We start from the raw sequence: 72089 nt of genomic DNA on the forward strand, positions 1-72089 counted from the left end.
GCCTGGGCAGGGATGGAAGTTGTTTAGTGCGTACAGAGTTTCAATTTGAGATTTAAAAAAAAAAAAAAAAGGTTCTGGAGGTAAATGGCAGTCATTGTTGCATGACAATGTAAATATAATTATTGCCACTGAAATCCACTTAAAAATATTTAAGATGGAAAATTTTATGTTATGTATATTTTTACACAATTTAAAAAAACATGTAAAGAATGATTCATGTGCGAACTCAAAACTATTTGGGGCACCTGGGTGGCTCAGTGGGTTAAGCTACTGCCTTCGGCTCAGGTCATGATCTCAGGGTCCTGGGATTGAGTCCCGAATCGGGCTCTCTGCTCAGCAGGGAGCCTGCTTCCTCCTCTCTCTCTCTCCCTGCCTCTCTGCCTACTTGTGATCTCTCTCTGTCAAATAAATAAAAAAAAAAAAAAACTATTTGTACTGGTTCGGTTACCAGGCTTTTTGTCACCTGTGCTAACAAAATCTACATATGTCCAAAAAAAATTAAAAACAAACAAATGAGGTTGTTGGTAAATTAAAGATGGTGACAAATTATTTGCTACTCCTTCAATTAAGAGGTGTAGTCTTATTTTTTTTCCCCTTGAATCAAGGCTGGCTTTGTGTCTTCTTGACCAATGGACTGTGGCAGAAGTAACTTCTGGGATCCAAGGCTAGTTAATAAGAAGTCCTCCTATATTGCTTGGTACAGCTCACTCTCTGCATGTACAGTCTCTGAGAGCTCCCTCAGCAAGCATTTTGTTGTGAGAAATCCAAACCAGAGAAAGATACTCCAAAGAGGGATTCCAGCCTGAATTGCCAATAACATAACATAATAGCATTCATTTGAGCCTGAAGTAAACTACAGTTTCAGCTGACATCTGACTGCAAATGTGTAAGAGACCTCCAAGCTAGAACCACACAGCCAAGTCCAGTCAACCCACAGAATCATGATAGATCATAACAAATTGTGTTAAACCACTAAAATCTGCTGTGGTTTACTATGTAGGTACCATAATGATGTCCACTTATACTTGAAAAACTTGAAGCTGAGAATGGAAATGCTTGCTCATGGTCTCTGCCAGTAAGCAGAGGAACTCATACTTGAAGCATATATTTCTAAACTTCTAGAATTTTAACACCTGCACTGCTGACCACTGAATAGTTTTTCAGTTGAAATAGCTTTAAAAGGATTTACTTCTCAAAAATTCCTGTATTTAATTCAGAGCTGAGTTCTGCCACATTACTCAACTCCAAGGGTAATGTGGATGACCCCAATGTGCATGGTACCTCCTGCAGTTGTACATTACACAGGCCCCAGAGCCATAAGAAGGAGGCCTGAACAAACCTGTCCCCTATCCTCAACCAGACCTTGTTCTCTTAAGTGTTAATGCCTTCTAACAAATGGTCAGCCCTTGTCTAAGGGCCTAAGAAATTTCAAGGGAGAAGAGAGGTTGGTACTAGTACCTATGGGAGTACCAGAAGTAAGACATATTTAAAAATTTAATTAAGGGGCGCCTAGGTGACTCAGTAGGTTAAAGCCTCTGCCTTCGGCTCAGGTCATGATCCCAGGGTTCTGGGATCGGACCCTACATCGAGCCCTGCATCGGGCTCTCTGCTTGGCAGGGAGCCTGCTTCCCTCCCTTTCTCTGCTTGTGATCTCTGTCTGTCAAATAAATAAATAAATAAATAAAATCTTTAAAAAAAATTTAATTAAGGGGCGCCTAGGTAGTTCACTCTGTTAAGCGTGAGTCCTGTGTCAGGCTCCCTGCTCCTCAGAGAGCCAGCTTCTCCTTCTGCTTCTCTCTATCTCTTTCATGAATAAAAAAATAACATTTAAAAAAAAAACTAATTAAAAAGCAGGGAGTAAGAATTAAGAAAAAAAAAAAAAACAGTGGTTCAGGGCCATTTAGCATAGGGCAGATTTCACTGTAGAGGGCAGAGCTTCCCTGGTGATGCTACTGTATTAGAGCAGGGAACACTAGCTTCCGACTCTAATAAAAACCCACATCACCAAGGAACATAAAAATCTTGGGAGTTTAGTAAAAGGAAGCACATCTTCTACCTTAAAATGTTAAAACTTTGGTGCCTGGGTGACTCAGTCGGTTAAGTGACCAACTCTTGATTTTGGCTCAGGTCATGATCTCAGGGTCCTGAGATTGAGCCCCACATCTGGCTGTGCACTAAGCAGGAAGTCTACTTGTTCCTCTCCCTCTGGGACCCCCCAACAAAGGAATAAATAAAATCCTAGACAAATAATGTTAAAATGAGTTTTTAAGTCTATTTATACACAGCAGGCACTGAGAGCACTCAGAAAACATCTTTATTCAGCATTTATTACAATATTTGTAAATAAGCTTTCATTTCCCTTTCTAAATTTGAAGTAGGAAACATATCTTATTTGTATTTCTGGTCCCACCATAGTACTCTTTACTGAAGGAGGAATGCTAACCCCATTCGGTAATACTTCAAAGATTCAACCCATTTGCACTGAAGTAGACTTTATTCAATCCCTTGTATCTATGCCAGGATCAGTGCTAAACATTTTCATATATAATCCCTATTTGTTTTCCTAAACAATCCAGAACACAGGAAAAGCCAAGGTTTGTTTTACTGTTTGATTTATTTAAGTTCAAATATGAAAGAAATGGATGGAAGCAACTAACATGGGAACAGGACTTTATTTTCACTTACAGGAATGACTGACATGAAAATGGGGATTAAGATGAACAGTATATAAATATGATGAGGTTTTGTTGCTTTTTCTTCCCAGAGCCCTAAATCAAGACACCTGATTTGACTCCTGCCTGGAATGACATAGCTAGAACTGTGACTGCCATGATTAGATGAAACCTATGATGCTAAACCATAGTAGGGAAAGAGGAAAAACCAGTATGGGCATCAAGAAGGGACTCGGAAGGGCAGCACCCCCCCGCCCCCAAAGTTCATCTTCAGGTCTTTTACAGCAGAGTCGTCTATTGGCTCTGTGTCTTGTCAAACTGGGTCTCATGCACACTAACTTTCCTAAAGGTTATTTGTATCTATTTTAGTTTATGCACTTTTATCAATTTCACTTACATGTATGCAGCTGCAAGAACGTGGGATGTGGAGGGTAAAATTCCGAGTTTCAGTCCACCTGTGTTACATTAAGTCAATCTCTGAAGAAAAAATTTTATCCATTAAACAATGAAAAAAAACCGATTGATTCCTAACCGTCTGTCAGAGTGGTAGGGAGTTCTTGATGGGACACTCACGTGAGAGCCCTTTGGAACCTATAAAATACTATTAGTTATGTGCAGAAACAACGTCCCCAAAATAGAGAAGGGCGATTTTCTTTTTTTAGCTAAACGAATTCTGGAAAAATCCCTACTGGAACGCAGTGGTTTTGCAAACGCCAAACGCAAGGTCCAAAAGCTTACCCAACGCCCCCGACAGCAGTAAAGTGAGACGCAAACCACAGAAAAGTGACTGCTGCCCCAGCCTCAGACGCCGGGCACTTCCGGCGCAGCGATGCAGTCACGGAAACATGGACGGGCTCCATCTCCCCACACACAGCCACGCTAAACATGGCTGCCATGAGACGACGACAGAATCCCACACCCAACATGGACACATGGAACGAGCCCAGCCCCGGAAGGCAACCCTCCGGAAATGCCCGAGCTGCGGCGGAAGCGGAAGCGCCGAGGCGGTGGGGGCCGCGGGAAGTGTCGGTCGCGTTTCTCCCTCCCTCTCAACTACAATAACAGACGGAGGGCCGGCGTAGGTGAGGCGGCGGCGGAATGGGCCCGGGGACCGGCAGCAGGCCGCAGAGCGGGGCGTGTGGGCGGCGGGGAGGAGGCAGCCGGGTGGGATCTCCGGGGCTCCCGAACTCCCGACCGCCTGGGCTCTCGGTCTCGGACTCCTTTCAGGCCTAGAGCTCCCGGGAGAGCAAGGATTGGGTTTGTGGGTCTTGGCCTTGTAGGCCCTGGTTGCGGGGTTTGCTTACCTTGTCCAGAGCTGGCCGAAGAGTCTAACATACAGAACCCTCTTTGGGTCTCGGGTTTCCTCAGAATGGGGGCGGGGTAGGGGGTTGGCCTGGGCAATTTATGGGACACCCTCCCACCCCGAGTGTCACGAATTCTACGATTTTTACGTTGTCAGTGATAAAGCCAGTAAGTTAAGGAAGACCTGTAGTCAGTGTACCGAGGGATGTCTCTGAGCAAGACGCAATGAGTACATTTTTTTGAGAGGCGGCCAGCTCTGGTATCAGGAGCCTCAAGTTCTAGTTTTACCTCGCCACCGACTCCCTGTGTGACCTTGCCCAGGTGCGTTACCCTCTCTGTAGCGCAGTTGGCTTATCTGTAAAATGAAAGTGTTAGTAGCCTCTGATGCATCTCCCATCTCTGAAGTTCGGGTTCTCAGCTCCTTTTTAAAGGAGCCTTAGAGACAGACCTGAAAAGCTTGTTTTCCCTGCCTCCTGGGTAGCCAGGAGTTGACCGATAAGAGACGTCTACCGTGTTTCTTTCCAGGCACCAAACTGGCCAAGGGCAAACTGGGTACTTAGGAAGGTTCTTGTGCAGGGAGAAGCTCTGTCCTGACGACTTCGTTTTATAAATCTAGACCAGCAGTGTGAAAACACTCCTGGGGGAAGAATGGGAGAGCTTGTTTTTTGTCTTAAAGCTGCTTTTAACTTGCTGTTACTTTGGGCAAATTCCTTTGCACTCTCTGGACTTGAGATTTCTCAGCTGGCAAATGAGCGCATTGGATTAGGACCCTGATTCTTAATCCTCTTTCCCATACGCTCAGCACAACTGAAGAAAAAAATAATGGCTTTATAAGACCAGGATATTCTGGGAGAGAGAAGAGGTGGGATGTGGAAAGCTACATATTGTGTAGTCCTATAGACTGAAAGATCTGTGCTTGTAATTTTAAATTTCTGACAGTTACTGGTTTAGGTGACCCTAAGGGTTCTTTCCTCCTTTTAAAATTTACAATGCTGTGATTTCTTATGTTCTCTTAGGGTAATGAATATGGACTTGTGTGCGCACGCGCGCGCGCGCGCGTGTGTGTGTGTGTGTGTGTGTGTGTGTGTTTATTTATTTCTTAAGATTTTATTTTAAAATAATCTACACCTAGCATGGGGTTCAGCCTTCGAACCCGGAGGTCAGGAGCCATATGCTCTATCAATTGAGCCAACCAGGCACCCCTTGCGTGTGTTTGTTTAAATGAATGTGTGCTTGCAGGTACACACTTCAGTGAAAAAGATACAAAGGCATAGAATAAGAAAAAAAGGAAAAACGACTTTTCAGTAAGGCGAAGTAACGTAGTAAAATAAAATTGGTCTTGCACTGGAGTTTAAGACCTTGCTTCAGCCCTTGTACTTTCTGACTTTGTGTCTTTGGACAAACCAGCTTACTTCTTTGAGTCTCACTTTTCCTTATCTGGAAGGTGAGGGGTTGGACTGGATGATTTCTAGATCCTTTTGGCACTAGAATTCTATGTTTTTTTTATTTGAGCAGTTTGGTAGATGTGGTGTGGCACCTCTTTAGGCAAGAGAGGCTATCCTAGGTAGTAGACATGGAAGTTAGGATCTATGATGTTAGGTCAGATTAAGTGACATGCAAGATTATTTTGATATGAGCAAGCTGAAGCCAATAGAAACTAAAGAAAGGCATTAGAACCTGAGGGGCAGGAAAGCCCTAGACCAGATGGATGATTGAAGATATTGGGAAGTTTTAAATGGGAGAGGGGTATTTTTGGTGAGGGTAATGAAAGATAATTTAGATTATAGTAATGGAAATGACTGAGTTATGAGAAACTGGTGTTAGAGTCTACCTGCATTCTAAGTTTCATGGGAAGACAGACTTTTCAACACCTGACACTTAGTAGGCAGTAAATGATAGGGTAGATAATGTATGAGCAGATAACAGCTATCAAGAAAAGGAGGAGTTTCTCCATAGAATTTTTATTAATTGGATACAGAATGAGAAATTGGTTCAGAATTATGAAAATTCTATCGGACAAGAGATCCCAAAGTTTTCTGGTTAGTTGTAAGTTAGTTTATCTCTTCTTTGTAAAGTGTGTTAATAAGAGACAAACGTGCTTGGGAAAGCCTGATGTGGTCTGAGGACAGGATTAATTAATAGAATAAGTCAGGGATGGTGGAGAATGTTGACAAGATGGTAGAGGTATAGGAAGATTTTTAGATGAGACATTTAGGGAGTGAAGGAGTGAACTCATACAGGATTTTTGTAGATATCACCAATTGTCAGAATTGTGAATAGTAGGTACTAAAACCTTTACAGTGGAAATAGAGGATTAAAAGGAAAAGAACTTGATACTGCAAGGAAATGTTAGGCCTCCCTTGCAAGAAGTGGAGATAGCCTTAAGGGTTAGGGATTAAAATAGATGGGAATAAATTTGGGGGCAAACAGAATGAACTGAATTAATAGAGGATAGTATAGTTCTGTTTGGGAAAAGAGGAGATTTGACTGGCCATTTGGAAGGAGAAGAGAGTACACCTAAGAGAAATTGTATTGTGGAAGGACACCCTGGCTTGAAGAATACACACAGATAACTCAGGTTACTACTTAGAATGTACTTGCACCACCCAGACGATAAAGGTGCTTCCAGTGGCTAAGGTCTGCCAAACAGACAGCCACCAAAAGACTATAGGATACCCAGGACTGCTAAAAGCTGTGGTGTGGGACCCTAAATTAGATGGACCACAAACCCTAACTTGTGAAGCAGGGTGTGGCCAGCAGCAATTCTGTCAGAGCATCCAGAAGCCCATCTCAGAGCACTGGGGAATAGCTCTGGAATGCAGAGGGACAGCTGAGGTGCAGAGCCTGACTTGATGATAGGGTGTGTAATGTATGCTGAGAAGTTTGAAGACACTTAATACATGCCCTTGGGCAAGTGACTTATCCTCTCTGGTTCTGTTTGTCCATCTGAAAATTGAGGGAGCTGGTCTTAAGGACCTCTGGATGAACTTTGATGTGTCTGTGAAGCCCCTGAAATTGTGTATGAAATTCATAGTGCATGAGTATATTTTATTTTCCTTTTGGGAAGAAGATGTGCAGCTTTTACCATAGCATCAGATGGGTTTGTGACCCACAAAAAAATTAAGAACTGTGTGACTGGGTAGCCTCTGAGGGCCCCTTCAGTTTTTTACATTGTGGGATTCTACACTTCTGTCAAAATGACATTTCTTTGAGATTTGGAGTCTGAGTCTCCAGAACTTGGCTGGCCCTAGAAATGACACCTCGTGCTGCAAAATAGATTCATCATGTATTTGTACCCACCTCTCTCTTACCCTCTATGACTCCTCTGCTAGATCTGCTTCAGTGTTTCATCTTCACCTGCTGTTGATTTTTCCTTCTTAGCCCTTTCCCTTCTGAGCTACTGCTGCTTTGCACCTTCCCTCCTTTTTTGAGTTTCTCAAGTGGCAAATGGTGATATGTGGGCTATAGGGGTAGGAAGAAACCAAGATACAGAAAGCTATTTTTCTGTTCTCACTTGCTTTTGTCCTTTATCCCACTAAAAGAAAAGCAGTTAAGAGAGAGAGTGCACAGACAAGAGAGGCAGCATCACCATATGGATTTAGCTCATTTTGCACACTATTTTCTTTTCACACAGAGTTGCCAGGCCTTTGTTACTCTCAGCATAGCCACCTCAATGAAGATGAAGCCAGCTTTAGCTGAAATAATTTTGTTGTCCTTTATGGAGTTTGAATGGTGGTAAGGGCAAATAGATGAATTCTCTAACAAGGAAGATTTTTTAACTCCTGGATATTTCCAGGACACCTACTTGGAGAGGACTGATGGCTTTCCCCTGACTCTGGGTCCTGACTTGTTAAACCCCTACATGTGGGATGGAGATCTTATCTTTTACCCTGGCCTTCATCTCCACGTGTCCCCCAGAGGCTTCCCGCAGGGGAGTCACTACTCCACTCGCTGCCAAGTAGGTAGCTACATAAATAAGTCTTCAATTCTAGGCATCATACAGAAAATCTATGTATAATTTCACCTAAAAAAATGCTGCTAATTTAGGCCCTTCGACAGTTAGTGTTAATGCATACTGTAAGTTAAATAGATTTTTGTGGGCTCGCTAGGGACCCTATCTCTGCATAATGTTCTATAAAGTCATATCTGTGAGTAAGTACTTCTGAGTCCTAAACAAGTGAACATTTATAAACCAATGATATTTAAGGTGCAGTCTATTTGGTTTAAAAATTCAAGTGTCGGTTGTACACTGAGGCATTAAATCTGATTCCCACAAAATCACAGCTTGCAAAATAATAAGAAACAGCAAAAGGCAGAATCAGAAGATGAGGGTATAAATAGTGATATAGATTTGGTGAAGAAAAAGAAGGGAGAAAGGCTAGGAAAGATTTTTACTTACAGGATGAAAAGTCGGAAACATCCTATTCCTGAAAGGCGAGAGCTGTCAAGATTCTTAAAAGTGAAGCATGTGCTAAAAATATGATAAGCTGGAGAATTCATCCGTGGTTGGATTGGTCAAAACTGGTTAATAATCGTCTTGTTGAGGCATTTGTAGGTGCCGGTAGCTGTTTGTTCTGTGTTTCCTGATTGGATTAAAATCTGGTTGCATTTTGCTAGGTTACAAGCTTGTTATTGAGATTGTGGAGGATACTCAGAGGGTAATGGTTCCTAGCAGCCTGAAGCTACTGGATGCCTCTGGACAATGGAAAGACTGATGGATGTTCATACATCAGATATTTGAGGATTTATTATGAGCAAAGACTTGTTTTCACCTAGAGGCAGGAGACTGAGATTCCTTCCCTTTTCCTGGCTGAAAATGGCCAAAAAAATACTATACAAGTTTCTATAGGAGAAGCACATGTTCAGTCTCAACAGGGAGCTCAAAAGAGGGGAGAAGTTTTCACAGAGGACTTAACATTTAAACTAGATTTTGAAAACAGATTAATGCTGTTTTAGGCAAAAAAGGGAAGGAAAGGACATTCTAGTCGGAGTTAATAGCTTATTAGGAATGAAAGATCAATATTTGGGGGAACTAAGGTTACTGGTAGGTCAGGAGTGAGTGTCCTGAAGAACAAGTAATTAAAGATTGAAAGATGAGATTGGGAAGGTGCCATGAATGAAATTAGAAAGATTTTATCCTGTGGAAACTAGGATTCCTTTTGGGCTGATTTGTTTTTTGTTTGTTTTTTAAGGGGTATAATATGCAAAACAAATCTAAATGTTCAAATAAGGGAGAAGAATAGGAAAAGTAATCTTTGTTACTTTACTAAACCTCTGTTCTCCCCAGAGGTAGCCACTGTTGATATTTTGTTGTGGACCTTTCCAGAAACGTCCCATACAGACACCAGCATATTTGTCCTTTTTCTCTAATGCAAATGAGGTAATGCTTTTGAATGACCTACATTTTGCTTTTTTCACTTAATGTGCAATCAGAGGAATGGTTTAAAAACATAATTCTGGTTTCAGTGTGGAGTATGGTGTGGTAAGCATTTATTTATTCAGCAAATTACTTATTGTGGGCCTATTGTGCGGTAGGCTTTGTTCCAGGCTCTAGGGAAATCACCGAGGAAGCCATTGTCATCCAGGTGAGGGTTGATAGAGACCTGAAAGCCTGAGGAAGGGGATGCAAGAGCAGTATTGTGGTAAGATTGGTAAGAATAGCCGATCAAGAGCCTGAAAAGTGAGAGATCCCAGAATATTGAGGCTGATTTCACAGTTTCTGTTTTGGGCATCTGGTAAACTAGAGTAGGGAAAGTAGGGGTGTGTCTGTCTGTCTGTCTGTGAATGTTTTGGGGGGGTGGTTGTGGAGAGTTCAGTTTGTATATACTTTGGAAGGATGTTCAAAGTACTGAGATGAAGGTTTCTGAGAGGAAGTAAATGTCAGAACTCCTGAGAGATAGGAGCCAGAAGTGGATTTTTTTTTTCTTTTCTTTTTTTTTTTTTTTTTTTTTAAGTATATTTGTAGTAGCAGTAGTGGAATACAGAGTGAATATAGTTGTCTCAGGCAGAAGAGAATTCTAGGGTGAATTGGTAAAAGAGACTGAGGAGTGCTCATAGAGGAACGAAGAGGACCAAGAGAATATCAATTTGGAGGTCGCATGATGTGAGCGTTTCAAAGAAAGAGTGGTTAACAGTGCCCATACTACAAATGGGTCAGGTAGGGGAGCCTTGAAGAGGGTATATTGGATTTCATGATGAGGAAGTCAAAATAACTTTAGAGCAGTTTTGGGAGCCATTGTAAGATGGAAAGATTGATTTTGCTGGGGAGAGAGCAGTGAATAGGAAAAGGTAGGCAGTGATAGGAACAGAGGAGTATATTTGTAACTGTTTTTGTGGGGTGTTCTGAGTACAAACATTTATTTCTCCCAAGGTCTGTTAACCAAAATGGGATGGACAACATATAAGCTTTTGAGAAGGCAAAAGAGAGGTCACAAATTCAGTGCAAGGTAGCTCACGCACCTACTTTCTGCAGAATCGCTTAGGTCTGTACTGCTGGGTGCTTGTTGATCCTAATCCGCACACAGTTGTGTAAAGGTATTTCTTTGGTTTCCTAGGCTGTGGCTGAAGAGACAACAAATTCGAGGGGGGCTTAGAGGTAGGTATAGGGGTATGTCTGTGCATGTGTGTGTGTGTGGAACGCAGGGAGAAGCGAGCATGCTGCCACCTGTGAGAAATTACAAGTGACCTGTCAGTGAGGGAAGAGACCAAAACACACACAGGCACAGGAAATCGGAGGATTCACTTAGTCATGCAGTTTGCTCCCATTTATTGGTGATGCAAAGAATTCCCAAGAACTCCGCAGACTTCTGTAGTTCCTGAGGAGAGGTATCATAGAATATAATGGATATTCATATTGATGTCCTGAGGTCATCAAGACAAGGTTAAGTTTTATTGAGTCCACTTTGTAGGAAAATAAAAAGTCCGTTTTAGAAAGTTTCAATAGTAAAGGATTATAATTAGGAAAAAGGAAAAGGTGGTCCATGACATGGAGCCAGTACTCTTCTAGAGAAGCACTGATTTGGAACTGTACTTGCCTGCATCACAGCAGCATGATGCAATTTAAGCTCTCATCTAGAGTTCTCTGAGTTTGAGTCCAAAGCATTTTGGAGAATTTTACCAGTGATAGTTGACCATGCTACTTAGAGGACACTGCTTTTACATGGTTCCCTCTTAAGCTGACCAATAAAATAAAACAAAACAAAGCCGTCTGGGTGCTTGCTCATCTGACTTGAATTCTCCTTCACCCTCCATCCATTCCTTTTTCTCCTTCCTCCCTTCTCTTCCTCTGTCACCAAAGCTTATTCTAAAAACAGACAAAATATACATACATTTGACACAAAAGTGAGTTAACCTTCGCTCCTTAATGTTTACAGGAGAGGGAAAAGGGTGATTTTATTCTCCATCTGAAGTTGTACATAAGTAATTAGTTTTTGAGCAAAAGGTCTGTATATTTTATCAGATTTATAAAGGGACCTCGGACCCACTGATGATGTCTAATTCCTTCACTTTATAGGTGGGAAAATGAAGAATTAAAAGATGACTCAAGTTCATAAAAGTAGTTTGGCAGATCCAGAACTAGAACCCAATATTCCTCTTCTGCCTTCTGTGTGAGGGGCAGTTCTAGAATCAGGAGATCCCAGAACTAGAAGGGGTTTTGTTAACCTAGTTTAACTATTTTACCTTACAGGTGAAGAAATTCATGCTTGGGAAAGTTGAGTGGATTATTAAGAAGCAACAGTACAAAGTAGAATCCAGAACTCCTGAGTCCTTCCATTTTATTTATTTTTTATTTTTTATTTTTCTGCTCATTCTAAATAATGCATTTTTATATTCTCTACTGCTTTTCAGAAAAAGATATTCTGTGCATTTTGTATAATGTTTTTATTAATTTGAATGTAGTCTGTTTCTTTCTCTTTTATAAAATAAACATCATTTTACAAACTAGGTTTTTGGGATCATTTCTGAGTCTGGAGTTGGTGCGCTTTCATCTTCTCTACTCTCTGCTTGCTTTCAGGTGCTTTGAATTCAAGTTATCAAGAGGGAAGATTTGTTCTTTGATACTGGAGCTAACACAGCAATGGGTCCACGAAAGAAAAGTGTTAAAACATGTCTCATGAATAATGAAATTGTTGAGGAAGCAATACCTGATGAAACAAAGGACTATATGAATCAACTTTCACATGAAGTGCTTTGCCATATTTTTAGGTAAGATTTTGTTTGATTGACTTTTACCCCCGCCCCCCCCAGCATGTGTAAGTAGGAACAAATTCTAGGAGTGTTCTGTCTAGCATGGTAGTCACTAGCTACCTATGGCACTGAAATAGAAGTGAAATTAACTTAAAAATCAGTCCAGTTCCTCAGTTACACTAGCCTGTATGTCTTGTGGCTGCTGTGTAGGACAGCTTACACAGTGAAGATAGAGAATACTACTTTGGTTGCAATAAGTTCTATTGTATAGCCATTTTCTACATTAACATCTCAGGCTTCTCGAAATTCATAGTGACTGATTTGTTGACTTTTGTTATTACAGTACCATGTGTGTACAACATAAGGCAGTGTTTCTGACTTTTTTGACTACAACCCACAGTGAGAAACATTTTCTTCATACGCACATATATGTAAGTGATTGGAATCAAAGTTTCATGAAATAATACCCATCGTTACTGTATGCAGTGCACACATTAAGTTGTTTTATAGTAAATTTTTTTCCAAAATCTTTTTTTAAATTACAGTTTTGTCCAGACTTAATTATAAACAAAAGTCAAAGAAATCAAAACAAAAAACCCCAAAAACCTGTCACTTCCAGTTTCCCCTGCTTTCTTCTTTCAGTCATTATCCATTTAAATAAACAACCCTAATACACTTTGGCTCTGGAGTTGGAGACCTGAGTTTAAATCACGAGTCTTTCATTTACTTGCCTTGGACCAGGGATCAGTAAAGATGTTAAGATTCAGTGAGATAATGCTTTTGAAGCACTCAGTACACTGCATAGCATAAATGCTTGTGGACTGTTGGTAGTTTTGATCCCGTTTTGCGTTTGTTCATATTGCTATATGGTCTTCATAATGAGTACTATGTCACTCTGTGCTCACTATGACACAATAATTAACTATGTCACAATAATTGGGACATAACTAAGTCACTATGACAGAATAACTCTTCTCTTGTAGTCTGATGTCTGGATTGTTTTCCAGTTTTTCTCTTATACAATTGCAATGAACTTTTCCAAGCATTTGGATTTTCCACTATTTTATTTACCTAGGGGAAATTTCCATTTATGAAGTTTATAGAAGTGTTCTGAATTTTTTAAAACTACTGAATATTTGCAGAAAAAGAAATTTTTTTAATATTTATTTGAGAGAGAGAGAGAAAGAGTAAGCACAAGCAGGGAGAGGGGCAGAGAAAGAGAGGGAGAAGTAGACTCCCTACTGAGCAGGAAGCTTGATGCGGAACTCAATTCCAGGACCCTGAGATCATGACTTGAGCCATAGGCAGACACTTAACCAACTGAACCACTTGGGCATCCTAGGAAATTTGAAAGTAGGGATAGCAGAGCTAGTAGGGATAGCAGAGCTACTTTAGGGAACCACGGACATTTTATTTTTCTTTTCTAACATAAATTTGGATTTATCTTCTTTAGTCTTTTAGTCTTTATCATCTACACTTCGTTGTTGTGTGACATAGCATAGTTTTGGCATAGTTCAGTTCTGTCTGGGAATAGGAAGTCCAAAATAACAGAATTTTTTTAACATAACAAAATGATACTGAAGTTCATTTGGTGGAAAAATGTCTGAAAACTTTTCAGAAAGTTTCTTTAGAAAAGGAGTCTAACCCTACCATACAACAATTGTCCCTACAATACAACAGTTGAAGATTTGGTACTGGAGATGTTAAGCAGATAGCTGGGTCAAACCGTTTCCAAATTAAGCCCCATATGGGGATTCAAACTTATGTCGGGATCTGGTTTTGATGGTATTCACATCAATGAGGAAAAGCTGAGTGGATTAATCAGTGATGATGTCATAACCCAGGAATCACTTGGAGAAAGTAAAAAAAGCATGTTCCTACCTTCCATATCTGATACTAAATCCTAAATGCATCAATGAATTAAACAATAAAGCTGTTAAAATCTGGGAAGAAACCATATGTAAAATTGTTCCTAGGGATGTATGTTAGGTATTTGAATAATAAGAAGGCATATTATAAACAAATTGGACCATATTTTAAGTTGAGAGTGGATATGATAATATTTTGCAGTTTAAGCAGAACATTCAAATGGAAGGAGTGGAATCTAGTGTCACATCTTTTTAAAAATGTATTTGAAATGCCTACAACTCTTTGATTATTTGTCTTTGAAGAAAAAATACATTTCTTTTTCTCAGGGCAAATATGATGTAAGATCATCTTTGTGAGACTACTGATCTATTTGGATTTAGAGGGAGTATATTTACTCAGGCATATACTTTGTATAACAATCAGTGATTTGAGGAAAAAATACTTCAGTGTATAAGTTGATTCAGAAAACAAATTGACTGTTTTTCGTTGTTTATAAAATATTTACAATTTCTGGAAATTATCCTACTTACATCTGAGTTATGGAGACTGTAAATTAAGTTAGCAATAATACTTTTTTTTGTAGAAAATTATATTTTATTTTATTCTCTTTAAATAGTTTGAAGGGGAAGAGAGAGTGCCAGAGGTAGCAAACATGGAGCAGAAATGCTCAGCAGGCATACTTGGACTTTTCTCTTAGAATTAGCTTAGTTTTTAGGAATTAGAATCAGACCTAACCATGTTGACATCCCTGCTCTTCCTTCCTCTTTCTAGCTGTTGATTTTCTGCAAGTTAACTTTTTTGAGCTGATTTCACCACTTTAATAGCACCTGCTATGTTAGTGAGAGTTCTAGCAGGAAACAAGTTATTTACACTTGACTGGAATTTGAAGGTCATTTAATGAAGGGACTATTTATAGAGGTTTAGTTGGGGTTAAGGGAGCTAATAAGGAGTGCTAAAGAATTCACCTAGGAGACTAGGAATAGCAGAAAGCCTTTGCCCATGGTATGTGTTGGCCTAAACCACCCAATAGCGGGAAGGGTAGGGAACACAGCCTAGCAGAGAAAGAAAGAAAGAAAATGGATTGGAGGAGGGCAAATAAAGAACCACCTACTTGGTCAAGTTGTGAAATAGTGACTGTAGTACAGTGTCTGTGATATAATACAAGCTTTGTCAAGGGTAGTTTTTACTCTTTTTTTTTTTTTTTTTAAATTTAGTTGTGTATGGAGGGGTGTTCAGGAAGAGAGAGAGGTGAGATTTTCTGATCTTTCAAAATACATTGCTTTTATTGGAAACAACAAAAGTACAGGTTAGTTGAAAAGTTTCAAGAAGGAAGAGTTAATAGAGAGTTGGAAAAGAGGAAATTGTAGTTGAAATGAGATGTTTTCATTTAATGCTTGTGCAATACTCATGTGTGATCTAAACGGTAAAAAGATCTAGGGAAAAAATTATATACTATAAACTTGGGATACATGTATGTTGATGGAGAAGATAGAGTTTCTGGGTGTGTTGAGGGAGCAGAAAGGAATTTTTTTTGCTACTACAGGAAATGGTTTCTGTAAAAGCTATAAAATTATATTGGCCATGTTTAAACTGATTAGTTCTCTCTTTCTCAGGTTCCCTTATCATCAGGCCTTGAAATTCGCTGAGATCCTTTTCCTTCCTTTTTTTTTTTTCCCCTCGAGATTTTCTTTGTTTGTAAAAGCTTAAAAGGAGAAAAGCAGGTTTTAGCAAATATCTTATGGAGAGAACTCAGTATTTATTTGGATGCTTGAGTATTTGCTGACTCATCTGTTTTTAGTGAAAAGCTTTATGTGCATGTTAATCTTAAAACCCTGCAAATATTCTTAAGGTCTTATTTCATTCAAGGCATAGGAGAATGGATGAAGGACAAAAAGTAACCTGTTGGTGAGAGGAAGTACTTACCACTTGATAAATATGAGTTTCTTTCTCTCACAAAGGTACCTCCCTCTGCAGGATATCATGTGTATGGAATGTCTCTCCAGGAAGCTAAAAGAAGCAGTGACCCTATATCTGAGAGTGGTGAGGGTTGTGGATCTCTGTGCAGGGCGGTGGTGGGAATACATGCCGAGTGGTAAGTGGATCTAGCCTATTAAGGTACCCTGGAGTCCTACTGGAACCTCATAATATTCCCACCAAATGTTACTTGTCTTAAGATAGGCAATATAAGTCACCTTGTAGGTAGGGAAGCAGAATTTATCTAAATTAGTTAGGTTCATTTGGGTCAAGAAAACGTGTTTTGCCTGAGGCTTTCCTGGTTTTGTTCCTTAAGGGGCTACGTCAGCCCGTTCCACACATGTAGCACTGGAGAACTTAACATACATTTATTATATTAGACAAAGTGGCCTTTGTTCCATGATGTAGGTTTTCATAGGTTCCCTGTGCCCCTTAATGGCATCCTCTAATTAAACAGATATTAATCAATTTGTGTAAAGCTGCCCTAGCAAGCCACAGAAATTGCATTTCTGGCACTTTCATTTCTTTAGCACTTTTGGAAGGCTTTACAGGGTCTTAAGAGATTCTCAAATAAGGCATTGGTCTTGTAGACGAAGAATTCAGAGTTAGTAGCCTAAGCACACAAGTGGATCTCAGGTAAAGAGACCAGAAAAGAATGTTGATGACTTCGTTAAACAGAATACACCTGAAAGGGAAGAATTAAAATGAAGGGCCAGTCAAGGCTTGTTTTTAGCTAACACCAATTTGTTAACTAGAGACTTCTAGTTATTGTTGTATACCAATTTTGAATGTCTTGTTTAGACATTTTATCAGCATTATCCAGATCCTGATATTTTGAAAATGGGATAAGGGTGGTGGCGGGGGGGAACCTTGGCAGAAGTGAAGTGGAACCGGATAGACTCTCTGCAGTAGTGGAATATTTTTACAGTTTGGGGTGGTATAGCCTTTGGAAAGGGTCATCAGTCAACTGGTAACTCTTATCAGTTGGCCTCTTAGTTATCAGTATATATACCTTTTTGTGAAAAACATTGCAAAAACCTGAGGGTAGAACTTAGCTTGGGAGGCTAACCACGGTCATCTTCAAATACTTCAAAGAAACCATCCTAAGGGAAAACGACTCCTTTTATTCCAGAGGGTGATCATTTATAGCAGGAAAGAAAAAAAAAATGAGGGCAGTGTGAAAATGACCATCAATCCTTAGATTAGATTTGCTTTCATAGAGGTTAGATCAGCAGGAATTCTGGCGATGGGATTAATGCACTGTGTAAAGAGGCAGGATGGCAGAGCTCCCATGTGATACAGCCTTAGCCTTAACACTTCTGCCTCTTATCAAATTAGAGAAGAATCTGTCTGCACATTGCTGACTTCTTTCAGACTGTGATAAATACCTGTGAGCCCAAGGCTTCCCATCCCTGCAATGAATATAAAAGGGGATCAAGGCAGTCTCTAGCCTAGAATAAGATCTCATTAACCCTGCTTACTAATGCCACTCTGGCAATAGTTTAACTTGGAGTTTAAGCCCTGATTCTCTATATTATAATCATCATCATCATCATCATCTCTATATAATAATAATAACAACAACAACAACTAAGGTTTTTAGTAGTAATAATAACAACTAAGGTTTTTATGTAGTACTTTATGGTTTATATATGTGATCTCTTTGGGTTTTCACACAATCTCAATAAAGAAGGTGGAACTATATGCATTTTTCAATGAGAGGCAACCTGTAGTGTATGACAAAAGAGGGACATTGGCAGTGGTCAGACTCAGTTTTGAACTCTGGCTACTCACACAGTAGCTTTTAAATTCCTCCAGGTTTATTTTTTGCATCCCTAAGTGCAGTGATTACCTTTTCATTGGGTTGGGAGAATAGATGAGAAAACATAGAATTGTTAGCATGTTGAGTGACTCTGTTGGTGAAGGTTACTCTACACAGTGATAATAAGAACTCTTAGTATAATCAGACCAAGTGATCTTTGAGGTCTCTTTTCAGTTTTGTGATTCTAAGGTTAATATAGTCATCTGGACCAGCCCTGTGCAAATAGAACAACTTGAAAACTTTAGTATGTTAAGACTTGGTGATTTGGGGCCTCACTTACATTCTTGAGAGTTAATATTTTTGTCATTAGTGGGCAGATAATTGGATTTCTGACAGTCTCTGTTAAAGACAGAACACCCCAGATAATGAAGTATCAACTGTGTGAAACTTGTCTTCCTGCTTATCTCACCAAAACCCCTGGTGTGAAAGTAACCTGCCTCTCCATTCCCATCTGGTGCAGGGAACATGGTCGGCCTCCCAGATAAACAGCTTTGTGTCAGCTCAGTATTCCTTCAGTTTGGTTCACTTATGTTCTCTTAGCTAATTTGATTTTTTTCAGAAGAATGAGCTCTCTGAAATGTCCAGGGAGTGGTGGTTAAACACAGGATAAAGTAATTATTAGGAAATGGGTAGACCAAGAGAACCTATTTTGAGAAGGGATTTTGGTTAGAACTGTGAACTTCCTAAAGGTGAGGATTATATCTTTCTCCTTTTTTAGTTGTGTGCCCTGCCGAGCCCTAGAGGTTCTCTGGACCAGAGAGAATACCTTGGAGGGTGGTGCTGATCAGATAGGTGGTCCTTCCTCACCTAGCAATCTAGTAATAGGTGCGAGTTATCCAGGTTAAATGTGTGTTGTCCCGTTGGAGATTTCTGTGCCTTAAAAGCAGCAGCAGCAACAAAAAGGCAATCATAAATTAAAAGCCTCAGCTCTGTAAAATATTAATTCAAGATAAGTGGGGTTTCTGAAACACTTCCTCTATTACTAAAGAAATAGTAATAATCATTTGTTCAGCCATGGTGTTAGTCTTACGAAACTTTAAAAAGGAAACCTTTTGTTGTTAACTTTTGACAGAAATGACAAGCGCCTAATAAATGTTCATGAACCCAAAGATGAACTTGCCTCTAAATGCTTCTGAATTTCTCAGGCTTCACAGATTCCAGTTTTCTAACACTATTGAAGAAAATGCCAGATGTCGAACAGCTTTATGGCCTTCACCCTAGATACCTTGAGAGGCGAAGGGTACGGGGCCATGAGGCTTTTAGCATTCCAGGCGTTCTAGAAGCTTTGCAGGCATGCCCAAACTTAGTGGTGAGTATACCTAGTTGAATAATATTTGGTATCAACTAATTGATGAAATAATAAATCAAAGAATGAACAAATATGCTCACTCACATGCAGATTTCATCCATAACAGACTTTTAAATTCCATTGCATTTAACATCTTAGATACAGAAATAGAAGCTTTGGATACAAATTAATAGCCTTTCTTATGCTTGCTTGGCATTATTTTCTAGGGTGTAGAAACTTCTCATTTGGAATTGGTAGAATCTATTTGGACATACATGCCACATGTTCATATTTTGGGGAAATTTCGTAATCGTAATGGAGCATTTCCAATTCCTCCTGAAAATAAACTGAAAATTCCTATAGGAGCCAAAATTCAGACTTTACATTTAGTTGGTAAGTACATGTTTCTTGGGTCACCTGCGATACCTCAAAATGTTTTATAGCTGAATAATCACTGAGAAAGAGTAATGAGAATTTTAGAAATAGCTTTGTTGATTGATGATGGCCAAAGAAATGCTTGTGAGACGTGTATACAAATTTATATTTCCCATTAAGGAGTCTTAGATAGGGTCTGGAGGGTTAGAGAAATAACTGCTTCACAACCAGTCTGTTCTGTTTTTGAAAACCACCTAAGTAGTTTTGAAAGTTATTAGGGTGTGGTATGGTTTGTTTTGTTTTGTTTGATTTCACGGAGCCAGAATTCTGCCCTTGTTCTTTACCCTTTTGGTCCTAGTTTGACCCTTCAGAGAAGAGTTCTCCAGTGCAACTTTCTGTGGTGATGCAAGTGTCATGGTTTTGTACTCTCCCGTGTGGTTCCCTCTGGCTAGTGATACAGAGGAACTGAATTTTTATCTTGGGTGCATTATCAGCCCCATGGAGTAGTGGCTACTTTATATACATAGCTCCGCTCTAGAACACTAAGGAATAAAAAGCCAAATAGCTCTCAGTTTACTTGTATCTTCACCAAGCAGAACATTCCCCTATGTTCAAACCAGAAAAAAATGTGCTACTTTTCTTTTTCTCTGAGAAATGGGAAATGGGGTGTTCTTTTTCCAAAGGCACCTTATTTGCAGTGATTGTAGTGTACATTCTCCATGCAAATAGATGTTTCTCAATAATTTCTATCTAGGTAGATAATAAAGGCAGATATTTTCTCAAATTTAATTTGCCACCTCTGACTCAGATTATTGAAAGGGTTTTGGGAGGACTCCTGTTACGGTAGTCTGACTTAAAATATATATTTATTACATATTTTATTTAAATATCTGTTGAGTATCTGCTCTGTTCTAAGCATTCTGGGCATTGGCGATGGTCTTAAGGACTAGAAATTTCTGAAACTGGGTCAAGTGGTGTAGGGAGTGCAGCAGGATGGTAAGGAGTGGGTCTTAATTGGGGCTTATGTGCACAGTTAGGGCAGAAGAAGAATGCTCTCTAGCCCCCTTTTATTTACATGCTCAAGGGATGATTGTGATTAGGCATTTGGATATCTAGTTTGAGACTGGATTTTTAGATAATAAAGTTAGTGTAATTTACAATGAAATTTACAATGTAAGCTCTAAAGTCAGTGTTTTTATATCTTTATATTTCCCTTGATTCCTGACATTGGAGAAGATACAGCAGGTACAAGCTGTTGGTAAATTTTGTTGAAATGCATTCATTCGTTTGATTAATTCAACAGTTTAACACTGTGATGGTGTTGTAAATGTGTATAGTAAATTAGTGCACATGCTGGGAAGACGGTAATTGTGTCCTTTGTTTATAGAATGGGTTTGAAGCAAAATGTGGATTGGGCCGTAGACTAGACCTTCTTTGTCTGGTGGATCTGTCTCACTCTTTCTATTCTGAATTTGCTAATCAGAATTACCACTATCATGGTGAATGCTAAGTGTACATTTTTGAGTTTTACATCTTTAGTCTTAGTCTATACCTCTTTGCCTCTGCCTTTCTTTGTTTTGTCTCAACCTCAATTTTACTTCCCATCTGGTGCCATATAGGGTATATGCGTAGTTCAAGGCTAAAGGTCGCTCGCTGCTTTTTGGGAAGGGGCAGGTTAAGGGATACTCCTTGTAGTAGGAGCATCCTGCAAAATTTAGCTTCTAAAGACCCAGTCATTCAGGGGCTCTGCTAGTTTGCTTTCTCTAGTCCCCTTGTTATCAGGGCTTCTACCAACTTCAATTTGAACTTGTATTAAACTGGTTTTGCCAGCTGCTGCTTGTTAAATGCCATCACACTGGGTCCTTGGAATTTCTCTCAGATACTTGTGTCATTTCCTTGGCTTTTCATGAGGCTGTGGTGGTTAACTGTTGGGCAGGTTCCTTGATCTGCTTTCTTCCTTTTAGAACTTACAAGTTACCTATCTTTTTTTCTTCTTTGTCTCCTGATTTTTCCTTCCACTTTACATCCCCTTTCTCTCAGACAGTGTCCTCTGCAGGTATGACTAATAGTATTAAGTCACTTATGGATCTAAAGGATAAAATACCTTCATCAGTTTGAAATATTAAAATATATGACTGATGGGTTTCTCACTTTCTCAGAGTCATGCTGACTGGCTTCTTCTACTCATGTACAAATCGTTAAGGTTCATTCATTTGTAGAAATAGCTTTAATCTCTGTCTCTGGATATTATGGTATTTGAAGCCAGCTATCCTGCCTGTGTTTTAGTTTTCTCACTGGTGGGATAGTGGGCGTTGGTAATCAAATAGTACTTTTGTTTATTCCTTCCACATAATTTTGTTTTCAGGAACTTGTTTTCATTTTATATCTGCTGGTGTATGTATGTATCCTGAAAGAGTTGTGTAGAGTTATGAGAAAGATTCATGTGTATAAAATGTGGAAATACTTTTACGATCCCATCTCCATATGTCTTTTCTAAAGAACTAACAAAGTAGAGTGTTCATGGTTTGCTCACATTGTTCATTACAAGCCTGTTTTATTAAATCAGCCAAACTTGATGGACTTTAATTAGGTAATTCTTTCTGGTGAAAATCTCCTTGAAGGACAAATTGTCAACTTGAAAAGTAGACTGTTGCACTTTTATGCAGAATACAGAGTTTTTTTCGTGATTTTTGTTTTTCCGTATATGTTTTTAGGGGTGAATGTTCCTGAAATTCCTTGTATCCCGATGCTAAGGCACCTTTATATGAAGTGGGTAAGACTCACTAAACCACAGCCGTTCAAAGACTTTCTTTGCATTAGTTTACGAACTTTCGTCATGAGGAACTGTGCAGGTAATGGCACATAGTTATGGTAGAATTATACCTATACTATCCTAAAAATATCCTAAAGCCAACTCCATAGCTGTGTTTCTAAATGGAATTATGTTACATTATTATCATTTATGTTCAGTAATTTATTCACCTTGTGAAAATAGATGTATCTTTTGTTTTAAGGTCAGTTGACTCATGATTTGTGTTTTACCCTTAGTTGGTGGGGGGGGAAGCATCACAGTATCTCTACATATTTTTTACAGGTACTTTTTACTTTCTTATTTTTTAAATTTTTAAAAAGGTTTTATTTATTTATTTATTTGACAGAGATAGAGAGGGAGTACAGGCAGGCAAGGGGAGCAGGAGAGGGAGCGGGCTCCCCACTAAGCAGGGAGCCCAATGCAAGTCTCGACCCCAGGACCCTGAGGTCATGACCTGAGCTGAAGGCAGAGGCTCCGATTGAGCCACCCAGATCCCCCTCACTTTTTACTTTCTGTAGGATTGTTATAATGGATCTCTGTCTGATTTCTGGTTACGTCACACTATGATCCCATAAAGCAGAAAGCACTGCTTAATGGTACTGCCTTTCTGTTCAGAAATCTTCAGTGTCTCTGTTGCCCTAGATTGTCAAGTGGGACTATTCTCCTTTAAAGTTCTTAATAGCTGGGGCCCCCTCTCGATATCTTTTTTCTGAGTCATTACTAAGATGTACCTTCTTTTACTGTCAGGCTTGCCTATTCACTGTCCCCTCTGCCATTCTGCCAGCCTTTACACTATGTTACTGTTCCCTTGTCCTAAGGTATACACTTCCTTCCTTCCTCTTATTCTCTTTTTTATGTAGTACAACAGATACTATTTTTATAGTAGATATGTCATGTCTTTGTATTCTTAGATTATTCAGTTTTATCTCCATGTCTTTGGCAAGCTCTGTGGCAGATAGGCCTGTGTCTTGTGATCTTCCATATCCCCTCCTACAGCACTGCTCCCAGAGAGAGGTATTTATGACCCAGCTCTTTACTTGGGTGAAGGACCACATCCTCAACTCGGCTGTCTCCCTTTAGTATTTGAACTCAAAACTATTGAAACTTCAGGGGATTTACAAAAAATACTAAACGTTCCTCCAGCGTTACTAAAAAATCCTTACGCTGAATAAATAAATACATCTTTATCAGGCTAATATGTTCTAATAGATACAAATTACAGAGAGTTACCTACTTGGCTCTCAGTTTCGCACATAGAATTTGTAAGTTATTTCAGCTGCTGGTTTGAAAATTCACTTTTAAATAAATTTACATTGTTCCATTGAAGTATTTTTTATTCCTCTAGGGCCAACAAACTCCTTGAAGTATGTCCCTTTAGTAACAGGCTTAGCGTCTGCCCGAAACTTGGAACATTTGGAAATGGTTCGAGTCCCTTTCCTTGGAGGTCTTATCCAACACGTGGTTGAAGACAGTTGGAGATCAGGTATTAATTTTTCTTTAGTTACTGAAAACTTTACAAATCAGTTTTTAAAATTACTATGCTTTTATTTAGCTTCTTTTGTGAGTCTTTTTAAAAGAAATTGCTTGTTAGTAATTACCCTGTCTGGTGCGTTTGATGGACAGTAAGTAACCGTGAGTATGGACTAGTACTTATTTTCTTTTTATGCAGTGCTAAGCCTTCTCAATATAAATAGTAGAGTGTTAAAGCACGTTTTCTGTTTTATTAATTCGTATTACTTAGTTAACCAGACAGCTGTTATATTTGGAATTTTTCTGAAAAATATTAACAGGGATTTCTAGAGTCTGTTGGTGAAAAGAGATGGTTTTTGACTTGGACATTTTAGGCCTACAAAAGAACTCAGGGATTAGTAATGATAATGTCTCACGTTTGTCTAATACTTTAAGGTATATCAGTGCTTTCATGTTTGCACTTGGATATTAGCTTCATCTCAGATAATGGCTTTTAAATGGAAAGTATATTTTACTCTCTAGGTCCTTTAATTATATTTTAAATAATGATATATAACAATGTGCTCCATGTTAAACATCTCATAAAGATGTTTATCTCAGATACCACAGAATTTAGCGAGATAGATAACTAACTGTTGAGAAAAAAACAATCTAACTTTGTATATTCAGAATACAAATAGAGTATCTTTAAGTACTGTTGGTACAAGTTGATGTTTCTAATACTATTAAAATGTGAGTAAGCATGGCATTTTTAGGCATTTTGTCAAGTTTGGTGGAAGTACACTTTAATTAAATTGTGGAGGGGATGGAGCAGGCTCCCTTAGGGTCAACAGCTTTATTTTTATTGTGCATGGCTGAACTAACAGGAAAAAGTCAGAGAGGGGATAAGAAGACCACAGTGGAGCCATTCATTAGAGAGAAGACTACAGATGCCAAAAGTAAAGAGTTTGTGTAAATGTCCTGAAAGAAAAACAGACTTTTCTCCCCTTATGAGCATTTAAGAATGACTCTGCCTTATATTTTAATTAAGGAGTCAGTTATACCTCACATAAAAGTTAATTCCAAATGAATCATAGATCCAAATGTGAAAAACAAAACATTCCTTTAAAAAAGAAAAGTAGGAGAATGTCTCTTTAACCTTGGGTAGGCAGAGATTTATTAAACAGGATACCAAAAAATACTTACCATAAACAAAAAATTGATAAACTCTACTATATTAAAAATTTTTTTCTGTTCATCAAAAGGTATGATTAAGAATGAAAAGCAAAGCTTCAGAGTGTGAGAATCTATTTGCAGTACAGGTATCAAATGAAGGACTTGTGTCTAGAGTATATGAAGTACTACTAAAATTAATGAGAAAAAGGCAGACAACCCAGTAAGAAAAACAAGGATACAACCAGAATACACAAGACTTCACAAAAGGGGATAACCAAATGGTTCATAGACATGAAAAAATGAGAAATGCCCTTAATCATTAGAGGAATGCAAAATAAAACCACAGTGTGATACACAAGCACTAAAATGACTATGCCTAAGTATGACTGATAGGAAAGAGACTTACAGGGCTTTCATACACTGCTGGGGCTGAGTATAAATTGATACATTCCCTTGAAATATTGTTTGGTAGTGTCTGTGCATAGCAACAGCGGCCTTCCTGATTTTATTAATTTATTGTCTCCCTGGTTTTAAAGCCAATAGAAATGCATACATATCTTCACCAGGAGACAGTGCCCCAAATTATTCATAGAAGCACTGTTCATAATAGCCTCCCGATGGAACAGCCCAAATACCCAGCAGCAGCAGCATGGGTGATTCACACGTGACATATTTGTGCAAGAGAATATTACACAGCAGTGAGAGTGAATGAACTGCCACTGTATGCAGCAATGTGGATGAATCTTCTAAACAGAAATTTCAGCAAAAGAAGACAGACACAGAAGTGCATATTGTGTGGTTCTCTTCATAAAAGTTTAAAGTCAATCTTGTGAAAATTCACTGTGCTTTACACATTAATAATTTGCATACTGTTTTTGCTCTGTATTTACAAGTTTCAAAAACATAAAACAGCTGAAGTTAAAGGAGTGGTGGTCTTGTTCCCTATGATACATAGGAGGTTCAGACTTGGGCTAGAAAATGTCAGGATCCCTTCTTTACAGTTCCCTTACGAACTTCTAGCTTCCTGAAAATCCTTTCTTTTAACAGTCTCAATAATTTGGAGTAATTTTCCAACACAATCAGAATGCCTCTTCAGGAAGACAGTGTCTGTTTTCATCTCTTCTTAGGAAATGACTGGTCATTGCAATTCATTTTGAGTTACTAATTTGAGTTACTTAGATTTACTTTTAACCAGATAAATGTCATCTAAAATGCATCTAAATACTTTACTAAAAGTGCTGTGGTCGAAGGAAATACTGTTTTTGTTCCTTTTCTCCCTTAACCTAGGTGGTTTTAGAAATTTGCATACTATCGTTTTGGGAGCTTGCAAAAATGCTCTTGAAGTAGATCTTGGTTACCTCATTATCACTGCTGCTCGTAGGTATGTTTCTTCTTGATGTTGTCTTTTGTCTTAGAGTAGTGTTTTTTCCTGTTTTGCAAAGATTGGGGGAATGTGTATAGGAAGTTTGATTATGCCTTGTCTAGATGTGAAATATAAAGGAGTTGTTTAAATAGCATTAGAGCATCACTTGGTAGTGATAGTCTTCTTTTACAACTGATGACAGCTGAACTGCCCTCCAGACCCATCAAGCTCTTGCAGGGGTGTGGTCTCATCAGAGAAAAGCAGTCAACATTCTGGAGGTCCACCAGAAGTCAGCACTGATGCTGGTGTCTGCAGCTCTCTTGGGAACCATTCTTTCAACCTTCTCTGATTTTTGGAATTATTTTAGCTAGTTGGTAACACTGTTTGCTATTCAGAAATCAGTATTTTAAGTCAGCTTTTTAAGAATCCTGACCTTGTAACACCTTTATATTTTTAATATAATATCTTTATATCAGTTTATGCCACGTTTATGGTATCCTGCAGATCAAAGGTCTACCTCTGCTTTTATATTGTATTAAAATTGAGTTAAGTATTTTTTTTTTAAGAATTTATTTACTTATTTGACAGAGATCACAAGCAGGCAGTGAGGTAGGCAGAGAGAGAGGGGGAGGCAGGCTTCCCGCTGAACAGGGAGCCTGATGTGGGGCTCGATCCCAGGACCCTGGTACCATGACCCAAGCTGAAGGCAGAGGCTTTAACCTACTGAGCCACCCAGGTGCCCCTAGTTAACCGTTTCTTTCAGTTTCAAAATTCTTGATTTCAAAACGCTTAAAAAGAATGTTATGAGTATAAAAATCTGTGTCTAAGTATTAGCAAGTAGGTATTCTTACTCGTTATGGAACTATGATCTTTGTTAAAATGGCACTTTTAAGAGCAGCATAAAAAAAGATGTTGAATAATCAGCACCAGTTGCAGATTCTGACTTGGACTTAATCAGGTTTAAGCAAACATTAGATTCTTATTTTGTAACTTGCTGTTAATGTAACTGCAGTGTACCACCTAAGACATGTCCACACTTAACAAAATGCTCCTTTACAGGAAACATCTCTAATGCTTTTTGGTAGAGGAAAGTTGTTTGCATGTGACATCTCAGTAAGGTGAATTTCTTTCGGAGCCTTATGCTAGGAAGAACCTTTGATTCTGATATTTTTTATTTTACTCTGATATTTTTTTTTTTCCATAGGTTACATGAAGTTCGGATCCAGCCTTCCCTAACCAAAGATGGCGTCTTTTCTGCCCTAAAGATGGCAGAGCTGGAGTTCCCCCAGTTTGAAACACTTCATCTGGGATATGTAGATGAGTTTTTGCTGCAGAGTAAGACTTAATCAACCATTTTATTCCCTAGAATTGCTGTAAAGAACTTACTTGAAAAACTGAAACTTGAATTAAGATGCGTGATATTTTCTTGAATATAAGATAGCTTAAAGTCTTACGGGCTTTGCCTTCTTGAAAAAGGAACTTTTAATTTAAACTTGAAGTGTCAGTGATTTTTTTCCCCCCCCGTGTTGCCTCTGACTTAGCATATTATAGAAAATATAACGATTAACAGTATGCAAAAAAAAAAAAAAAATCCTTACCTACATTTGATATTGTCTTCATTTTACTGCCCAAGTTTCTTTCCCATTCTGCTTCATTTTTTTCACAGAATGTCATCCTTGGTTCCATTTGTTGAATTTGATCTGCCACACTTCTTGAAGCTTTTGATGGTCCTCTCAGATGAGGTCCCATTCCCTGTCCATGCTCTTCATTTCCATAATAAGCCCGCTGGGGGTTCTGGATTTCCCAGATAGTGTGAGCACATAATGGTCAGTATTCATTTGATGATGATTGCTGTTGGAAGGCTTGTTGACAGCATTTTCTGGAATGTATTTACAATTGGGAACTCATTCCTTTGGGTTTGAATGCATGTCAATTCATTATTCAAGCTTTTTTCCTACATGACATTAATCAGACATGCAAGAGCATTTCCACCGTCAGCATGTTTTTATTTTTTGCAAGAATTGTTTCTTCCCCGTGTAATTTCTAACAAGTCTTTCTTAAACTCACTGTCATACCAGATGGCATTTTTTCTTAGGATCTAGTTTGCACCTAAAAGAACACAAGACTTGATTCCTCTGGTCAGGACAGTCTAGGTCAAACAAGTGACTGTTGTCCTTTTTCAGTTTTAGTAGACATCTCTGTTGTTTTGTTTGCTTTTTCTTTGTTGCAGTGCTCATTACTACATGTGAAGGATTAAGAAATCAAATCATTATCTTTTTGCCAGTTTAATAGGAATTCTTTTTTATTGTATAACCTTGAAAAAGATTGGCTTTTCACCAACGTAGCTTTAAAATGCTAACCTAGTATAGTCATTTCATATAAAATTAATGTATTTGATACCAGGCTTTTCTGGTTTTGAATGAGGTTGCTTACATTCTCTGTCTTGTTTCTACAGTACCTTCTGCGTAACCCAGCAAAATTTTCAGCTTTCTGTAATTTTATTTTTTCCTCTTCCCCAAAGCTCAAAACTTGACAAATTTTGTATTTTCAAGATGGCCACATTTAGGCCCACTGAAAGATTCTCTCTTGAGGGTTATCTTTATAACCAGCTATTTCCCAATTGTGTCTCTTTCCCTGAAAGACACATTCCGTAGAAAAGCACTTTATCTTTAGACTACTGCTACGTTATGCTTTTCAGCATGTTTCATAGTGTCTTTCATATTGAAATCTCTGTCTTGACCTTTTCATAAACATTTCTTGTTTTCATATTTGCTGCAGTTCATCCATTTCTCCAGATACATATTTGCCTCCGACCCTCCAAAGACAGCCCAGGATTATCTATCACTGTAGGCGCCAGGTGCCTCTAGCAGCATCCAGGGAGGAACGTGTGGTCACTGCTCATACTTTGCCACTTAATCTCACTCTTCGCAGTAATTTAGATTTTGAAGTGCCTCTCCTGAGGGTAGGGGTAGCATCACCTCTAGTAGAACTTGGATCTCTGTTTTGTTATGAAGACTTGGCCAAATACCAATAGAAATATCAACCTTTGTGCCCCATACATTTATGGGAAAAATGACAGGGCCATATTGGGGAAATGGATGTGCTGAAAAGCAGATGCTGTGTGTTACGGGTAGAAGAAAAGTGTTCCAAAGATGAATACTTACAGGGGGGTTTTCCTTTCATAGATTTATGATAGCAGAATTTTATTCAAAGGTGATAGGGATATAAAACTCATTAAAAACCAGAGCAGTGTTGTTTTTAGTGCTGGGGCTTTGCAGACGGGGAGAGGTGGTATTGAGACCTGCCTCTAACAAGTGATGGGACCTTGGGCAAGTTACTTCTTAAGTCCATGGTTTCTCATTTGTTAAGTAGAGATAAGACCACTTGTCATTTTTTCCATGGGTGGTTTGGAGTCGTCAGTAATAAAACCACTGTTATCATACAATCTCTGACCCTTAGAAAGCATTTAGTAAATGGTAGCTTTTACTTTTAGCTGATCTGTGGGCTAAAGAAAAAGAAACAGAAATGTGTTCTAGGTGATGTCATCAGAGTTCTTGAGGGAACATGACAATCAAGGAGAACCCAAGAGGTGGAAGAAGGTGGTGGTCTCAAAGGAATGAATGTATGATGGATATGTTATGTCAGGTTACAACATTTATGCAGAAAAGAAACAGGGTCATTTCAAGATTTACCCAATCCTTAGAAAAATTTCAAGTCCAAAGGGTAAGAAAAATGTTTTTACAGCAGGCTAAAGAAAATGGCTCGGCTGAATTGTAAAGGACGAATTAAGGTAAATCTGCAGAAAATGGACAATAAATATCAAAAATGTGGACTGTAGGTGAGAGACTGAAACTATGTGGAGAGTAAAATAGGAAGAGTTTGGAGTTAATAGTTGTTTTAAATCCCTGTAAGGTGTGTGGGGCATCTTCACCAGAGCAACAGTGTTTTCTTTGTACTTGGTGGCAGGTGGTAGTAAGGATTGTGAGAGACATTTATTAAGTTCCTGTCTCCCCAGCACCCTGCTGGTCATTGAAAATGTGACTGTCACCTAACTAGACACAGTCCCTTTTCCTTCAGGTTGCTTGTAGTCAAGCAGACCATCCTGGAGAGTAAGGACAGGAACAGGGGGAAAATGAGGACAGGAGACAAGGAATGAGGTTGATTTCCAGTGTCACCACAGTTTAGGACGAGGATTATCTTTTACTGATACCCATCCCCAACCCCCAGCCCCCCCGCGTGCCTGCACGATGGGGGGGCACTAAAGCTCATTGGCAGAGGGGGTAGGTGTATTTGAGTTAGAATTCCGTTTTCTGGGGATGGTCACATCTTTACTAACCAATCCCATGTGTTCTAAGAATGACCCTGAATTACCAGTTTACTCTTTTCTATGCCTGGGCATACCTGACTCCAAAAACATCCCGATACCGTAAAAGAGAATTACATATTTAAGATCTTATTTTTCTTTTTAAAAGCTAAAGCTAAAACTTTACTGTAAGTGTGAACCAATGCAATATATCCCTCAGTTTTACTTTAAGAATTTTTACTTTTTTTTTCCCTTTTCTAGAGAATTGAAAATGTTTCTGTTAGCTATCCCTTGACTTTTAATATAAATTTTTATTTTGCACCTAAAATTGTATTCAGACTTGAACCTGATGATGGATCGATGAAACACAACGATCATAGAGAGTAATATACTGGATGTTAAAGAGTTCAGCAACATTCCATGACATTTAAGAATCTTTTTTTTTTAACTGATTTCTATTTAGGTAGAATGGCGAATGCAGATCTGGTAAAGTATGGCTTGGCTGATGTGGTAGAAAATCCTGGTATCATCACCGATATAGGCATGAAGGCAGTCAATGAAGTTTTTTCCTGTATCAAATACCTGGCAATTTATAATTGCCCTCATCTTCATAACCCATACAATTGGATCTCAGGTACTGTAGGCTTAACTATGGCTATGTCCGCCTGCTCTCAAAAGAATATATATTTTTATTTTCTGTGTGTGATATGAATTGTATTCGTAATGTAAAATGTAGATATTTATAAGATTGGTCATACAAGTGCTGGGAACCTTTGATAACCAAGTTGGAAGTATTCTGTCATTGCCTTTTTGAACTCCTGATGTTCTCTGCCTAGAAATTGGCACTGTCTGGGTTATGGAGTCAACTGCCCTCATTTTTTTTTGAGCCAGGCATATAAAATTAAGGTTAGGAATTATTGCCTGGGATATTACATTTGTTTTCTCTGAATACCTTCAAATGGCACATCATCTGAAAGGACAAAGTGGGTATGTATTTAAAACAAAAACAAAAACAAAAAAAAACTTTAGTTAGGTGACATATTTAGCATTAACTTGTGAAGTTTTCATTTGCCTTAAAATTTTAAGCTTTTTCAGCTCTTCCCCGCTGACCCGACCCCTTGTGTATAGAGTGTGACTTTTGTACTTGATACGTTTCCTTATATGGGGAGTTCTTTTTCCTCCCCAAGAGAGTGCTGTTATTTGTTTCTTTCAGGACCCTTCTTAAATACCTAAATTCACAAACCTTTAAATAAATTCCAAGCTAGAGAGTTTTCATTGTGACATCCTCTTTACCAAATCAAGTCCCCTCACTGACCTCTGCAAAACAGCCTCCTTTCCTATCTGAGTTGCCTCTTTGGGCTTCTGTAGCTCCTTATAGAGCCCGTCTCCAGCCTCTTCTTAGGCTCTGGAGCATCTCTTGAGTTTACTCATTAGAATGGCCATGTCTCCCCTACTGGAAGTGGAAATTCTGTCCCTAGCCCAGCTGCACCAAGAAGTTATTGGGAAATACAAACTTTAGGTGGTAGCAGGCATAGATCACTTTTAAAAAATAACATTTATTGGATTTTTGGTTTGTTTGTTTTCTTAAATACAGAAGTGTATAAAGAAGAAAACAAAAAATGGCCTATAATCCCATCACTCAGAACTCCTGTTAACACTTAAAAACTAAAAGTAATACATGCACTTGGTAAACAATACCAAACAGTGCAGAAAGGTACAAAATGAAAAGTCTCCTCTTCTCAAAGGTAACCACCATCAACAGTTTCTTGTATATTCTCTGGACAGATTATTTTGTGCATATTGCAGCCTATACATGTGTAGCATTTAAAAATGATTTATATATACAAAGGACCTTTTCAGGTATACCCTCTCCTGTAAGCTTGGTTTTTACACTACGAGTACTTGGGGGAGAGTTTTCCATAGCAAGCATACTCAATTTTCCTTCATTCTTTTTAATAGCTGCATAATGTTCTATTAAATGGATGCACCAACATTTCTTTAGTGTCCTATTGTTGAATAGGCATGTAGGTTGTTGAATGGATCACATTTAGATCAAGGTTCACTTGGTTTCAAGTTAATAATTCCCAAGCCATGTAGTTTCCACAATGAAATTAGGTAAGAAGACATCATAATTTAGTCATCAAGTTTTTGAGATCATGAGAGATAAAATCAAAGTTATTTAAAGGAAAAGGTTTTGAAAATCTTTGTGACCTAAAGCAGAATTCATCTGTAATGGACAAAGTGTTAGTTAAACTCTCTGGCCATGTCATTTCTCCCAACAGATCACTCAAGATGGACACGATTGGTCGATATCAACTTAGTGCGGTGCCATGCTTTGAAGCTGGACTCCTTTGGCCAGTTTATTGAATTGTTGCCCAGCCTCGAGTTTATTTCACTGGACCAGATGTTTCGTGAACCACCCAAAGTAAGTCACATTTGAGGGAATTGTTTATTTTAATACTCAAGGAGGAAAACAAAACCTCAGTGATTTTTTTTCCTAATAATATGCCCTTACATTATTACAATTGGACTTTTTACTGCCGTCTTACAATGAAGGCATACAGGTTATAATTTGAATGGTGTCTTGCTCTGGTAAGGGGTCTCCAGAGAAGGGAAAGGAAAAAGTAAGTGGAAAGCTGTCTCTGTCAGTTCCGTAAGCTGAAGGTGAGATACGAGCAAAGGTGGAAATTTTGAGCTAGGTCAAAATTTATTACTGAGAGTAATTAGTTGGGAGATTAAATTTCTTTTCTTTTCTTTTTTTTTTTTTTTTAAAGATTTTGTTTATTTGACAGAGAGAGATCACAAGTAGGCAGAGAGGCAGGCAGAGAGAGAGAAAGGGAAGCAGGCTCTCCGCTGAGCAGAGAGCCAGATGTGGGGCTCGATCCCGACTCAGGGATCATGACCTGAGCCGAAAGCAGAGGCTTTAACCCACTGAGCCACCCAGGTTCCCCGGGAGATTAAATTTCTAATTAAGAACCTCAGATGTAAATATGGATTAGGGATTCATTTTGGATATATTTTACTTTGCTCTTCTCTCTTCTGTGCAGTTGAAAATCCTGGAAAACCTGAGATTGTCTGTTGTACGAAATGTTATTTTAAAACTGCTTAACCAGGGCGCCTGGATGGCTTAGTGGGTTAAACATCTGCCTTCGGCCCAGGTCATGATCTCAGGGGCCTGGGATCGAGCCCTGCGTAGGGCTCTCTGCTAAGTGGGGAGCCTGCTTCCCCCTCTCTCTCTGGCTGCCTTTCTGCCTACTTGTGATCTCTCTCCTCTGTCAAATAAAAAAATAAAATATTAAAAAAAAAAACCTGCTTAATAAGACTTTTGCTGTCATTGTAATAAAAACAATGCTTCAGTTAATTATCTTCTCTCTCCTTCAGTTCTTAATGGTTACATTCCCACTGTGCAAGCAGTACAGTATAGCGGGGAAGGCTCAGGATCGGAGGTCAGATTATTGGGTTTCAGGTCCCAGCTCTAGCACCTACCGGTCTCTTACCCAGATCTCTTTCCACTGCATTTCATTATCTGTAAATCCAGACCAATAGCACTGCATCTTGCTTGAAGTCTTATGAACCTCTAATGAGGTGCTTGATACATATGTGAAAGTAGTGCTCTGTAAATATTCTTAGATCAAGGTGAAATGGAGGAATATGAAAAACGAAGTGTTCTATACTAACCAGAGTGAATACACATGTGTTTTCTTCTCGCCTTAGGGTTGTGCTCGAGTCGGCCTGAGTGCAGGAACGGGAATTGGGGTTTCCTCGGCCCTTGTTAGCAACCAGAACTCCAACAATGACAATGATAACAATGCCCAGAATAATGCCAACATCCATGACAACAATCACCATCACCCAGATGACTCTGATGAGGAGAACGACTTCCGGCAAGACCTGCAGCCAGGAGAGCAGCAGTTTGCAGCCGACGGTAACCCAGATCTTTTGTGAGCTCCACACAGAAGTGATATTTACTTTGGATTGTATTTCTCTGACCCTGTTCTGTTTCCTTCTCCCCGTATGGCAGTTTGTCACTTTACATATGGGGGACCTGGTTGACAAGGCAAATGGGGCAGGGATGAAATGTGCCTATCTGCTGGCTTGTTTCAAAGCTATCTTTATGATGCCTCTTGTCCCTAGACTCTGTAACAGTGTACAGTGGGTACAGTGAGCCTTAGATGGTGTACAGGGTACAGTGAGCCTTAGAGACCTGGCCTGTGATTTAACTTTCAGGATTTGGGTGAAGGAACATCTCTTTATGTCTTCCTGACCAGTAGATCAGTAGATAGAACTTCATTGGGAGACCATTTTTGGATGTTCTAGAACTGAAAAAAATGAATGGCAGTCATGTGCTAGACATTGTAGCTAGACATTGGACACCTTTCATCATTAAGTCTTCACAAACACCCACCAAATAAGTACATGAGCCAATAAAGACCTATTGAATTTCACTTATGTAATTACCAGTGCATTCTTCAGTATTGACGGAACACCTGCTCTATGAGCCCATGTGCTCTTGGGCTTGTATGGCCCTCTCTTGGGGAGTGAGGATGAAGGGAAGTTGTTTTCTTACTAAGTTTTCCAATTTCCCAGTTGGCCCGTAAGAATCAGAAAAGGAATCTCTTCAAGCTATCTTGTTTTCATTGCCCCTTTACTCATTCTCTTGGACACAGTGATTACTGAGAAATGGGGTCCTGTGATGTTATGTCCCTGCTTTCATCACGAAAGCATAGGGCATATAGAGCATACATTCCTTTAGGATTGCTCTTAGTATATTATAGGGCCTGATCTAATCATCATCTTAGGCATTGTCTTCACTTCACGTGTTCTCTGTAGAACTCTCCTTGGCTCTTGGCAAAGTCACCAGTGGCTCTCCTGAGAATGCTAGTGGTCATTTCTCCTCTTTTGTCATATTTGACATCTGAGCAGCATTTGTCATTGTTGCCCGCTTCTACCTTCCTGAAATAATTCTTCTCTTGGAATTTCCGAAACTGTTTTCCTTGTGTCTCACCAGGCATGCCTGCTCGGATTCCTTTGCTTTCAGTATCCCCTCTGTTCTACTTCAGTCCTTGATCTCCCAGTTTTTTTCTATCATTTTCTCTACAGAAGTTCCTTCAGTTTCCTAGCTTTGTTATCATTGGAATATGGAATATTCTGATGAATTCCGATCATGGAATATGCCGATGAATTCCAAACCTTTGTTTCTACCTTTGATCTTTTGACTTTTTGAAGTAAACATGGTTATATACAACTTCATACTTTTTATTTCCACATGAGTACTTTTAGACATTTGAAACTTACGGTTAATTCTTCCCCCTGACATCCACCTCCAAAATACAAAGACAGAAGTGGAGAGCCGGCAGGTGCTAGTACTGGAGGAGGAAGAGGAGGTCAGATGTTGTCTGTTAGCTTTATTCTCCCTTAGTGCCATTATAACTCATCGGTGATGCCGTAGGGACCTGGACTTCAGAGGACACAGACCGTCCACGGAAAACTGTTAGAGCAGCTTTAGCGCAGACCTGCGCAGATCCTAGGAACCCAGTTGTGGTTGGAGTGGATGTACTGGACAGATGATAGTCTCCACTGGAAGTTAGATGGCCATAGGCTTCTCCGTACAGAATGGAGAATGCCTCCATTGTGAAGTCACATACTGGTGCAGCAGAGACCAAAATGTGTACAAGAACGCTATATTTGATTTATAGGAGAGAACAGTGGAACTTAAATCTACTAACATTGTAAACTAAGATTTCAGGAGATTAGAGACTTGCATACAGACCACATTTTGAGGTATATATTGTCAAGTACACTATCTTCAAATGCTGTTAAGGGCTCATAAGCAAAGGAGCTACATTAATACCAGGTTTGAAGAATTAAACACCTTCAACTAGAGGAAGGCTCAGAACACCACTGATGATGACAATACTATAGGGAACTGCAGGTTATCCTAAAACATTGGTTCCACAGATCTCCCTGAGTTGGCATTGTATTTATTTGTATGTTATGTATGTATCAGGTCAGTTCTTTTAAATAAAAAAATAGGAACTGGAGAAAGGCTGTGTGACTTTTGATCAAAACCAGGGGTGGAAAGAACAAATATGAAAGAGAAGCAAAAGAAGTTTCGTTAAATAGTGGTACAGAGATTCAAACTAAAAGGAATCAGTAGGACCTGGTATTTGTTGAAATGATTAACATTTGATGCTTCCACTCTTTAGGTATGATCTTGATAATTTAAAAATTATTTTCGTTTGAAAGTCGTGTTGATATGTTGACTTTCCTTAATTTAGAATTTTAAAACTTCATGCATGGGCCTCTATGTGGTCTTGGAACAACCCCAGAATGAAGCAGAGGCCCCCCACTCTTTCATGCCCTGTTTTATTTAACTTCATCAGCTTGCATGAATTAGCAGAGTTTAAAAGAAGAGCATCATGTAATTCTAAAATTAAAATTTATACAAGTTAAGTAGCTTTGTTTATAAACTGCTATAATAAGTCATGGGTGTTTTTCAGCAAACATTATCATTAAGGTAATACATGATTTTGGAAATAAGACTTCATTGCTTTAGAGAGTAGTGATTTATCAAAATATTATAATTTGCTCAAGATTATCATTCTTAGATTTGTACTTCCAAAATTCTTAAGATTTAGAATCCTTTATTATGGGCCAGTTAATTGAGAATTTAAGTTCATTACCTGCATTTTATAGCACTCTAAAATTGAGGAATAGATATTCATATTTTCTAACAATTCACATTTGCCTAACATAAAATTACAATGTGTCAAAATCATGCTTTTATAATTGCTAAAGCATTTTGCCAAATTATTTTAATATAATTACTTTTGAGTTAATTGTAACCATAAAGCATAGTTTTGCCTCTATGTAATTTTGCTAAGTTTCTATCTTGATTTATCACATAAATTCTGGGTACTTACTACTTTTAAAAATGGTGTGCCCCTCTCCCTTTCCTCACCACTGTCCTCTGCCCTGTATTCAGATGAATTAACCTAGGTGAATTGCTCTGCAGCTTTTATTTTTGGCAGTGATTCTCAAACTTGAGTGCCTCAGAATTACCTGGAAGACTTGTCAAAACACAGGTTGTTGGGCTTAGCGCTCAGAGGGTCTGAGTTAATAGGTCTGGGTGGGGCTACATAATTTTCATTTCTCATAAGTTCCCAAGTGATGCTAATGCTGTTGGTCTGGAGCCCAGTTTGAGAACCATTGATTTATGGAAAATCTTTAGAAGTGAAGTCTAAGGGTGAACTATAGTGTGAAAAAAAATCACAGTAAATGCATTCTGTTTTATATTTTGGGCAGATAATTGTCAACCACTAAATAACGTTTTTAATATTAGAAATTATTGCATATAAATCATTTCTTAAAGGACAGTGAGTTCTCCTTTATTTTGTACATTTAATAAAGGTTTTGAATTTCTAATCAGGCTTTTATAGAAGAGACCAGCTAATATTTTTGTAAAAAACTGCTCAGATCCGTTAAGATTTATGCTTACATATTAAAACAGGATTTTTTTTACAACTGAAATAACATTTAAACTGAGCAAAACATTTGGTAAGCATTGATACTTGATTAAAAGATAGCATACATAATTTTTGTTAAGTTAAAATTACTCTGAAAAATTTACTGTCCTAATGATACTCTGAAACAAAAAAATCTAAACCAAGAATCATTTGCACTTTCTGTAGCCCGAGGGTATTACCATCTCATTTAAAAATCAAGATACTCTTTCTTTTTTTCTTTACTGTCTATTCTCCATGGCATCGAGTCCTTTAGCAAGAATTTTTTTGACTGTCTTCAAAGCATCTTGCCATTCAGTCTACATTCTCCTTGCCTGTTGTACCACAATTATACCACTTTTTTTTTTAATCTAAGAAGGCAGGGTGACCAGGTAAAAAATATTTATCTGAATGCTTTAATACATTTCAGACTGCACCCTACTTTCTCTCTTGATCAGCTAAAATTAGGTCTTAGAGCAGCCAGAGCAGTGTTGTTAAAACATACACCCGATGACGTTGCTCCCTTACTTCAGACTCCAGTAGCTTCCTACTGCCTTAGGGGAAAAAAGTTCAGTTTCTTGATTGGGGCCATAAAACCCTACATGATCTGGCCTGTCCCCACCTCATACACCATGCTTCCTTTGTGCCAGGCTCACCCCTTTGTCACACCAACTGCTGCGTCTTCTTGGGATTTCACCACTTTTTCTCTGCACCTAGGAACAGTGACACATTGGAGTGGCTGCTTCATAAATATCCAAAGGAAGAATGCAGTGAGAGAGGTTAATATAAAGTAACTTTTGGATATTATATGAAATACCTCTACAGGTTACCCTGCAACCTAAAAAGCTCTTGCTCAGCAACTTTGGAAAACCCTATCCACATAGGCGTATGAATGTACTTCCATTCTAATAGTCTGCCTCTGCATATGAGAAATAATTCTGAGCTTTTTAGCAGGACTTTCTAAGCTTTTCAAAGCCTGTGGCCTATGCTGCCTTTTTAGCCTTATTTTCTTTTACACCCTCATTTCAGTACAAACACTTATTCTTTCTGTCACTGGAATACTTAACTCCTCTGGAAAATGTAGCAAGCTTCCCAGTGTTTAGGAAGTGTCACCTCCTATCCCTGAGAACTTCCCTGCCCAACAGGAAAACTAGTTGCTCCTTTTTCATCTATATTCCCCTTGCACTTGGACTGTTGAAGCACTTAGCAAGTCTCTTCTGACCTAATTCTACGTATCCAACATCTCTGTTAGAACATGCGCATTCTCTTTGAGAGCAGGGATTATACATGTCCCATCTACTCATTGCCCCTATACTGTAGCAGACTCAGGAAACAGACTTCAGTTCACATCCTCACAAATTACTTCCCTCAGCTGCATAAATGAGGCTAGTAATAATGTCCTTGTGAGTTTGCCATAAGAAATAAATAAGGTAATGTATATAAAAGCATTTAGCCGATAGCCAGGCGTGGAGTATGTACATGATAACTACTGTTCTTCATGATTGTTCATAAGAATTGAATGAAAGAAGAAAATCAATTGGCTTTTATCATGGAAGATTTGTAGGCAAGGTCAGACCTCCTTTGGGCACTAAAAGAAATGTAGAAAATTGAGGTCTGGAGTGGAGCAAGAATTTGAGATGGGAGACTGAATATAAGGGGGAATGTGGTTTGGTGTATATTAAAGGCCAAATCCCCTTGTCCCCACGAAATCTCCAGTTTTACTGTTGTATATCCTAGAGACATTTAGCTGAATGGTATCTTTCTGTTGTCATCCTGATTTGCCTCATTTATTTGTTAACTGAATTTGTTTTGTCTACTTAAGTAGATTCTTTAGTTCTTTTAGGAACAGAATCTTGTTTTTTCTTGTCATCCAAATGGTTGGTTGACTTCCCAGCAGTAGCCCTTGAGCAGCCCTAAGCTTTGAGGATACGGTGATGTACAGGCTAGACGCAGTCTCTGGGGCCATTGGGCTCATGGCCGAGCTGCAGATGGAAAGGTAGTATGGTTATGGCAAGACTCAAACTGAGATCAGGCATGCAAGCTTAGGTTGTAAGTGGGTATTAGATTGACTGCTGATTTGAGGGACATGAATTTAATATTGTAAAAAACTGGCAAAGCCAGGAATTATTTCCTTTAGGGTCCTCTTAGAAAAGTGAGCATTTTATCTTAAGAAGATAGAGTAAGCTTATTGAAGCTCATCATTCTGAAATTGCTCACTGTGCTCATCTTTTAGAAAGATGTAAGTAAAATCACACATTCCCATTCACTGACAGGCACTAATAACTGTCACAAACTCTTTGATGTAAAACATTTGAGTGATAGTAAAATGTTAACAATGCGCTAGTGTATTTGTTCATAATCCTTGGCCTGGGTTAGCTGAAAATGATACCAGAACCTTCAGAGAGTAGGAGAGGAAGTGTACAGTTTGAGCTTGTCTGCCCAGTGCATCTTGACGTAGCTGGCAGATACTTACAAGACTAATTGCTTGTAAAATGATCATGAGGTCTTCCAGTAGCTGGCCTTCACTACTGTCTGGCAGATCGCTTACAGGGAGGCACAGTTGCCTCCTAGAGCCATTCCTGGTGACATCTTCAGGAGTGAATGCGGTGCTTTTCTTCTCTCCGCTGTGTGCCGCTCTCCCTGCTTTCCTCTTACGGTGATGGACTGGCTCCACCAAGTGCTGCCTTCCCGTCATGATTTCCTCTCCCATAGAACGGCTGGGCATTGCTTGTTCTCATCTGTGTGATGAAGCCCTGCCGTAGGCTGTTCTTCCAGTGCGGACCCAATAATCACGGGGCTGTTCGTTTCTCGGGGCTGCCACAGATTTGCCTGCTGCTGGGGTTTTTTTTTTTAGACTTCTTTTGGTTTCACTTTGACTGTGTTTATTTTTGTTGAAGCATTGAATGAGATGGAAGACATGGTGCCAGAAGACGGAGAGGTGGTGGCCGCGAGTGGACAGGAGACAGTAGCTCAAAGTCAGGCGGTTATCCCTGTGGATGTTGACGAGGAACAAGCAGGTAATCATGTGACTTTCACATTTGTGGTTATCAAAGCTTGGGCCTGACTCGAATGAAGAAAGTGAAGCACTACGTGATTATTTTTAAACATTATGGTTGGTGATGTGTTATGTGCTATTTATCATTGACACTATATTATACTGATATTCTCCTTGCTACACACACATAATATATATTTTGTTAAGGTTTGTGATTTTTTATAACTGTGGCAGCAACTTCTCTTTCTGTATTGGTGCTCTCACATGCGTGTTTTTGTGTGTAAGTGTGTGTAGAAAGAAAGCACTCAGATTATTGATAGAGAAAATAAATGACCTGACTGAATAGTTTGCTTGTCCTCTTCCTTCATTTTGGTGGGGAGGAGCAGGAGTGGAGAGGTCGACCTGGTTTAGTTAACAGAACAAGATCTTGTCTCTCTTTGCCCCTGGGTGTGTTACACAGGCTCCATGGAGTCATAAGGTCCTTAAAGATTACCCAGAACAACCCTATGTTTTACATATGGGGAAACTAATAGTCTTTCAGAATGAGTTTGAATAATTTGCTTCAGACCACTCAGCCAGCCTTAAAGGGACAGCACTGAGATTAGAACCCAAGTTTTCTTACTCCTGGTCTGTTGGAATGCTGATTTGTCTTTGAATTGAAAATATCTTTAACTATCCTTGTTTTAAGTGTCTTACAGATGCAGTCACTTATTCAGCAAATATTTATTGAGTGTTACTCTGTGCCAGGCATTGTACAATGTGACAGGAACAAGACAGGCAAGGTTCCTTGGAGCTTACACTTTATCGGTGGAGTGAACTTCAGTCATTTGTCAGATTTGGGTCATAAGACTAAACGTTTACAAGCTGTACTGCCAAGCAGAGAAGACACTTTTTATATACATATAAGTACCTAACCAAACTGTAACATGCATCTAGCCTTTCAAGACTATATCTTGCTACTTCTAATGAGAAAGCCTATATTCAATTAAAGAATGTAGAGTTTGCCAGTCTATAGGTGTCTAAGGTTCATCTTCCCTTGCTTTGTCTTTATTCATATACTTGCAAAATTGGGAAAGTAGGTGACTTCTTAAATGATTATTATGACTTACTTGGTTATTTTTAGGATTTATGTGACCTTTTCAAATAGTGAATGTCCTCAAGGGGGATGATCTACGGTCTTCTATTTTGATCTGCCTTTAGAAACGTGTATATTCCATCAACATGAGTGCTAAGAGAGGCTACATAGAGCCAAAGCATCCCTGTGAGCCCAGATCCCTGTAAACAAGACTTAAAGTGAGCGCCTTTCTTGGCAAGAAGTAACTGTTAGGCCTGTGCTTTTTATTTTAGGACCCAGTGGTCTTCAGCGTGTAGTAAAACCAACCCCAATTACTGTTCATGATTCAGAGAGTGATGATGAGGAAGATAGTCTAGAACTCCAAGAAGTCTGGATTCCTAAGAATGGTGCTCGGCGTTACTCTGAACGTGAAGAAAAATCTGGAGAGTCAGTGCAGTCCAGGGAACTGTCAGGTGAGAAGGAATGTCTTGCTGGGACTGGTTAGTGGGAGCCATCATGAGAACTGACAGACACACTTGACCTTTATATAATGTGTCCCTACCACAGCCTGTGGTGCAGTTAGCATTCCTTTTGGAATGTGACAGGAGGTGAGAAGGACAGTATCCCAAGGGAGAGGGCAGTTTGGGTGGCGCTCTTGAGGACAAGTATAGCACAACAAAATATTGTGGAATTGTGGAAGCAGGGTTCAGGGAAGGGAAGATGTGAGGACTGTGACTTCCACAGTGAAGGCTTTAGGACCTTGTGGCATCAGGGTATCAGGGATTAGTGAGAGGCCTGGGCTTTACGTGGGGGATGGCTCCTGAGGTGTCCAAAGCAGTGAGAAAACAACCACTCCACCAGCTAATACTCTGTCCAGTTGCGCTTAGTCAGTGTTGGTGGCTAGTTTGGTGCTTGAGGGAGTCCTGCAGTTTGTCTTAGGATCCCTGCCTCCCCTTACATCTAGTCAGCAGCCTCTCCCATTTGTCTCACCAAGAATCTATAATTCTCTTAACCTTCGATTCATTCTTCTTCCTTGTCTTTCCTTCCCTTCTGTTTCTCAGAACTACGGGCATATCACCCTGAGCAAAGGATGAGGTTTTTAAAATTTATCCACTAATTTCCCTTGGGTACCCCACTTCTTAATATGTTTCAGCGTTCGGTGTACATTTAACACTGGCCCTGAAATATATAACCACTTTTGGGTGTGGAAAGCTTAGTTCTTTAGACTTGGAATCATTTACTAACCAGTGACTGAGTACTCCATTCTTATTTTATTCCTTTCAAAAAATTCTGGTATTTTCACACTGGGGTCGAAAGGAGCTTTTATGGAAATTAAAATTGAGGGAAAGAAATGTAACCAGCTGACTAACCTGTTTCCTAGGATGTACAGTTTCTGAATTTAGAGCCTAGATCTGTCAGCCAGAGAAAATCTTATTTAAGTATTCCTTTGTATATTCATTGAGCCTTACTGTGCCCCAGGTACTGGTAGGTGCGGTGAGGGATGCAGAGATGAATACATCATGATCCCTCTCTCCTAGGGAACCTTTATCCTGATGGAAGAGTCAGGCCAGCAGTGTAGATGGTAATATGCAGGGCATAGCCTCCAGGGGCATCGGGGTGGGGGCACAGGGGAGATTGAACAGAGGCTCAAGGCTGAAGAATGGGTGAGAACAAAGGCCTGGAGGTAGAACGGCAGGGGTATGTTCAAAGAAAAGTTTGGGCTAGCGTGTAGTCCGCACATAGAGGGGCGGAGAACAGACAGCCAGCTTGGAACGAGATCCTGGTGGGCCGCGGAGGCTGAGCGGAGAATAAACCAGGTGGGCACTAGAGACCATAGAGAATTTGTGAGCAGCCGAATGATGTGGTCACCATTGTACTTGAGGAAAATTAGTGTACATTGTTTCCTGTTCCAAATTTACTCTTGCCTTTTGTCCAGAATTTGTACTGAAATCTTTTCTTTTCCTCGGGCCATTCTTCTTTTTCTGTAAGCAGTAAGTGGAAAAGGCAAGACTCCACTTCGAAAGAGGTACAACTCCCATCAGATGGGCCAATCGAAGCAGTTTCCCCTCGAGGAAAGCAGCTGTGAGAAAGGCTGTCAGGTCACCAGTGAGCAGATCAAAGCCGATATGAAAGCAGCTAGGGATATTCCCGAAAAGAAAAAAAAACAAGGATGTTTACCCCAGCTGCAGCAGCGCCACCGCCAGCACAGCGGGAACCTCCAGCTCACACAGCACTGCTTCTCAGAGCCCCGACTTTGTAAGGACGGTGAACAGCGGCGGCTCTTCCGAGCCTAGCCCTTCAGAAGCGGATGTGTCCAGGCAGTGTGTCTGCTCCCCCGGTGGGTCAGAGGACTCTGAGGCCATGGAGGAGGGTGATGCAGAGAGTTCTGTCTGCCCCAGATGCTGCTGTCACAGGCCCCAGGAATCCCAAAGGAGAACTAGCAGGTGTTCTGATGAGGAACGTCCTTCAACCAGCCGAGCCTGTGTTGTGAATGGCCCGGATGGTACGAGATCCGCCTTTTCCTTTAGGACTCTGCCACAAGGGGGGTCTTCAGGCCCAGCACATGATGAGAGGACTAATGGGAGTGGCTCTGGGGCTACAGGTGAGGACAGGAGGGGGAGCTCCCAGCCTGAGAGCTGTGACGTGCAGTCTCATGAAGACTACCCTCGGAGGCCCCTAACAAGGGCCAGGAGCAGACTCTCCCATGTACCGCTGGTATCTGAGTCAGGTATGACAATGCCGCCAGGATTAGCAACTGCAGGGCAGGCCTTGCCAGGGGCATGAGCTCGTTCCATAAGCTTGCTTCCATAAAGCCAGTTTGGCAAATGGAATTCTGTGTTGGGGTTCTGTGATCATACAGGGTTTAAATTAATTTTCAGCAGTGGTGCGGGTGGGGGGAAGGCATGTGAAACATCTTGTAAAACCTCCAGCCCAGGAAAACTCAGTTAAGCTTCTGGGAAAAATATAACTCTGTATATTGACCCTAAATACCATACTGATTCTGATGTCTAAGTCCCCAGTGCAACTCTGCTCCCAGCCCATATTTAGGGAAGTTACGATTCTTAGTGAAGCTTTAAACCTTAGCCAAAAGGTAAGGACCTGAAGTTGCTGGGGCTGGGAAACATAGCATATGGGTGTACCCCTGTGTCTACCTCTGCACTATTTAGTAATTCTTTCTGAAATCTAGTTTTGCTTCCAGTTAGGTTTGCCAGGAGGTAAGCAGGTAAGTAGGTAGTTTGGCTGAGAATTATTTTTGGTGAAGATATATTCAAAACATATATATGTATATAATTTCATTGATAACATTTATAATGTATATGCCAAGGCAATGGATTGGATGGGGTAAGCACATTTCTCATAGTTCTGTTTGTATTTCTGACCTAATTTTTAAGTAATCTCTCCTGCCTTTATTAAGTCATAAATAGCTATCAATGAATAATATATTTTAATTTTCTCCAGGTCTCCCTTAATTTGAAGATCTTAAAATTAGCTCCAGAATATAGAGTTAGTTCTTTTTTTATATGCTAAATAGGGCCAGTCATATCATGTGGAGCTAAACTAACAAAAATAAGCTTTTGTAAGATAAATATAAGACCTTAATTATGTACTAATCATAGTACCTTAAACTCAGAATAGAATATGAGTTTTGTTCACACATTTCATTATGCTTTACAAACACTAGTTCTGCCATATGATGAAAAATACATTTCCCTTAAAATTTAAATGTTCTATCGTACTTTTTTTTCTTATACATAGCGTACAATTCACCATGTTAGCCATTTTGAAGTGTATGTTTCATTGGCGTTAAGTACGTTCACGCTGTCCTGCAACCATTACCACCATCCATCGGAACGTTTTCATCCTCCCAAGCGGGAACTCTGTGCCCGTTACACAGGAACTCCTGTGACGAGCACAGGCGTGGCTTTTCATGTTTGTCAAGTCAGATCTACTTGTTTACCTTTATGATTTCTTTATTTTCTGCAGTGGAAGACCTTCCTTATGCATGGTTCAGATCATTGTTCATATTTTCTCATTCTTTTATCCATTTGCTTATTAGCTCTTTATTTTAATCTGTGGGAAGGAACTAAATTTTTTTATTCCAAATTGTCAGAGTTGTTTCAGTGCTGTTTATCGGCATCCATTCTCATTCATTATTTTGAAATATTTTTGTGTCATATCCTCTTTCTTTTTTCTTTTTCAGAATTTCCTGGGCTAGTTACGCATTTCTTATTTATTGTTATAGTTTTTACAATAATTTGTCATGCTCCAAAAGCAAATCTTGGGATTTTTTTGGAATTCATTACATTGATCTACTGAAAAGATAATTGTTATTTTTACAGTGTGGAGTCTTCCTTTTTAAGGACTCTGTTGTCTCTCATTTTGTCTTTTGTCTCATTTTGTCTTTTGTTGTTACTGTTTTGTGGTGGGGTTTTTTGTTTTTGTTTTTAATATAAATACTTAATATTAACCCTAGGGGCTTTGACTTTTTTGTTGTCTTATGCTCCACTGTCCTCTGCCATTTCCTTCTGACTTGTTTCAGGTCTAGAACTTTTCTTAGCTTAAAGAATTCTTAGAAATTAGGGGGGGAAAACCCCTCACTTTTACTTTCCTAGGTAAATTATATCAGTCATGATTTTTTTCAATTTGAGAAGACTTCTAATGCGTGTTTAACCATACAGTAGGTAAATTGCCACCTCATATTTTTTCAACAATGCAAATGTCCATTTTCTTTCAGTAACAACTTTGCTAGAGAGAATCAAAGTGCTGATTTTAGTATTCTCTGGATTTCTTTTGGAAAGAACAAGTTATTTCAGTAGCTTTCAACTTACTATTTTTGATCTAGCATGTTTTTGATATCTCTTGGCCATTCTGCTCTTCAGAGTTTTAAGGAGAAAAATCCACTGTAATAAAGGAACAAAATTTGATTATTATGGATTTTTTGAAAAATCACTTTTTCAAAGAAAATGTTTGAGTTTTTATTTTGGTTTTCGAATTATGGCCTTATGTTGTGTTAAAACCCTGTTAGAAGCTAACATAGCTATCTTGTGAATTTTTATTTGGGGAATAAATACCTTTAAGTTGTTTGTATCCTCATTGTATACTGTATAAAATATCACAAAATAACAATTGGATTATCAAAAAATAACATTTAAGATTAATTTGGTATGGGTCTCATAAATACTAACCACTTTCTCTGACACCCCAAAACTGAATTTGTTTGTTTTCTGTGTTTCTGTAGTGTCTTCTACACCAATGTTAACTATACTGTGTTGTAATTCTGTGTTTTACTGTCTGTCTTTCTAATAGACTGAGCTCCATGAGGGCAGGGACAATGTCTGCTTGTTTGGCATTTTATTCCCAGCTTCTAGCACAATGTGTTACATGGTATGGGGCTCAGTGAATAATTGTGAACTTAATAAGTAGTAGGAACCAACGTATGAGGTATGTTGACGCTGGTTGATGTATGAAATCATGAGAATTGTCCCCAAGGAGGGAGGCATGAGGGAAAAAAACATGAATTCTTTTTTTCTTTTACATTGGAAGCCTTTGTTTTTAATGCTCATCTACATGTAAAGTGTGACTCTGTTTTACAACTTTTCTTAGAAAATATGAACTGCCAATTTGGGTACTCTGGAAAGCAGGAAATTTAACTTTGAACCCCATGCTCTGGTCAATTAAGGGAGAGCATTCCTGGAAGGTGAAAAGTTTGAGAATCAGATCATAAAAAGAGAATGCTACAGAAGATTCTAGTTTCAACACTGCCGTAGAGGAATGGAAGCAGATCTGTGTTTGTTTGTTTTCATTTTTCGGGTACTGGGAGACAAACCAGGTCCTATTAATTGGCTTTAAGAGGTGTTATGAATTTTATCTGTCATCTGAAATGTGGTACCTTTAGCAGATTCCTTGTCAATAAAGATAATTAGATTTTGCATGAAGTTCCTTCAGGAATACTGTGAAAGAAGGCCTTCAGTGGGCTGGCTAGATCAATAGTTCTCTTCTTTTTCTGGAACCCCAGGGTTTTGTGCGGGTTCAGGGTCTTTAGAGGACATTCCATGGGTAGAAATCCTAGGCTCTCTTTAGCTTTCAACCAGGGTAGCTCCTTTCAGTTGGTTTGCATTGTAAGATTTCACAGAGGTTTCAAATGGTAGATGAAAGGTTCTGGGGTTGGGCGGATGGCACTTGGATTAGATCTCTAGAGTTCCCATCTAACCAAAGCCTTTTGAAAATTTGCAGTATTGGCACCTTGTTTCCTTATCTTTCTTTCTAAACTTTGTTTGAAGTTACTTACCAAGTAGGATGTTTGTAATCTAGTAGTGGTATCCAAAGGCAGCGGGGTGAGATTTAATTCGTGAATATCAACCTTACTGCGTTCAATAAATGCTCTCCTACAGAACGCTTGTCAAAAATGAGGACAGTGATTTTTTTAGTGTCATGTCTTAGAATGTGTATGTGCTTGTTAAAATTTCAGAGATGAATTTAGACCTTGCCTTTAAATAAAATCAACACAATATTTGTTCTTACAATTAAACTGCCAGGTTTTAGAACAGCACTAGTAAATGAGTTAGGGCTTTACTAGCCAGGATCTGGCTAGTTAAAAGACTGCAGGTTTTTCATTGTCTGGTGTTGCCTCCTGGGTCCACCACTAAGACCGTGGCAGGCTGCTCCACCGCCCCTTGTCTCTGTTTCCTCATACGTAAAACGGGGAGAATAATCTCTCTCAGAGATTCTGTTATTGCAAGTAAAACCCTTAGTAAAGTGCCTGATGCACAGTAAGCGCTCAGTAAATATTTGTTAATATTGTTACTCCATTTCTGCACCTGCATTGCACTCCTTCATTCATTCAGTGAATGCCGAGTGCCGTTTGTTCAGTAGATGTTCATTTTAGATCACTGCTAGTGGCTGACATTGACACAAAGATGAAATAAGGCAATGTTCTTGCCTTCAGGGAGCTTTTAGTTTAAGTGGAGAAACAAAACAAGTATGCAGGGAATACAGAACCACTTAGAAGTTTTGTGGGGCCCACGTGATTTGTTAGAGTAAGTGGTATTTGAGCTGGACTTTTTCAGGAATGAGTAGAATTTCAAAAAGTGAGGTCAGGAAAGGTTGAGGCAGAAAGAGCTAGAATGATTTTGGCTTCATATGCTCTGGTGGTGGCAAATGACTAGGACATGGTTTGGAATAAAATTGAGAATAGATATCAGGCCTAACTACTAAGCAGTAGTTAGTAATTTAAAGTTCAGCAGGAAAGTGGTGAGTTTAATCCATCAGTATTTTGAGTTGTTATACCCATCCTCAATACTACTGGGATTTAGGATGGGTATAACAAGGAGTTAAAGTTAATACCCAATTAGATTGTTGATACGGCCAAAGTATGAGAAGGGATAATCCTATATGATGTCACCTGGCTTGAGATAATGGAGGGCGATTTTGTTTTGGAATAGTTAGTTGGAAATAGCGGTCATGTGTTCTGTTGGGATATAATCTGGTGATACCCTACTGGGAACCAAGTCATAGATTTGAGAGTTGCCTCAATAGAGTTATATGCAATACGCAGTTGAATGTGTTCTCTTGATGGAAAGAAAGCTAATAGCTAAAAATTGGATTTTCCTCTTGCCTTTTTCTAGAAGTTGCCAAAACAAAGCCACGTCATGCCATGAAGCGAAAGCGGACAGCAGATAAGTCCACCAGTACCAGTGACCCTGTCATTGAGGATGACCATGTGCAGGTGAGGGGAAAAAAACCCCACTTAACTTTCAGTTCAGCCACATTCCTGAATAATCATTAAAGTTTCCATCTTTTTAATTTTCTGCCCTAAAAGAAGAAATTGGTAATAGCTACTTCTTAACTTGTGCCAGTGAAAACCTTTACACTTTAAAACAAAAATCTGCAGAAAGACATATCTTTTAACATTTTTCTCCTTGTAGGTCCTTGTATTAAAATCCAAAAATCTTGTTGGAGTCACTATGACCAACTGTGGAATCACAGATCTCGTGTTAAAGGACTGTCCCAAGATGATGTTCATCCATGGTATGGATCTAGGCCTGTGTCATCCAAAAGCATCACAGATGAGCTTAAAGAATTAAAGACTCGTAAATACCACAGTAACATTTCTTTATTTTTTTTTTTCAAAGGAATCATTACCTTGGACTATTTCTAATTCTGTCCTTGTTCTGTAGTTCTCAAGCAGTTCCTCCACAGTGTTTGTGAGGGAGCATGTGCAGACTTCATCTCTTAAAACAGCCTCTCCTTTGCTTTCCTCCAAATGATAATTGCTACTTGATCTGATGGAGTAGATTCACAACATGGTAGGCTTTGGAGTCAAGTAGATCTCAGTTTGAATCCTCTCTCGACCGTTGGCCGTGCTATATGACATTGTTTGTGTTTTGTGTTTCTGTTTTTCCCGGAAGTGGGGACTGTGCCTTACATACTTAATGGCTGTAGGTCTGATTGACATCATCAATCAATTTCAGTTTGTGGCACGTTATCCTTAGTTCAGGCTTTTCCTTTTGGTCCCATTGTCCCACGTTGCTCATCTTATCAGCCTTCACCTCCTCTACTCATGCCTTTAATGGTGCATCTCTACTTATAAATGTATTTACCTATGAACAAATAAAAGGGTAGGGTATTTTTTATGTGAGCTTTTAAAATTTCGCATGTATGATATGTCCATTTCTCCATTTTCACTCAAAATTATGTTTTTTATACCTATCCATGTAGAATTATGAAGATATGACATGTTTTTTTGCCTTGGACAAGTTATATATTGTCTGTGTTCATTTTTTTTTTCAATTTTAAATTATACATAATTAGGTCTACCCTATAAACACATATTTTTGAAGATTAAATACAGAAAGTGCATGTGCGTGTCTATGTATATATGTACACATATATAGTGGAGGGTCTGTCCGCTAACTCAAAGCATACCTAATATTAGTTTGTATTATATTTGTACTGGAGTATTAGGGGCTTTCTTTTCTTTCTTTTCTTTGCATTTGTCTGTGACTACTAGTAAGCAAGGCAAAGAAATCCTTAGCAAACAGTTTGTCATACACTAAGAGAATTCCAGAAAGAAGAGATAAAATGATTTAAATGCTACCTCTCTCCTAAATTCTAGAAATCTCTAGACCCTATGTTCACCCTTAAGAGGTAATACTTTACTCCATTCCAGTCAACGAAGTTTTAAAATATCTACTAAATGACCATCTCCTCTTGGACTTTGCTCCTAGACCAGAATCAGGGGGCCCTTCAGAAGCCCAGAAGTTGTAACAGCAGAAGAGCCCAGCCTGGCTTAAGGCAGTACTGTTAGCACTCTCCCCTCTGAGATCTGAGAATCTGCCTCGCAGCCTTTGGGCTGCTTTGACTTCCTATTCTTTTCTTTCTTCATCTCTTGGAGAATCTATTTTTCACCTCTGCACTTGACTCCGAGGATTCATTCTCCCCATATCTTCTCTAAACCTAGTGATGGATCGCATGGCCTCAGGTCCTGCCTTTTGTTTGCCCTTAAACCAAATTATTTAGCTCAGCTTATCATGAGACCAGGGATCCTAGGGAAGAATCTCTGTCCCTGGATATTTGCTGACTGAGTTAATGGTTAGCGAAATGACTAACTGAGGCCCAAACTGACCTCAGCATTTTCCTGTTTTATAGTGCAGAGCCATTGGCTTCATATCACCATTTGGTCCTCTCTCTTTTCCTCCTTTCCTATCACTTGCCCTGCTTCTCCTTCCTCCTTTCTCCAGAAGGAGAAAATGAGTCAGAAAGACAGAGACTTGCTTAGCCCTCCAACATCAAGTTAGTTACAGGGCTCAGTTGCTCAGCAGGTGATGACATTGTGTCAACATGTTATAGAAAAAGTCTTTATGAAATGTTGAAGAGATCAAGCGTGTTGGCCGTATGGTTTTATTGTTAGCTTCCATCTGATTCTCTCTTGAGTTGGACCAGGTTGAAATCTATAGTAAAAATTGAATCAGAATGAATTTGGGGGTTAAGAAAAAAGGAAGGGGATATTTTTCTGAAGTTAGCTTGCTGTTAATAAATGTTAAATAAATGTTAATAAATGTTAAATTCATTTATTACATAGCACCAGTTTTCTCTGTAACGTGACACTTACATGTTAAATAGGGAGCATATTTAATCGTGTTTCTGGCCAGCATTTTTAATAGAACTCTCTGCAGTGATGGGTATGTTCTGTATCTACACTGCTTGATATGGTAACCACTGGCCACATGTGACTGTTGAACACTTGAACTGTGGCTAATGCCTGAAGAGCTAAATTGTTAATTTTAATACACTTTAGTTTTAACAGCAATTTAAAAAGAAGATGACCACATTGGACTATATAGCTTCAGACCAAAGTATCCAAATGTTTTGGGTTTTTAAAGGTTTTGCTTTTATGCTTAGGATAGGAATTAAAATCAACTCTGCTCATTTTCTGTGGGTGAATATGTGATAGTATTTGTAAATTATTCTAGGTTTATTTGAACATTACCCATAAGATTGTATAATTTAATAGTTACCATCATTCATTCCTTTTGATAAGTATTTTATAAACAGTTATGTTTAGGAAAATTACCCTCTGGAACATGGACTCTTGAACATGGACTCTTTACCAGTACAATCTTAACTAGGAAAAAGTACCTTGACATTCCTTCAACATGATGGTGACCACCTTCTTTTAAATAGGACAGAATTATTATTATTATTATTATTATTTTTAACAATTTTACTTTGAGAGAGAGTGTGCACGTGAGCATGAGCACATGGGCCGGAGGGAGGGGGAGAGAGACTCCAAGCGGACTCCATACTGGGTGGAGAGCCTGATGTGGGGCTCAGTCTCACAACCCCAAGATCACAACCAGAGCTGAAACCAAGAGTCAGACGATTGAGACTGATTGAGCCAGCCAGCACCCTATGACATTTCAAATCATTTTGATCGCTGTTAATTGTACTTGATGACAGTGCTTGACCTAGGTTAGAGATGTCCCCCTCTGCAGTATTTGTTGCTAATACAGATTGTCCCTGTCGTCCCAGAATGATTCCAGATGGGCTATACACTGCTGTATGAGTTTGTGTAAAGTATCTGTAGCGCTTACCATTGTTTTCTTTTTGTAGCTACCAGGTGCAGGGTACTGAAACATTTAAAAGTAGAAAATGCCCCCATTGTGAATCGATTTGACTATGCACAATGCAAGAAGCTGAACATGGATCAAGTGCTAGATCAGATCCTCCGGATGCCGCCCGACAGAAACCGCATCATATACCTACGCCCGATGCAGCAGGTAGCAAGCTCGCTCTGTCTTTTCTGAGCTTGTTGCAGTGATTTTTTTTAGTCTTCTACCTTTTCGACTCAGAATTTATTTATTTTCTCAACCTGTGATAATAAGTCTTTGGATTCTACATAGTTCTTTTAGCCAAGCTAGACTACCTGGCCAGTCTTCGTCCTTAATACTTCTCTGCTTGATTTTTGTGGGTTTTTAGCAAGCTATATGATGAGGGCAGTTGTTATTTAAGTTTTTATACTTAATAAAAGTTGCCTGTGCTTATAAGAGCACAGGTTTCAGACAGCCTGATTCAAGTTCTTGTTCACTGACTGAGAGCAGATTACTTGGCTTCTTTGTCTTATTCCTTCATCTGTAAAATTAGAATAAAAACCTACACCGATGATAATTAAATGAATATATGTGAAGTGACTTTTTATCATATCTACATAAGAAGATGAATATTGGCTGAACCTGTTATGGTCCTCATTTCACAATGTATGTAAATCTGAGTATCTTGCTGTATGCCTTAAACTTACACAGTGATGTGTGTCGATTACTTCTCAATAAAACCAGGCAGCGGGGAGGAGCAAACATCGTATGTACGACTCTGTGCATGGTGCTAGAATAAAGTTTAAAGGAAATAGTAAGTAATCGTTGCAGTCAGTGTTTAAGCTTGGCCCCAGAAGATTCATTCCAGCAAACATACCATTTGTTGTCTATCATTTTCTGGGGTTGAAGAACACATAGTGCATCCTCCCTCTCTTGAAAAGTTTGCTTTTCCAGTAGGAGCCAGCATTAAGATGGTAAGGTGGGATTGCCTAAATAGTGATGGGGAAGAGGGCTCCTTGAGAGGAAGGCAAGTGAACAAAGGCTACAAGGGCACAAGGGAATCTGTTCTTAGGCCTGGCAGTAGGCCGGTCTGAATAGGGTATATAGAACCCACACACTCGCAGCTCTGTAATGCAGCCAGTACTTAGAGCTGTGGAGGACGTAATCAGAAGTGGATCCTCGGGGTCAGTTACCTGCATCAGGATTCCCTGCTTTAGTGGGTGTGTATATAACAGGGACATGTAAATCAGCAAGTTTGCTGAGAAGAATTTTACTAAGCCCCACTCCCAGCATGGCAAGCTGGTTCAGGACTGAATGTGACTCGTTGATTTTCAAATCCACCAAAGATTTTAAAACAGGTTTAAAGAAAGATGACTCATACTCTAAAAAGAGATTTGCAGGACGTTCTCTTCCTTGGTCAAAAGCCCTGTGATGTCTTCCGCAGGTAGACACACTGACCCTGGAGCAGAAGCTATTTAGCGGCCCCTACCCCTACCATATCTGTATTATCCATGAGTTCAGTAACCCTCCCAACGTCCGGAACAAGGTGCGCATCCGCAGCTGGATGGATACGATAGCAAACATCAATCAGTAAGTAATCTGTGGCCCCGGAAGGGTTTCTTGGTCATTTCCTGTGGCAAGGGGTCCCAGAAAGGAATCCTAATTGTTCTTTGTTTGAAATGATTTTGTCTGAGCTTTTCAGGAACTGAACCATAGGACATACAGGATGTAAAAAATGGAGGGAAATGAGTACTTAAAACTAAAAAGCATGCATATATATTTGTAACTTCATTTCTAAACTTAGAAATTGCAGGAACAAACCATACATGTGCACTGACTTCATTCCTTTAGCCCCAGTGCATGGCAAAGAGATGAAATTAAAGATCTTTAAACATTGTTTTACATCTTCAGAAAGTTGGACTTCTTTATGGATGTTATATAAATGTTTTATTTAGCACCTTATATACACAAGACATTTGATTGGAGTGGCTTGCTTTCTTTTCCCAGTAGGATTTTGAAGATAGTGAGGAGAGTAATTTTGACCTGACTCGATATGTATCCTCTAGTTGTCTACTTCTGTTAGCTACTTAATACTTTCTTTGAGATGTTCCTTAGACTTTAGGCACAATACAACTTTGACAGGTCCTTTCTTCCCCACACCCTAGCACTGTTTCCAGTTTTGTAATTTTTATTTAATTTTTCTTGTTGCCTCCAGAGAACTCATTAAATATGAATTCTTCCCTGAAGCCACACGAAGTGAAGATGACTTAAAGAAATACCCCAAGTACCCCTGGGGTAGAGAAATCTACACTTTAGAAGGTGAGCATTGACCAGTGGTTGGTCACCTTCATAGCTGCTGACTGACTAGATGGAGAGACAGGCCGTAGGGAGGGTAGGAATGGGTGTTCTGAGTATCTGCCAGTAGCAGGGACTAGATGCGTACTAATGTCCCTCTGTGAGTCTTCACCATCCCCAAAATAATCTGAAGCAGCTGAGATAAAAGAAAGCACATTGTACATTCTGCTTACACAGTATTACAGTGTTTGGCCCTGTTCTTACTTCCACACCAGCAGCATTGTTAATGTGTCTTCTTCTTTTAGGGGTTGTGGATGGAGCTCCATATTCCATGATCTCTGACTTCCCTTGGTTGAGATCATTACGGGCCGCAGAACCCAACAGCTTCGCCAGATACGATTTTGAAGATGATGAAGAAAGTAATTATGACCTGATTTTTATTCTCTAGTTTGAATATATCCTACTGTGTTAGATACTTAATGTTTTGTTTGAGTTCAAAGCAGTGTATGTAGCCTTTATATTGCTTCTCATGTAAATGGGGGTATTTTAAATATTTTAAATTTTTTAAAAATGTTATTTTAATTCAGTTAGCATATAGTGTATTATAGGTGCAGAGGTAGAGCTCAGGGATCCATCAGTTTCATACAACACCCAGCGCTCGTTACATCACGTGCCCTCCTTACTGCCCGTCCCCCAGTTATCCATTCCCCCACCATCTCCCTACCCAGCAACCCTCAAAGTTTGTTTCCTGGATTTAAGAGTCTCTTATGGTCTGTCTTCCTGTCTGATTTCATCTTACTTTATTTTCCCTCCCTTCCCCTGTGATCCTGTTTTGTTTCTGAAATTCCACATGAGTGAAATCATAAAATTGTCTTTGATTGATTTACTTCACTTAGCATAATACCCTCTGGTTCCACCCCAACGTTGCAAATGGTAGTTATTTCATTTTTTTTTATCATTGAGTAATACTCCGTTGCATAGATGTACATCGTGTCAAAAAAAAAAAAAAAATACAGAGCAACCCTACAACCAGTAATTGCTCTAGTAGGTATTTACCCAAAGGATGCAAGCATAGTGATCCAAAGGGGCATCTGCACCCCAGCTGTTTAGCAGCAGTGGCCGCAGTAGCCAAACTGTGGAAAGAGCGCAGCTGCTCATGTAAATGTTTTTATTTGCCTTTTCTTGCTGTTTGGTTCTCCCTCTGCCAGTAGCAGCTCTCAGTTTGTACAGTCAGTTGACTTACTATGGATATATAAAGGTCGGTGGGTAGGAGTCCTGGAGACAGATTTTTCTACCTAGATGTTTTCGTTACCTAGATGCTTATAATTTTCTTACTCTTGACTAAGAGTTTGTCAACTGTATTTTGAAATTGTTCCACTTACATGAATGATTATTCTCCTTATGAACCGCTTCTCATTGGGTATCATAGAGGAACTTACAATTCAGGTGTAGCTATTTGGGGAAAAACTTGAGTGTTAGCACACTTGAACATCCATTTGTAGGAAGTCTTAAAAACATACTTTATGAAGAAACCAGTTTGGAAGAATACACATACGTGTATCTGTGACTTAGCTGTCTGGTGCATGGTCACGTTGGGCCTTTAATCATGCGTGCTCTCCGAGGCCCCAGACGTGAGCCGTGGCATGGCACGTGTAACGTGGGGCCCAGTCCAGGAGCCACACCTAGTTCAGTGGCATCACATTACAGCTATTCTCATGTAACAGTTTCACCAGTGACCTCCAGATGATTCTCATAATCCTACATGTTTCCCCTTTACTTTCTAATTTCCAAGGCACCATCTATGCTCCTCGAAGGAAAGGGCAGCTGTCTGCAGACATCTGTATGGAAACAATAGGAGAAGAAATCTCCGAGATGCGTCAGATGAAGAAGGGTGTATTTCAGAGAGTAGTGGCCATTTTCATCCACTACTGCGATGTCAACGGGGAGCCCGTGGAAGATGACTACATTTGACTGACCCCTCCTACTTCCCACGTGTTCTGGCACAAGCCGGAAGGGGTCGCCCAGCAGCTGGCAAGTCCCACAGGGATTCAGGGCATGCGGTTTGGAGGCCCTGGCACATTTTGGTATATAGGAAATGTATAAGGAACATTGAAGTTGTATACAAAGATTTGTACATAGAGGAAATATACAAAGACAATTCCTGAGTACCACCTTTATATCGTATGTTTATACAATTTAATTTAAGAATTCATTTTAATGAAGGCAGATAATTGGAAAGAGTTCATTTTGTTCATTTTTCCTGACTTAGTTCATAAAGTTGTCACTTTTTGGCTGAGCCCTCATTTACTATATTCTTAATAATCATTGTCATCCCCTTAAATCTGTGCCTTTTTCTTCTCGAGCAAAGCTGTTTGAGTAAATCTGTTGAAGAGTCTTTTTGTCTTGTGTGCTTTTTTCTGTGTTATTATTAAAACCAACGAAACCCTATAGGAGGCAGCTTTATGTTTGTGTACAAAATGGTGATTCATTTTTTTTTCTTGGTATTATAGTTGCCGTTTTTCTTAAAATCAAATAAAAAGATTTATGAGTTAAAAAAAATTGAGTTTGAGAGGGAAAATGGAAGTTTCCAAAGCATTTCTAATTATTTATTTCCACATTCAGTTGTGTATATGCTTTATCTTGAATATAAAAATAAAAGTTTATTAAAAACGTTTCTCTTGCCTTGGACCTGAATCCCTGTTTTTAAAGAAGAATAGCAAATAACTGCACAGAAATGGAACGTGTAGAGTTGTGTCTAAGTAAGATTCCAGTGTAATCTTGTCTCTTTTTTCTCTAAAATCCTGTGGCCACAAAGTAGTAAGTAGAGCTCTTACGTGACTGAACACTGGGAGGGGCAGAATTTCCCAAAATACCTGGTCACTAGGAGATGGCCTTTCTCCTTTCTCAGAAGAGAACTTCACCCTGATCTATGCCTCATTATAGGACCAGGAGTCAAGAGCAAATAAAAGCTTTTAGAGCAACACCTATGTTTGAGGGATAGCTTTGCCGCTTGCTGGCTGAGTGACCTCACAAATTGCTTAAACTGAAAAATCTGTGGAAAAATTTTGTCAACCCTTTCCAAATGGAATATGTACAGATGGTCTCTACAAGGTGTAATGGCCCTTAAAGACTGCCTAGTCTAACCTTTTCACTTACGGGGGATTGAGGCCCAGAGAGGGAAAATTTTCTCAGTTATGGTCAAGAACTGGTCAAGGCTAGATAGGCAAGAATTGAAGTGTCTGTCTGATTCCCGCTGGGCTGCCTCAGTATCCCGTCCCTAGGCATGCAAGGGCGCCAGCAAGTTTTCCTGACACTAAAATAGTGTGAATGATCATCAGTGTCTTTTCATCAAAGTTCTCTCTTTCTCAAGACAATTATTTCCATCACATTGGGAAGAATTGTCCAGTACCACGTTCAGTCATCTTTTTATTACCTTATTTTTAACTCGGCCAATCTCCCTTTTAACTAAGAGTGTGTTGTATTCTCCAGTTTAGAAAAGGCAGGAAACAAATTCTAAAACATTCTAGATATTTTGAAATAATACAAACCTGCCCAACTTAGACTGAGTCTAACCCTGTTTTTTCAATGTAACCATAATAACCAAATCATCTGAACAATGCTCAGATGGGCCGCTAGAGGCCGCTGCCTTCTAACTTGTTGGTTTCTCTCCTGCTCATCTAACCCACTGTAAGAACAGGGACAGCAGGGAGCGCTAAAATCATTGCGAAGGTGTCCAGACCAGCACATCTGAGAAACAAAACCGTGAACTTGGAAGAAGACTCCTGTAGGAGGCATTTGGTCAGTGTGTGCAGAATGAACGGCTGCACAGCCATTGCCGCACAGCAGGGGTCGGCCCACTTGCTGTCGGGGGCCAGAGAGCATGTTACTTCCAGCTCCCCAGTGGCCGTCCCTCGGCGGCTGGGAGTGGGAGTGCAGCCACAGAGGTACTTCAACAAACGGACGTGGCCGTGTTACGATCCAACTTTATTTATGGACACAAATTTAAATTGCACATAATTTCCACATGTCACAAAATATCTTTTGTTTCCCAACCACTTTAAGAAGTAGAGACTGTGCCTGCAGGCTGGAGGACTTGGCTCCCAGGCTGCCGTGTGCTTGCCCACACCTGCCACCGAGAACAGAGTTATCCCATCCAGCCATGCAATGGCATGTCACCAATCTGCAGTGCAGCGTCTGTCACGTAAGAACTGTTGCAGACGGATGACTGAATTAATGTCAGGGAGATACTCGTCTCTTAGGATGCCGCCAGCTGTGACCGGAATGACCTCTGGAGGGCGCAGCAGGCCCACATCTCCTACGGAGACTGCACTGTGAGACTCAAGACCTGGATTCAGATCCTAACTCCTCAGTGACTGCCGGGTGACCTGGGGATGGCTGTAGCCTCTATTCTGGGGGCTCCGTTTCCTCAGCTGTGAACCGGTAACAAGGAATAATGGGCCCACCCCACAGGGCGGGTGAGCCTCCAAAAATGGAAGATGGGCCACAAAGGGACAAAACAGTGCCTCTGCTGTAATTCCCTTCATTAGGAAAGGGGCTTCTATTACTCTTTCCATCACCTCCTGTTCCTTCACCCTGTTCCAGGATGGTTGGAAGCAGAGAGAGCTGGTGAGGCCATTAAGAGGAAGTAATGATACCATGAGAGCATTTTTAAAAGTGTTTCCATGGGAGCCTGGGTGATTCAAGTGTTGAGTGGCCGACTCGATTTCAGCTCAGGTGGTGATCTTAGGATCGTGAGATCAAGCCCCTGTGTTGGGCTCCACACTCAGTGGAGAGAGTCTACTTAGAGTCTCTGCCTCCCCATCCCCCAAACCCAATGTGTGCATTCTCTCAAATAGATATTTTTTTTTAAAAAGTTTTACCAAGAGGGCACCTGGGTGGCTCAGTGGGTTAAAGCCTCTGCCTTCGGCTCAGGTCATGATCCCAGAGTCCTGGGATCGAGCCCCACGTCGGGCTCTCTGCTCTGCAGGGAACCTGCTTTCTCCCCTCTCTCTCTGCCTGCCTCTCTGCCTACTTGTGATTTCTCTCTGTGTCAAATAAATAAAATCTTAAAAAAGAAAAAAAAAGTTTTACCAAGTACTTTGCGTACATCCTCATACTAACCCTTTAGAGTGTGACTGATCATTCCGTCCCTGCTTTACCACTGGGGAAATCAGGGTTGAGCAAGTTAAATACCTTGTCAAAGGCACGCATCAGGGAACCAGCAGAAGCAGGATGCTGTCAGTCAGCCTGCAGGGCCTGTGCCCCTGGAGAAGAGGGTCTCAGTCCCTTGAAGGGGGGCTGGGAAGCCAGCAGAGACCCAGGTAGGATGGGCCTTCTCCACAGGGCACCTGCCCCATAAACGCTAACCTACTTTGGCCGCCCTTCACCTGGTTAGCACAGTCCCAGAAAAATGGAGGCTGCTGATTTTCCGATGTGGGCCCCACGTGCCCCGCTCGGACCCGGTATACAGCCAGACCAGAGGAGAAACAACTCCGCACAGCAGACAGCATCTGCTGTGTGGCCTCAAACGACGAAGAGTCCCACGTGTTGATCCAAAATGGCATTGATGGTGTAGTTGAAAAAGGCAGGTTGCAGGTGATACTCTAGAGCGTTACTTATATATAAGAACAAAACGAGACCATATATTTTTATCCATCCATTTAGACATATGGAGCTAGGATGCAGTATTGGTAGAAGAGCACATACTTCCCTGGAGGGGAGTGGGATTAAGCTGGAGTCAAGGGGTGTTTTGCTCTACCCATAGTTAGAACTTTGTATCGTGGGGACAGACTGTGTTAATACATTATCTGTGTAACCTAACCCATTATATAACCCATCATTTATGTCGTCTAAAAATAGATAATTTGTATATTTGGAAAAAAATTTAAAGAAGAGGAGGAAAGCACTCTGGTAGAATGGAGTGACCTGCAGTGTTTCGGTCCTGACTCCTGTGTCCTTGGGCAAATCAACTTCCCTGACAATGTGGGCTTCCTTTTCTAGAATAAGCTGTCAGTAATCCCTCCCTGCAGGCTACTGTGAGAGGCCCAGGGACCTCATCAGGAAAACAAACTACAAAGTGCCCGCAGTGGTGAGCTCCTGGGACAGAAGAGCCTAGCCAGATAGTGTTCCAGGTTCCAACCACGAACAAAGTGTGGCAAAGTCAAGTTACCCTCCGCTAGAGCCACTCCTCACCTGTGCACCCCAGGTAGGCTCTGGGATACAAGACAGCGCTCGCTCGGGCTCACACAGTCCATCCTCAGGGTGTGCTGCTGGCTACTCAGTAGCCTGCCAGCTGAATACTGGAGAGAGTAGGAAGGATCCGTGCAGGAGGGCCTTTCCTCCCCATTAATCATCTACTGCATTCCTCCCTTGTTTAAAGACCCAAAGAGAGGCTCACGGGGGTGAAAGAGAGCCAAAGAGGACACTAGAGCAAGTGTGGGGCAGGGCTGCACACTGGAACAGGCGCGTCCCGGATTCCTGTCTGGGCCCCAGGCTGAAGCAGAAGGGCACTTCCTAGGCAACAGGAGGGCAGGGCCACCCCTGCTTGCTCACGCTCTCTCCCAGCACCGTGCCCTCCACGAGAGAGCGGAGTGAGCTCAGCCCCGTGTGCCCTCGATTAGGACTGCGGGCTTGGCCATCACCCCCCCTGCGGCCACACTCTAAACACACCCTTCCCGCCCTGGGGCCTGGGCTAGACCTCTCAGCTGAGGTCTGCTCTGCAGCTAAGTGGGAGAGATTTGGGTACTTACTTTGTAAGGATTTTATGAGGATTAAGATAATCTACGTAAAGCATTTACCACAGTGCCTACCAGAAAGGAGGTCATTAAATGTTAGCTTCTCTTATTATTGCTACATTATTATTACAATTATTATTATTATTAACTTAGATATGTTCGGGGGTGAACTTAAAAAAAAAAAAAAAGGAGGAAGGGAAAGGAGAGGCCATCTGAATCAAATATAATAGCAATTAAAAATATCACCAGTTTCATCTTCCCTCTCTCTCTGGTTTCAAAAGGTATCTAATTCCACTAGTGATTAACCGCATTCATGCAGAAAGTTTGGAAGTTCCCCTCCAAAATCCTCACAGCCCTTCCCAGCTTCAGGAGCCCCTTGTCGGGTGGGGCATGGCAACCCCCTCCCCCCTTCCCACCAAGTCGTCCAGCACTCAATTCCCTTTTAAACACATGAGCACTGGGCTCAAGTTAGAACTTAAAAACCTTGTTTTGTTTTCATTTATTTACCTCTGTGGCTGCTTTCTATTTATGGCAAGTAATGCTGATTTTCTATTCTGGGATCAATATAATGTTTCCCTCTAAAATGTTTATCTAAGTGAAAACTTGAATTGACTTCTATGAAAAATATTAAGTAAATCGCAATATTAGGCAGGACACACTTTTGGGAATAATCCTAACGGGGGCCCTTGGATATCTGTTGGAACACTCCCAACAGTCCTACCAGCTCAGAGAGTTTCTTTGTTTTGTGGGTGAGACAAGCAAGGCACGAGCTGGTTCAAGTCTAGAGCCGAACGCCAACCCAAACCCAGGCCTTCAAGAGCATCCCTGATTTGTTAAAATTTAAGCCATACACTCAGCCTTTTTTCTAGACTGAATGAAGAAGAGATTGCAGATTACAGCTAGAAAAGTTAAGTGTATTAATCTTTTCCACCCACAAGACCAGCTGTTACAAGGAAGGACGTTGACCAGAGCACAGCAGAGTAACAGAAAGTCAAAAGCAACACTGCTTTCTCCCCGGAAAGAAATGCAACACCAAGGAGAAAAACGGGCAGACAGCACAGCACCAAGAAAACATTACTTCGTTCTTCCTTGAAGACAATATTGAAGGCAGGTTTGTTACAGCCACGCGCAGTCCCTCCCTGGATCCCCTCCCTCGCCCACCCACAGCCCACGCCCGCCCCCCATCTCCCAGGTGGACAGCAGCTCGCTCCAGGACAGAGCAAGCGAGCAGTGTGAAGTGGAAATGGGGGTGAGATGAGAAGGTGAAATCCAGGAAGAACGGGTTCGTCCACAAGCACATACTTGGGAGTCAGTTGAAGAAGATGGTTTGGAGCATTTCTTTTGCTTTCCAGCTGCAGACCAGGAGCTGGATGGGGAGTTCAGGGCTTCTACCTGCCCAGGTCTGTGAGCTGGAGAGTCAAGTTAAGAAGAAGCACAGCTATAGCTCCTCGATCCCACGTGTGGGGTTGTCTGGTGGCAGCAACTGTCACCTCTGTGATTGTCCAGGCTGGTGTGGCAGGTGTGGCCCGAGGCGTACGCCCCCCTCCCTGGAAGCATCTCTTCTTGACACCTGGGGCTTCCTGGAAGAGGGTGGTCTTCTCCGAGAAGATAGCAGAATGAGTCTCCTCCTTCCTTGGACAAACTCTACGTCTCCTCCTTCTCAGTCTTCCATACGCGTGCTCTCTTACTGGGACTCTGGGAAGCCAGACCTCTCAGAAATGCCCGGCTGGCAGCTGTCCAGACAAAGCCCCTCTGCTCCTGTCCTATAAACTTCCAATGTGGCTATTGGGTGCATCGCCACGTCATCCCAGCCTCGGTCCAAAGCCACAGCGAAGAAGAGACCTTCTCCACAAAAGAGACCATCTTCTTGATGATGGCAAGGGCTTCCGTTTCCTCAGTCGCTGCTGTTTCATGGGTCCAGGGTGCTCATGACCTCTGCAGACACCAATCAGGTGCTGACCCACAGAAACGTGTCCCGAGAGTCCAGAAGGTGATGGCTTGAGGATATGGGAAGTTCTCATTTTTCCACACGCACTGTCCTCTGTGGGTCCCTGTTGAATCCAAGTTACCATTGATATGGTAGACTTACCTCCGAGAAATCATGGTTTACACTGGTAGATAAGCTTGCCAAGCTCCTGGGAAAAGAAGCATTTCGTAGGGAACCAATCCTACTGGATGTATGCTCATGTGTGTGCGTCTACGTAGGCAGTAGCAGGTACTGTCGACTTAAGAGAGAAAAGCTTACCAGTTGCCACAAAGCACTAAACCTATTCCTCCTCACGATGATCTGGTTCTCATGATCTCTTAGTTGTTCCCTAAGAAGTTCTTTGTGCTTTGAGATCAGAGACCTCATTTACACAGCCTGGGAAGAACTGGACACCTGAATTCACTCAGCTCTGCCTTTTCCATGAAAAAGTATAGAGAGAAAATGCAGCTATGAGGCGGCCTGTTAATCTTCTCTGGGAGGGTCCCTATGTGGGGTGACCGGCCGGCCTCCTTTGCCTGGAACTGAGAGCATTCCTGGGATTTGGGACTTGCAGTACAAAAAGTGGGGTGTCTGATCATCCTTCCCATTATTTCTGAGGACAGAGAGAAGGGGGAGAGCCAGTGGGTTCTCCTTCCACAGATAAAATAGGTGATAAGGAGGCAGTTGTGGCTTCTGGGATGACTTAGGAAGGAAAGTGGGGTCAACAGATCCAACACAAGGGCAAGGAGAACTGGTGAGGCTAGAAACTTTGGGCCCATCTATATTTCGTAACCTCCCCCACCACCCAGCACCCACATTGCCTTTTTGCTGGGCTGGGTCCCTAAGGACCAGCAATCCATCTTCGCAATAGCATTTTTATCAGCAGTCAAAAGAAAGGCTACCAGAAAAAATATGCCCTCAAGAGTTTCAACCTGGGGAGATAATTCGCCCCAAGACGAAATGATTTGCCGGTAACTTTGAGATCAAGGCAGCATCTCCTAAGGAGCTTGGAGGAAGTGAGATGCTTAAAAAGATGTGGAAAAATGGAACCCCAGCAGCTTCACAGGCAGGGGGCCAGTGAATTTTCCCCAGAAAGTAGTGGTCTGTGATTATGTCTTTGCCCCAGTGAGCAAAATGCCTGCCCCGAGACCAAGCACTGCCTTGGCACAGGGCCCAGAAAACCCCTGAAATGTGTCTTATTGGAGCAACTTAATTTCCTCGCCAAAGACCATCCTTCGGCAGTGTTTTCGGTAAAGGTGCCGTTCCTTTTCCCATGTCATGGAAGGAAAGTGGATCAAGCTTCATTCCACATGACCTCAGACCCGGTATGCCGATGAGAAAAATGTCATCTTTAAGCACACAGAGAAATTAGACGAACAGTAAAGATGCCTTTGGATAATGGATCCAAAATCAAAACCTGAGCAGTTTCCAGAACTATCCCCAAGAAAAAAGACAAATGTTCACATCTATCAACCAGAAAATACTGACGTTTCACTTGTCAGCTCTGTAGTGCTTCTGGACAGACATCTTGGCGTTGGCATCAACTTGATTTCATTACAAAAGCCTTGATAAATACACCCACCAAAGTATGTCCAGGAAGTGGTCAGAATGGAGAAAAGACTTAAAAGGGTGCGTAGATGGCAGATCAGTGTCTCCCAATATCTAGAGGCTCTCAAAGGGGATAGGGAGCTAACTGCATTGGCCCCAATGCAAGATGGAGCAGAGACGGGATTGTGTCCCAAGAAAGGGAAAAACTTTCTTACAATTAAAAATTCCCTACAATAGAAGGAACTGCAGTAGGAGGTAGTGAGCTCTACCCCTGGAGGTGTGCAAGCAGAGACTGACCAGACTTCCAGGGATGCTATGGAAGATGCTACTCCTGCACTGGATGGGAGGCTGGATCTGGGGATGCCTGAAGTCCCTCCTCAACTCCAAGATCCTCCATATTCTGGCCTTGGGTCCTCTCCCACACTGCGCTCCATGTACTTTCCCTGGGCCCTTGGCCCCACTGCCTCGTGCCTCACGGGTGGTGATGAGGGTCAGGAGAGATGCCAGGGTGTCCTGTTCATGCAGACACGAATGGGAATGAATGGCTTAATCATGAGCCATGTTCTCAATCAGAAGCATGATTCCAAGGATTCTGGGTCATTGTGTATGGGCAGTTTCTCAAGTTCCTGGTGGTGTCCACTGTGCAGAACTGTGTACCTAGGGAGGAAGGCAAGAAAGCATGAGAATTCAACAGGCATCCTTCAAATGCCCCCAAGAGTGTTCCCACCCACTGCCGTTGACTTCCTTTCTACCGCATGCTTCTGAGAGCATGGTGAGGTGGGGCCGTGCATGGAGGGGACATCAAGAGGGAAGTCCCCAGAACTGAATCCAAGTTGCAAGCTAAGTTTCCTCCACCAGGGAGGGTTCTGAATTCAGTAATATCAAAGTGCTGAGATTCATAAAGTTCTCAGAGTCTGAGAGACAGAGTAACTGTATTTGTTTCTTGATTCCTTTTGGTGACATTTGGGAAAGTTAATCAATTAGACGATCAAACAGCCTGTTGACACTGAGCATCACCGTGAAATTTACTACTTGACAAGTGTTTATTATTTGTCTGCAGCACCACACAGCTGCACTCATACGTTAAGTGCCTTTAAATCCATCTCAATTGCAAGTGGGTCCTATCATCAGTAACCCAGATTCCAGCATCTGGCAGTTATTCTTATGAAATTTCTACAGAGTTTCGGAGCACGACCACGGCTCACTTCCCTCAGGCCAATCTCAAGCCCATTCAGTAGAACAAATAAACACATGCCAGTTATTTGGCATCATATGTTGACAATCCACTTGGCCATGGCTTCTCATGAATTACATTAATGCTTTGTTTTGAATTATAATGAATTATTGCTGACTTCTAGTGACTGATTGGTATTTACCAGGTACCGTACACAAACTTCTCCAGTGTCACCTTATTTAATCTTCATAACGGAACACGGTATTATATTTTGCAGTTGAACAAAGTGACACAGAGCTTCAGTGACTTGTCCAAGAGAATAAAGGAATAGATGAAGAAAAAGTCAACCAAACTCTATCTGATGCCAATACCCATGTTCTCACACAACCCTTGGACCAGGTATGGACTTAGAACAGTGGGTCTCAACAGGGACAACTAGGAGACATCTTTGGTTGTCATGGCCCTTATGCAAGGGCATCTAGTGGGTGGAGACCAAGGTGCTGCTAGACATTGTGCAACACACAGCACAGTGTCCCACAACAGAGAGTTACCTGGTCCCAAATGTCCATAGAGTCATAGCTGAGAAACCCTGATCTTGAATAAAAAGTCCTCTGAGCTGGCGGAAAGCAGATGTTAGCTGAGGAACAAAGACAAGGTGACAGACACGAGTCTGAGCTCTCAGAGAACTGTCCACTGAAGCTGCCGCTGGGCTTGAGGCTTGGTGGGGGAGATGGGGGATGGGACTTGAAAAACCACCTGCTAGCACCTGCTAGACGAACGTTGGGAAGACAAGAGTGGAAATGGCTCTAGAGAGGAAGATCATGCACTTCTAATGAGGATGACCAGGCAAGGTGTCTCGGGGAGGTATTTGACTGAAGACCTCAGGGAAATCAGTGTTTCAGCTACTGAGTCATTAATGCTCAGCCCCAAAACCACTCTATGCTTGGCTTTGTAAGGATGCTGCAGAGTATCAGCTTCTTATGGGGCTCCAACTGCGCTTCTCCACCAGGGGGCGCTGCAGGAGGATGGACGCCTGGGAGAAGGCACAGGGCCTTGCTCCTCTGGCGGGCACCATCCCAGCCAGTCTTCTTCAACCCCGCAGCTGAGTCCAGTTCTCAGTCTAACCCTTGTATAAGCAGCTTCATGGCAGCCCCTGAAGGACGGCAGCGCCAGCTGGCCAGCGCCTCCTCTTCAGAGGTCTCGTCTCTGCTGTGCGGGGTCCCTCCTCTAAGTTTCTGTTCCATCTGTTTGCTGTCTTGTCCTCTCAGCCCTGGAAGCCGTAGTTGCCTCAGACGCAGCTTGAGGGACTGAGGAAGTAAGCTGGGCCCCAGGCACCATTTTCCATAATCACATGCATTGTTTCATTTGTATCATTTACTCTTCTCAACTCTAAGTGGTACCTACAATACTTAAACCCATTTTATAGATGAGAAAACCAAGACTCAGAGAAGCAAAGCAATTGAGAGAAGGCCACAGTGTCCGTGATGCCTGACCTCAAAACTCTTAACCCTTTACCCTGTTTGTGGCCAGTAAATAACTTTCACAGGCCATCAAGGGCACCCCCTCGCACACCAAGTTCATGTGAAGAGGGTGTCCTGGTTGAAAATGAAAACTGAAACACGTGATCACATTAGAAAATGTGCTTTCACGGGGTGTAGTCACGTCTCTCCAGCAGCCTTTGCTCCATCTCTCCTAAGCGTCTGCTTCTCATGTGCCCTTGAGCAGATAGCTCGGGAATGACTAGAGGAGAGGTGTGGACCTGGAGCGGATATTGCAAGTGGAGGTTCCCTTTACCCAGAGCACAGCTGAAGGGCAGCAGCCTTTTGAGAGATGGGGGTCAGCAGAAGGACATGCTTTCTAGTTATAACATGTGTGTGGGGAGGGTCCTCACCGTGGTGTGGTGGGTGGTAAGCACAGGATGGAGGAACCAGTCTGAGACTTTAGTGGCAGGACCGAATGAGCTGCAATGGAGTCTGGCCCAAAGAGGTACTCTCTGAGCTTGGGTATACATTCCCAAGTCTCCATGAGATACAGATCTTTAACGTGATGTTTTCACTTTCATAGTCTATGGGTATTTTAGCAGATTCAGGGGTCATCAGGACAGCCACATTATGAACCTACACTGCCTTGGGAATTCGGATCCCACTCCTGCATGAGGTTCACCCTGATGTCGCCCCGACACTGGCAAGCTTTAGGTTTTGTCTCTGCAAGTAGAATGCATGAACCTCCAGCAGTCTGTAAGTATATTCATGGGGATCTACACATCCCCAGTTTGAGGACCAGTGGGGAAAAGGAGGCACACTGAATGGATTAACCAACCCCAAAACAGAACAGCCTTCAAGCCCTGACACGACCATCTGCTGGTTGTGTGAGCTGGTCAAGGAGCTCAGTTCCAGCTACCTTACAGCTTCTTTGTGATGATAAAATTACTTTCTCTAAAGGGCTTTGCAAAGGGCTGGATGCATAGTAGATACTGGTATCTTCACTGTTAAGGAAACCAAGGTTCAGAAAAATATGACTTTCCTAGGGTCCAAGAAGTAGTTACACGTGGGATGGTTAAGAATACAAACTCTTAATGCCTGAGTAAATCCTGGCTCTGACAGTCACCAAATCTGGGAATTACTACAATTCACAGGGTTGTTGTGAGCATTAGATGAGATAATGCACACAAAATGCTTATTAGAATATGATGGCCAAGTAGTAAGCACTCCATAAATGTTAATGAGCGCTGTTGCGACTTGACATTGGACATAAAACTTGAAGCCAGTTCTTGATCACTGATTTGGTGCAGAAATCATTCTTTAGTAATTGATCAGACATTTGTTCACCTAGCAATTGATCACAGAGCCAGAAGAAACCTTCATGATGGGTTTACAGATAAAGAAAGAGCCCCAGAGACAGCCTGTCATCTGTCAGAGTGGCAACAGCCTCTCGGTTCAGTTTGGTTTACGATCTTACTTGGCGTTCTGCAGCTGTGCTGAGTAGAATGCAGACCCCAGATGCGTGGGTATAAACCTGGGCAGTTTCAAGTCCAGATGAAAAAAACTCACGGCTGTTTCCCAAGCAACGGCGAGGCGGGAGGGAGCTCCCTTCAAGCTGGGTTGCTTCCCCCCTTAGCATTAATTTACTCAAACATGAAGGGAGCCACATTAGGTTTGGTAATTACCTGAGTCTACAATTCATTCACTGAACAATTAGCATCGCACTTAGAGTAGCTTGGATGCAATAATTACTTGCATAATAATAGCCCCCTCTGCCTGCCCAGCCTGGCATTTTAAGGAAATGATTAGACTTTATTCCACGTCACCCCAGTGCTCCCCCAGCATGGCGGTGCTCACATGGGGTGCCTGCCAGAGGTTTTAATTATTAAAATAAGACATGCATGGGTTTAAAGGGATTCAACCCTAAGGCAGAGTTTCCTGAAGCTGGAGCCCTAACACCTGGGAACAAAAACCTCACATGGGGCATTTTCTTGATGTTGGGAAGAATGAGACTTTCAAGTCCTTGGCCTTTTTCATTTGGTCACTTATTTATTTAAAAACAGGGGCACATAGTGGCTCAGTGGGTTAAGCCTCTGCCTTCAGCTCAGGTCAAGGTTCAGGGTCCTGGGATGGAGCCCCAGGTCGGGTTCTCTGCTCAGCGGGGAGCCCCCCTCTGCCTGCCTCTCTGCCTACTGTGATCTCTCTGTCAAATAAAACAAACAAACAAACATATTTTCAGTGTCTACCATGGTCTAGGAACTGTGCCACGCCCCAGAGACATGAGGGTGGTGAAGAAAATCCGCAGAGTCTCTGTCCTTCTGGAGCCCACAGTATGGCACCGGAGACCGATGGTCAGGTGCAAAGTCACAGCCTCAAGAGGTGCTGAGACGGGATGTTTGGGCTTGCCGCGAGACCATGTCACAGGGACACAGGTGAGGCTGTGCATCAGGGTCTTGTGGGCCAGGAAGCGGTGGAGATGAGAACTGAAGGGTAGGGAGGGGGTCAGCAGGCCAGGGGAGGGGGAGGCTGGCAAACCACTGCCACAGAGGTGGGTGGGCGCTTTGAGGGTCGATCAGGCTGCGGGTCAGTCTAAGATGAGCACGAAGGCGTGGTGAGGCTCAGCACACCATGGATGGCTTCACTCAGCTGAAAGCCACGGAAAGCTGGCCACAGCTGTGAGCAGAGCAGGTGCATGAGGATTTCATGTCTGGAAGAACACTCCAGCTGTGGTGTATAGAATGGACTGGAATGAGGTTGGAGCGGGAACCCAGAAGTAATTTAGTAGATGTATTAGCTTCCTATTGCTTCTGTACAAACAGCCACAAATTCATTAAATTAAAAGAACACAAATTAATTACCTTACAGTTCTGGGGATCAGAAGTCCAAAATGGGTCTCACTGGGCTACAGTCAAAGGATAGGGTCGAGCTGCATTCTTTCTGGAGGCTCTAGAGGAGAAGCCCATCCCTAAACTCTTGCGAAGGTTTTGAGCAAGGCTTGGTTTATGGCCGCCCCGCCCTGCCCTCTGCTTGCATCGGCACACCCCCTCCACTGACGACCCTCCTGCCTCTCGTCGTAAGGGTGCTTGTGAGTACAGGGGCCTCGTGGACAATCCAGGATGATCTCCCCATCTCAAGATGCATAGCTCAATCACATCTACAAAGTCCCTTTGGCCAAGTAGGTGATAGATTCTCAGGATTTGGGGGTTAGGATGTGGGCCTCCTAGGACAGCCATTATGTCACACGCCACACATAATTCTTAAGGTGTCCGGAGGTGGCTCAGAGATATTGGATGGGACAAGTGGGGGTGTTGAGAAGTCAGATTAAGGACATGTTTATCTTGAAGGGTCTGCTGATGCCTCACCCATGGGGGCAATGGGGGTGTTTGGCGTTTGAGGCACAGCATGAGTGAAGTAAAGGCAGGGAGATAGGACCGAGCACAGAGTGGTATGCTTTTTGGAGGAAGGGTGGAAGTTCTAAGAATATATCCTGTATGGTGAGGTGAGAGTGCTGGGAAATGAGGCTTAAAGGAGGGTGAGGTGGCATTATTGGGGATCTTAAAATCTGGGCTAAGGAGGTTGGGCTGATTGCTTAGGTGATGGAGACTGAGATGAACACTGACTGCACTGTGGGAAATGGGAGGGATGGTCAGGGCACTGA

The 72089-nt window shown here is 41.0% G+C and overlaps 2 protein-coding genes across 3 annotated transcripts in view; one reads left to right on the forward strand and one right to left on the reverse strand.

Annotated features, from left to right (window-relative positions):
- The first annotated feature begins 3662 nt into the window (after positions 1 to 3662).
- Positions 3663 to 58202, forward strand: FBXO38 (F-box protein 38). The gene is given in 23 exon segments (XM_059417120.1): positions 3663 to 3754; positions 11989 to 12179; positions 15989 to 16122; positions 18972 to 19135; positions 19342 to 19507; positions 22204 to 22341; positions 23647 to 23784; positions 26214 to 26307; positions 27494 to 27624; positions 31056 to 31226; positions 32875 to 33017; positions 34307 to 34517; positions 40992 to 41111; positions 42437 to 42616; positions 44136 to 44299; positions 44301 to 44871; positions 49769 to 49869; positions 50069 to 50171; positions 53256 to 53422; positions 54678 to 54823; positions 55449 to 55552; positions 55834 to 55947; positions 57321 to 58202. Coding segments are annotated over 22 exon segments (3567 nt in total). The 5' UTR covers positions 3663 to 3754; positions 11989 to 12051; the 3' UTR covers positions 57500 to 58202.
- A 5253-nt stretch (positions 58203 to 63455) lies between these two features.
- The window catches only part of HTR4 (5-hydroxytryptamine receptor 4), a 178567-nt gene continuing 169933 nt past the window's right edge, over positions 63456 to 72089 (reverse strand). For both annotated transcript variants that reach the window (XM_059416516.1, XM_059416515.1), the window contains one exon: positions 63456 to 66433. In XM_059416516.1, the coding sequence (XP_059272499.1) occupies positions 66346 to 66433 (88 nt within the window). In that variant the 3' untranslated portion in view covers positions 63456 to 66345. The remainder of the gene's footprint in view (positions 66434 to 72089) is intronic.

The sequence above is a fragment of the Mustela nigripes genome, chromosome 12 (genome assembly GCF_022355385.1).
Source record: "Mustela nigripes isolate SB6536 chromosome 12, MUSNIG.SB6536, whole genome shotgun sequence".
NCBI lineage: Eukaryota > Metazoa > Chordata > Mammalia > Carnivora > Mustelidae > Mustela > Mustela nigripes.